The sequence below is a fragment of the Scardinius erythrophthalmus genome, assembly GCF_964197995.2.
Source record: "Scardinius erythrophthalmus genome assembly, chromosome: 24".
Lineage (NCBI taxonomy): Eukaryota > Metazoa > Chordata > Actinopteri > Cypriniformes > Leuciscidae > Scardinius > Scardinius erythrophthalmus.
The window spans coordinates 21640019-21712107 of record NC_138244.1 but is presented as its reverse complement, the minus strand read 5'-3'; the positions used below and the strand labels follow the sequence as shown (position 1 = coordinate 21712107).

The 72089-nt window shown below is 37.0% G+C and overlaps 1 protein-coding gene across 2 annotated transcripts; it reads left to right on the top strand.

The window, feature by feature from the left end:
• Positions 1-20499: 20499 nt before the first annotated feature.
• On the top strand, positions 20500-65580 carry dusp8a (dual specificity phosphatase 8a). 2 transcript variants are annotated; one of them, XM_081355787.1, is made up of 7 exons: positions 20500-20786; positions 32120-32476; positions 41416-41554; positions 61245-61411; positions 61538-61697; positions 61966-62089; positions 62362-65580. In XM_081355787.1, exons 2-7 carry the CDS (start codon positions 32246-32248, stop codon positions 63428-63430), a joined length of 1890 nt encoding a protein of 629 aa, XP_081211913.1. In that variant the 5' UTR covers positions 20500-20786; positions 32120-32245; the 3' UTR covers positions 63431-65580. The 2 variants fall into 2 exon arrangements, with proteins under 2 accessions (XP_081211913.1, XP_081211914.1); XM_081355788.1 differs by lacking the exons at positions 20500-20786; positions 32120-32476; positions 41416-41554 and adding an exon at positions 57108-57556.
• The last annotated feature ends 6509 nt before the right edge of the window (positions 65581-72089 follow it).

Genomic DNA, 72089 nt, shown 5'->3' with positions numbered 1-72089 from the left:
ATCAGTCATACGTATCAAATTACATTCATAACCGGCCTTAAAGTGTGTCCCCAGTTATTAATGCAGTTATTAGAGAGAGAGATGCTGCAATAATGAGACAGAAAAGCATGTGCGTCAATATTATTATTTATTTATTAATTCAATTCCTTTTAATTAATTCGAATTCATTCTTTTTTTTCTATTATTGACAGATGACAGACTAGCCAAATAAATGAAAAACAAAACCCTATTAACAAGTAGGCCTATCAATAATTATTTATTTGTTATATTTTCTGCAATAATAATCCGTGCTGCAGGACTATCCATTTATTTAGCCTATATTCAGTTTAATTTTCTATTGATTATAGATAGGAATATTTTATTTATTCAAATTAAACTGCATGTTTCCATTGATTGTGAAGCTAGACATTGAAAATTCCAGATCAAGCGCATGCGGCTAAATGTTTTTTCTTGTTATGAATTGTATCCTATTTTCCGTTATTACCGTTAACTACGCGAAGTGATATGGAACTGTAATGCGGTCAAGACCTGCCTGGAACTACTTTAGCTGTGCGTTTCCCTGAAAATAATGCACACCTTAGAACGTTCGTCAACCAATCAGATTCAAGCATTCAACGGCCCTGTAGTATAAGCATTTATAAAAAATTAAAAACAAACATTTACTAAATAGTATTTACAAAATAACAATGTTCATACAATTACAGTCAATGTATTATTGTCAGAAGAATAACTTATATGACATTTTAACTGGTGGGATCTGATGTTTGATACTCAGGATGTGACTGTATACTCACTTGTTTCATTGTTATCTCCATTCAACCCCTAGGAGAAATGTGAAGTTTAAGATTAATAGAATCAATACTTAAATCTGAGAGGACACAAAAATGACTTAAACTTTGACTTTGACTCATTAACAGTCGACTTCAGACTTGACTTGAACTTCAGTCCAGACTTTCAACAACTTCCATCAACTTCAACACGTTGAACTAATTTAACATACTAATTTTAACAATATAAAGCCATTTATGACAACGCAGGTAGAACACAAAAGCAAACAACCTCAGTTTTAATAGACTTTAATAGACATCTGTAAAATCCACACCATCCAAAGAGCAGCCCACCAGAAACACTTTCACTAACACTCACTTAGAAATAGTATTAGTATTAGAAAAAAGTATTTCTATACCACACAGGGACTCTGATTGGTCAATTATAACCAAATATTTTGATTGGTCCAACATGTTAGTCAACTTATTGTGATTGGTCAATCTTCATCAGCTTTGAAAAAAATAACCAATAATTTTGCAGCCTTTCATTCCAGTAAGTTTGTTAATATAATAATGACAACATAATCCCCCAGTTTCACAGACAAGGTTTAACCAAGTCCCAGACTGAAATGCATGTTTGAGCTGTTTTAATTGGAAGCAACTTGCACTGACATATCTTAAAATATGCCAGTTCCACTGTTTTGTTTCAAGATCCACACCAGTAATGATTTTTTCTAAGGCATTTTTATAATAGCTACCTTAATGCCCTATTTGAACTAAGGCCGAATCCTGGCTTAGTGAAACCAGGCCATTATTGTTTATATTAAGTACATACTGTATATATACTAACAAAATATTTTTATGTGACTAGAACTAGTACTAAAGTACTAAATGTGTAGTACTAAATCTCTGTGCCAAAACCGTATTTAATTTGCTATTATTTTATTTAGTTTCTATAGTTTTTGTTAAAGGCCTATTTACCTTTGATGCCTAAAATTAGATGAAATACACTGTTTCACCACTAAATGGGGACATTACCTTTTTTGTATTTGACTCTTTAAACTGGTCAACAAGAACATGAATATGCGTAGTTATCATAGAACAGTTATTTTCTGGGTTAGTTTAGTTATTAGTGAATTTGATATTGTGAATGCTTTCATTTTTTCAGTTTCTGACATCAGGAATAGGGAGATGCGGTGAAGTAATAGCCTACAACGTGACAAAATGACTTTCAGGGGAAGTATACAATGTGTACCTAAAATCATTTAATGAAAAACATAGATGGAAACTAACTTCTTCCCTCTCTGCTTTTGAAACAATGACACACTTTTCTCCAAATACCCCAGGTGAAACATTAAATGAGTAATGACATCACCAACTTCCTTGTCACAAACAAAGAGCCTGTTAAAATACTGATAGGGGAAACCATCCAAAAACTCAATCTATTGCTAAATCTATTAAATATTTACTATACTGTTAAATATAAAACCATCTTAATCTATTGCCATCAAGTAACTTTAAAATCATGATCCACACAATAGAACAACATTTATTTGAAGTTTCATATTCAATTTCAATTCATTTATCAGTTTATTTGTATAATGCTTTCTACAATACATATAGTTTCAAATCAGCTTTACAGAAAATCCAGGTTTCTACATTACAATTTGACTGTGTCAAAATAATAACCATGTGCCAAAAATGTACAGTTTTAAGAATACAAATCATGCAGTTAGCATGTACAGTATATTTACAACAGTTCTTTCTGGTTCTCGAATCTGATTGGCTGAGAGCCTTTTCCAGCCATGCGATATTCCCACAGTATCAGCTTTCTAACCATTTCACCGCTTGTTTCACTCCGCTTGCGGCGACTGTCATGGCCGACAAACAAATATTCGAACATTATATTTTTTTTTACAAATTCTACAGTTGTTGTCACATAATGTAGTTTTTAAGAGTTTTTTAGGCAAGAATGTAGTTATTTAAACCTCAAATATGTGCAATATATCGTAGACTCGTTTATATAAGCATATAGCCTATTTTACAACTTCTTTAGAAGTTTTCGGAGATTGAGCTCCAGGCCATCAGCGGCAGTTCAGGGTTCCCGCAGAGAAAAGCTTCATCACGGCCAATCCTTCGGGAATGTGCTGCTGGCTCTTATGTAGATAGTGGTTAAACATGAGATATAGTTCATTTGGGGTGTATCAAATGGGCAATCGTTGGTCTTATTAATCTATTGCATGTTCCAGAGCAAATCGATTTTGGTTAAAGGTGCATTAAGCAACTTTTAATGTTAAAAATACCCATTTTCTAACCCATACATGCTTAAACAATTGCCTGATGGGCTGAATGAGCCCTTCTCTGATCACTGAGATTGTCTCTATAATCCTGTAAAGTAAAATAAATAAGAGGGATTCGGGCCGGAATTTTAGACTGGGCGTGACGTCATGCGCGTTCACGGCACGCTCACATAGCTATGCCTGGCAGGTTTGTGTATTCGCCGGCATTCTCCGTAGAAGATGGATTGTAAGAGACCTGCTTATAGTTCATTTCAAACACCAACGCAAACTCCACGTAAGATAAAAAAAAGAAAACTTTTGTCCGTGAGCGTGCACACCTCTGGTTGCAGTTTCGCTTGCCGCCAGAGGGGGCATAGTTCTGCAAAAACTCAGAGACTTGCTAAATGCACCTTTAAGGAGAAAATTAAGTTTCATAACTTTATATTTAGGTTATATTTAACTTAAGTCCTGTATGGCCAACTAGAGCGCTGCTTTTGTACTTTTGACTGAATTGTTTGCTTGTGTTTACTTCCTATTGACTTTTATAATGGCCACTGTTGTTCATTTAAATATTATAAAATGGTTAGTTCCAGTCCTTGACTCTGATTGGTCGATGGCTGTGTTTTATGATGCTACACCCAATGGTTCTATGTATGACTACACAATACCCTTAGCAACAGACACCCCTTAACAACATAAACATATGTTTGTTCTCATTGATATTGTTCATTGAGTAGAGTAGTTACAGTAGACAAAGCATTTTCCTTCAGGTCAGTCCTATATTCATAATAAAAAATCTGTTTGAATGTCCGATACGATATCTTGTCCTACAGTCAAGGGGTTTTCCCGTGCCCTAGTAATTTGTCAGTTGCATCTTGCTTTTCCGTGATCACAAGTTTGAGTCCTTTCAATATAAAAGTCTTCTCTACTGACCGACTCACTCATAAAGACAGTCTTTGCCGGTATCAAAAGGTGAAATAATGAATGTAACTTCTGTTGCTGTTTACGGTCAGGGACTATTTTTTTCCAGCGGAAGGAAGGCTTTTAGTGATTTTCCTTCATGAAAGTTGCATAGATATATATTTTTATAAAACGTTTAGTTCCAGTCCTTGATTCTGATTGGTGTATCACTACACAACACCCTTAGCAACCACTCTTAGCAACTTAAACATTGTTCTCATTGATATTATTCATTGAAGCTTACTGTATTATATAGAATAGTAGGGCATTGTGAGAGAGAGAGAGAAAGAGAGAGAGAGATTGAATGACCAAGTATTTTACCTGCATTTAAATATAGGTCAGTCCTATTTCCATAATAAAATAATCAGTTTGAATGTACACTGCAATATCTTGTCTTTTTAACAGTTAATGGGTTTCTTCATGCCCTGACACTGACAGGACTAGGCAAAGCACTTGACAGTTGTGTCTTGCTCCGTGTTCACAACAAGTTTAAGTCCTTTCAATCTAAAAAAATTTCCTACTGAATGACTCACTCATAAAGACAGTCTTTGCCGATATCTAATGGCGTAATAATGTATTTTCTGCTGCTGTTGATGGTTAGGGACTACTTTGTCAAGCGGAAGGAAAGCTTTTAGTGATTTTATTTTACTTCATGAAAGTTGCATTGATACAGACTTTTCTGGCTTTAATATTTCTATTGGTAACCATTTTATAAAAACAGTAAGGTACTCAAGGCTAGTGCTGTTTTGTGAATAGGTCCTGGCTGAAGGGGTTGCAGGCGCGACGCGAACAACACCCTTCATACGTGACTTATTCACGATACAGCACAGCCTCTCGTACCTTACTGCTTGCATAAATATTATATTACATAAATAATATGCCATATTTGGTATTGAGAAAAGGTCCATAAGTGATTGCAATTTCAATTTTAAGTGATGGCGGCAAAGACTGTCTGTGACTGGTCGAAACAAAGGAAGTTGTGTTGGCGCTGTCATTCTTTTAAAGGGGTCATATAATGTCCTTTTTGTACAAGCTAATATGATTCTTTTGGGTCTAAATTAAAAGTTTGTAATATACTTTAATAAAAAATTCTCATTAGTATTGTAAGAAAACACTAATTTTACCTGGTCAAAAACAGCTCTTTTTTTAGCACGCCGTTTGAGTGCATGTGTCTTTAAATGATCATGAGCTTTGCTCACCCCGCCCCTCTGTTCTGTGCATACACCGTTTGTAACACAATTTAACACAATAACCATAACGCGTTGTTTATTATAAACATGGGATTATGAATTATATTGAGAACGTCATACATAGAAAACATGCCGTAATGTACCCTGAGTGTAAAAATAGCTGCATTCATCGTGAAGTAGGCCTGTCACTACAGTATAACAAATTTTGCTGGACGATAAATTGTCCAAGAAATTATCGCGATAAACGATAATATTGTTGTTCTGAGACCATCTGAGACCAAGCCATATCGCACAATTTTGCACTGTTACTCCTGTTACTTTGTCAAGTGATTGTGTACTGTCGGGAAGACGGAGACGCACTTTATTACGTGTGTATGCTACGCACTGAAAATACTTGGTTAGGATTAGGGGTGAGGAGTGCGTGCGTATTACACGCCATAAAGAGCGTATCATATGCACGCAAAAACTATTTTTGGCGTATAAATGGCACGAGAAATAACATTCCTGGTATAGATACACATTTTCATGTGATCGGGCTCGCTGTCGCAACTCACAACTAGCGTCTTCTCTCTCTCCCGGCAATCGCCGCAAACAGTCCCGCCGGCGCTTTCCCATACAAAGACCATGTGACTGACAAGCGCCGCGGCGTCGCCTCCCCACACAAAGACCTTGCAACTGACAAGAGAGTTCACTCGTCCTATACGCTAAAGAACCGAGAGTGGTCATCCATTCTCTTTGGTAGAGAGAGAGAGAGACGAGGAAAACAAACAAGCATGCAAATGATATTATCGTGGCCGGAAAAATTATCGAGCTCATTTTTTTTTATCGTGCGATTACTTGACTTATCGACTATCGCGACAGGCCTATCGTGAAGCGTGCAGCAAGCGATTTGCAAAGATTAATATAAAGATTAATATAAAGGTTATAAAACGTTACACTCACTCACTCACTCACTCACTCACTTCTTCTGGAGGTGCAGCAGGAACACGAATAGTTGGTACCGATCCTTTTTTCAGGAGCAGCTTCTTAGCAAAACCAGCTTTATACTGATCCTCGTTTTGTAAAGCAGTCTGGTGAAATGATTTGCGCAAACATGAAAGCATTGACGTTGATCGCGGGGAATTCCCTTCGAAAACAAACTCAGCCACTGCGTCTTCAGCGGTTCGGATTTAGGAACATCAAAATGACTGCTGTGTTCGTTATTACACCCAAGAACACCACAATCGAGACGCCATTCTACTCAGTGCTCCAGCTATCAGCAATGAACGCGCCGGTTGGCGCGGGCTATGATTGACAGCTCACTCACGAGGGCGGGTCTGTGTTGAAACGCTGCTGTCAATCAACCATTGTGGGAGGGGCGTCGATTTTGTGACGTCACAAAATCGAACAGCTTGATTCAGGAGAGGGGGAAACATATAAGAAGATTTTAAAAAAACACTGGATGGATTTTTATCATTTTATGATGGTTGTGTACAGGCACTGCCAACACACATTTCAGTACAATCAACTTGTAAAAGTGCATGTACCATTATATGACCCCTTTAAAAAAGATTTTTTATAATGGATAAAATATTATGGACATTAACCTGAAGAGTGAATGCTATATCAGATGCAGGTAATACATTCATTTAGTTGATCTCTCTCTCATAATACTACACATAATACAATTCAATGAAGCGACTCAACGTTCCTTCGTTACTAGTTATAAAGTGATGTTTTAGAATTAGTAACGGAGGCTTGGGCTCAACTGTTAAACTGTCAATTTGAGATTTTAATCTGTGGCGGAAGTAGTTCTGCACAAAAGTGATTTTTTAAAGACACTCCATTGTTGTTTCTTATTTATTACACACTTGCCGTTGAACTGTTGTATAAATGCAATATCACACTCGCAGCTAGGCAATATGGCTGTATATCAGCACGCTGTGATTACACACCATTTTGCACTGCTACTCGTGTGATATTGCTCATATATATTTTGTGACAGAACGGCTGTCTCCCCCTTTCTTATCAGTGCTATATATATATATCAGCCTTTTATCAATCTTGGTGCTCCTGTAGCAAAAAAAAAAGCATATGCTAAATGCACCAAATGTTATTAATGCGAAATTTGCAGAGCATATCTGGGATAAAATGTAAGTGGTGTAGTGGTGTATTGTTTAAATGTTTTATTTATATAGTGCTTATAATCCCCCATGATTGCATATTATACCGAATAGGTATAACAATGTTCATGTCTGCAATAAAAATAATTAAAAATAAAATAATCAATAACTAGTTTTTGCTAGTTTCGATTTCCTGGGAACATCCTCGTAAATTTCACTGGGATTAAGCACATAAACTGTTACACATTCACAAACACTAGTAAATTTGTTTTTCCATATGTGATTTGCATAGGTTTCCTTATCAGAGCCATGGAAAATTGTTTGGTTACTTTTCAAGAAAATATTTGATTATGCTAACTAATTACTTAATTATTTTATTGTTTATTTATTGCTTTCAAGTGTCCTCTTTCCTACTCATCGTCTACACTAACCTACAGCTTTACCTTTTTACTACAGCTTTACCCAGATAATCAGATAAATTTAGATTGAAGATTAATATATTTTATCTTGTCTAGTATGACGGATATTTCCAGTCCTGAATGCAGTTTGGTCAATGCAGCATTTCAGTTGATAAAAACAAGCAATAGAAGCAATAATGATGCAAAACACTTGTTCACCTCACTTAATAATCTGACTTTCAATGAGTTTGTTTTAAAAATGTGTCTTCAATGATCATAATTACTGAAATCAGTGATTACCCGATTAAAATCACTGTTAATTTTTGTTTTGTTTTCCAAATCAAATTAACGTTGATATCGCAACGCTGTTTCAACAAATGCTTAACTTTTTCAATTTGAATTTAAAACATTTGTGAATATGCACTGTATCTGTAATTGCAAGTGAAGCTTTCAAATGGGACAAAACCGAAAACTTTCACACAGTTTAGTTTCACTAGTTAATAGACACAGTTGAATTTCTTTGAAATATACTTCATAATCTGTATGTAAATTATAGAGACCAAAACTTCCTATTATTTGTATATTATTTGTACTCTAGTCTAGTTCCTTATGAGATTGGCCTTATACTTCACTACAATATATACTGTATATTTCCCTATGTATATCACATAGACTATACTTGCTCTGTTACAAGTCCTGCGTCGTTCATTTAAACTCCACTAAAAAAATTATGAAAACAAATGAAAATTTTAAAAGTGATATGTAGCTCTGTACCTATTCAAAAAGTATGGATACTGTACAATCTGGTTTATAAGAGGTTTACAGTATACTGGAAAATTATATTCTATGGTAAATATTGATCTGAAAGACACACAATTACAGTATCAGTAAGCACACAAACCAGGGTTTGTAAAGTTTTCATAAACTAATCATGCAAAATAGTACATGTCTTTCTTATCATACCAAATACACAGTAGACCGAATAACCAAGAACCATATTAAAATTGTTTCGTGAGAAGCAAAGGGAAGCTGGCACCATTAGAGATGCAAATTTTTTAAGAGAAAGCGGCTAACATGACACAAACACAGAATGAATGAGTATCATCATGCTGTTTCATACCCATATGACTTTATTTCCTCTATTGGACACATGAGGAGAAGCATATAGTTGCTGTTTTCCATGCAGTTAGTAAGTATAATTTGTGGCGTAATGTCGATTTCCACGAAAATATATTTCGACTCGTTCCACCCTTACAAAATGAGGTTACAGTTAGGCAGTTAGAATTGATGTGATTTGGGCCAATGAAAAAAATGAGATTAAACATGTGAAGAATATAATTTTATAAAAACACATAGATTTTTTTTTGTTAAAATCTGAGTATTATAACTTCTACACAATGTATTTTTTCATATATTTATTATATATTTTATATTATACTATTTCATTATTATATTTTATTATTTTTATTTAATAATTATATGTTTTTATTAAGTATATTATTATATTATCTATATTATGTTATATTAAACATATTGTTTACGTCTTGTGGCTATACTATTGAAACAGTAAGTTTTTAATAATTGGCCCCATTCATTTCCAGTGTGACTCACTGTAGATTTATCTTTCTTTTTTTTAAAAAAAAAAAAGAAAAGAAAGGGAGGAACAAATGGAAATAAACTTTTGTGGTAATCAACAATATGCCACAGGGGCTGTTGATTGAGCTTGATTTGTGCTGAATATTCATTTGAGCTTCAAAAAGATGTAAAAATATGCTAAACATAGTCAGACTATTTCTTTATGTGAGGAATAAATACAAATTTAAGTAATTATTCATAATCTTTTTAGTGAATGGAGAAAAAGAATCAGGAATTAATTTTTGTCACTTAAAATGACAATTTAGTCACAGTAAATGCCTATTCAAGATATGTAATAGTGTCATTCTTCAAGTGGGGGCTAAAACCTCAGGCCCACTCAAAAGCTGCTTTTGGAGTGACTGAAGTTTCTTCTGTATTTTCATGTGCTTGGTCATTATATTCCTGACCTTCTAGGATACTGTTATTGTGCTAAACTCTATGGCCAGAATGGCAGGCCTTAAAGGAGAACTACTTCCGGTGGGCTGGGAGAACGGGGTGGCCAAATCGATTGAGTGGTGAGAATAACAGGAAAAGAATGATGTAAACTTCTTGAGGTTGGGCTTTCCACCTCGTGACCTCCAGACAGTCTGGACTGAGTCTACAAACACGAGGCTACTTTCGCTGTTCTTTTCTTGATGTTATTGTTGAATCTCAGGAGATAAGGTGGTCCTAAACCCTTTCAAAACATGTTCATTAACCACCTAAATTATTTGCTAATATTGGCTAAGAGCCTGAATTATGTTGCAAAAGTCACAACAAACATTTCAAGGCCTATCATTTTAATTTTTGAAATAACTGAGTTGACATAGTGATTCAAAATGCCCACATCATCACCTGTCATGATCTGATCCTCTAAACAACAAGCAACACGCACATTTGCATTTGTGCAAGTAATTCCATCTACCTGCTTTCCATTCAGAGCTGGCAAAGTCATTTATCAACATATCTTGGCCTAAGATATAAGAATGCTTACAAAGGTTCCTTTGTGAAAAAGAAGTACGCATTTTAAAATAAATTACTTAGTAATATATGGTATAAGTACAAACTGAATGTATTGTTTTCGAACACTTGATTGTATGTTATTTACAATTAAATGAAAATGTATTGTAGTTTAAATTTATATTAAATGCATTTAGAATTTCACCCACTTGAGTAGGACTTAAGTACATCTTTATATGAAATTTCATAATTTATTATATTATCTTTGAAATGTGGTTAAATCGTACTGCTGAATGTACTAACAAGCATTAATGGTAACTACGGATGAAACCCTGGTTCCCTGAGAAAGGGAACAAGACGCTGTGTCAGACTGACTCTATGGAAACGCTCCTGCGTGAGCCGGTGTCTGAGCCATGTGTGCCAATGTGCCAATTAAATTGACCTATGAAGTAGTCAGGTGACAATTCTAGTTGTCATCAGTAACCCCCAAGACACTCCCTTTCAAGGGAACTCAACGGTGCATCAGATTGACGCTATGAGAATATCAATGCCAACACCACCATACTGCAAAAATGCCTGGTTAAAATGTGAATAAGCACAATTCTGGAGCAAGCCAGGAAGGACAGGACAATCACTGGGAGGTGGGGGCATGGTTGCAATAGTATTCACCAACAAAAGAGTTGGGCAGGTTGCTGCCGGAAGATAACTAAGCATAGTACCAACACTTCTAACCGCTAATCCTGCTCTCACCTTCAGCCTTGTTACAATGCCGAAGGGGGCAGCAGAGGAAGTGAGACTACAATCACGCCTGCCAACAATTTCAATAGAAGAGGGTATGCTACTTTCAATAGATGAAGGTATGCCACCTTCCTCAGATTAAGCATGAATTGCAACACCTCTAACTCTACCGCTATTCCAGCTCTCAACTTCGGCCTTTTCACAAGCTGAAGGGAATAGCAGAGGAAGTCCAAAAGTTCCTTTAGTCAAGGAACTGTCCACCAACAGCTTCAACAGAAGAGGACAGGTATTCTTGCATCTGCCATATTTGCCTCACACCGTCTTGCAGACTCTAAAAGCAATCCAACTGCAGGGAACAATACAAAATGGAAACCCATGGGCAGATGACAGCTTAGCTTTCTCAATTGCCTGCTTAACCCTTAGTCCTCCAACAGGTTGTTGAGACCATCCTCCACTCCAGAGCTCCGTCCACGAAGAATCTCTATGCCTTGAAGTGGAGATTATTCACTTCATGGTGCGGAAGTCACTAGTTGGACCCCGTTAACTGCCCAGTGGGTGCAGTCTTGGACAGATTTCATACGTGTTTCACGACGCATTAACACAGAAGCATTCCCACAGTGTTTTGACACAGCGTCATGTCCCCTCTAAGGCTAAGGTTACATACATTACAGAGAAATTTCCCTTTCAGACGCATTATGGTAACAGGGGTATTTAAATGAATCACGCAAGGTGATTTACTAAGGTTTACGCTCGTCAATTTACTGGTATTTGCACCATTATTTACCAAAACATGTCTTAAACCAGACGCTAATTTGCACTGCTCCTGGTAGATTGCGTTGGTCATTAATGGAAATGATCTGACTGTGTTCTTTAATTTGAGCGTCGTCAGTAGATTATGCACAGAACTTTCCACTCCCATTTGAGCTTTTTTGGAATTCACGCTCTCACGTATATTAAGTATATTACCTTTAAATGTAATATCAAATAACACATTTACTGTTAAAATTATAATCAGGTATATGTGCTTTATTATGTTAGTCAACATCAAAGTAAGTGTACTTTTTTAATCCATAAACAAAAGATTATTAAGACATTAATGATTCACAATGTTCTTTAGAAAACAAGCGAAACATTTCATTTGACATTATTACAAACTAAGTGCAGCTTTTAAAAGTGTACCTAAGTAACATGAAATGAAAGTCTACTCTCTTTAAGTACATCTAAGTGGCCTTTTATTTCTTTAATGTTATTTTACCTGCAAGTACATTTTTTAATATACTTTTATGATTTTAAGGACACCACAAGTGCACATTCAATACAAAAAAGTGCACTTCCTTTTCACAAAGCAATAGTTCGTTGAATATTTCTGTCATTTCTACATTTTTTATTGTCATTGTGATTTTAGTTGGATCTCTTTAATAAATTGGTTGATTTGTTACTGAACTGGACTGATTCGTTTTTTCTGAACGTAATGCAAATATCAGTCTGTTCATCAAACAAAGCTTATCCAATTACTTCAGAAGGAGGAAAATAGTGCACACGTCATATGAAACACAGTTATAATACTTCTATGGTGCTTTTGTGTTCTTTTTGAAACTTGAAAGCTTCAGTCTCCATTCCCCCATTCACTGTAATTGCATATAAAAGAGTGAAGTGAACAGAACAATATTAAAACATTTATTTTCCTTACCAGAAAGAAATGGTTTGAAATTACATATATATATATATATATATAAATATATTTATATATATATATATATATATATATATATATATATATATATATATATATATATATATATATATATATATATATACAGTATATATATATACTGTATATATATAGGCTATATAGGCTATATATATGTATATATATATATATATATATATATATATATATATATATATATATATATATATATATATATCATAAAACACGACATATTACAATTCTGACTTCCTAGAGTAAGTAGAAACTTCCCAGGAAGATTGTCAGAAACACACAATACACACATCTCACTGTAAATCAGCCAATAAAGATAATGTCTGGAGACAACTTAAGTGTGGGTCTTCTTAGCTAATCTAGAATCCTGATGGTTCAAATTAGATATTAAAAGATGGTTTGCCTACTTGATCAGCAAATGTATTTGTCAGCATCTTAATTTCATAACTGTGAACCCAGAATGTACAGTATTTGGACACTTAAAGCTCAGTTAAAAACTTGGGTTTTAGTGGATGTGTAAAGTCAGTTCACTTCAATTAAAATAAATGGCACTTTATGACATGTAATGATACTAATTAGCCTACATTTTTAGTGTCTTAAGTCTTTTTTTATCATTCGATGTAGACTAGCATTTGTAATTAATAACCGTTAAATGAAACACACAGAGTAATATGACCTAGCCTACTATTTCAAGAATTTTTCAATAAACACAAATTAATAAATGACAACAACCCATGTACTTTATCCAACAAAACTTAAGTTCGATCTTTCTTTGCAGGCAATACTTTAGGAACACAAAATCAGTTAACAGTAAGTGTGCTTACATGAACTAAACTTGTGTTTAATCTTAACAATCAAACATCACAACAATAGAAACTTATGCAAAATAAAGAAGGCGTCTTACCTGGAGAATGACAAGGAACAGAAGCGCTATGGCTTTCCATAAAGTTTTGACAGAAAGACATCCCATCTTAATTCACGAATCCTGATATTCCTGAGCGGCGATCCTCATATCATCTTCAGATAAGTTTCCCCGCGATCTTTTCTCAACGATTAACCTCTTTAAACTGTCAGGCTGGTCCTTGTCAAAAACGCACAGAGCACTGATGAGAGAGAGGTGTGAGCTCTTGCTGTCACCAGAGTCAAATGTTACTGTTACAGTGAATTACTGGCATCGCTACACTACATCACAAAAAAAAGAATGACTGCTATTCCGGCCCCTTAGTCCAAACAGGAAGTTAAAATGTTCACTATTTTGAACTGGCCACTGGAAAACGCAAACTTCATGAAAGTAATTTTAAAAAAAGGGGGGGGGGGGGGGAGTATTATTATTATTATTATTACTTTTGAATATATCCAATGAGGCCTGTTTAAAAAAAAAACTGAATATAACTTGTTTAACGTTTCTTTCAATTCCTTTCATTTTCCAATGTTAGTTGCACTATATATAAATATAAAGGCCTATATATAATATGATATAACATTGATATTGATATTAATAGTCATAGACATGGAGGTCGTAAATTGTTTACATATAGCCTACTCTATTATACTCCTTTGCACAACAATACACATTCATTTCATTGTAACTGACTATTGTAATGTTTCTCTTCCTGTAGATTCAGAGCCCATTCTAAACATGTTTACTTAAGTTTGGGACGAAAATAGTACTAATTATACTTGCGCAATGCCCATGAGAGGAATGACCATGTTTGAACAAATATTTAGAAGTTCTGAAGCTTTTCTTGGAGATTCAGTGTTTACTATAATGACTGTATGATATCGCTTTCAGATTCATCTTTGTAAAGGGGCATGGAGAGGTGCCCACGGGTCCTGTCACTGTCCCATGTGTCCTGGGTCTGGGTGGTTCCTCTCAGGGAGGTCATTATCCAGCTTCACTCTTGTTTCTGAGTGGGCACCATGTAATCAAAGAAACCCAAGGCACCAACATACAGATCATATCATTACTGTATATACCCAACTCTCTTCGAAAGCGTAATGCGAAATGTTACAATATTGTTATTTTCACTGCCCTGTTAGTTACGTCAAAATGTCAATCAGCACTAGAAAGTTACTTTTGAGTTACAATATTGAGTTCCTCCTTAAAAAAGTAACTATTACTTAGTTACTGTACTTTTTATGCAAAGTAATGTTACGTCACTTTTGAGTTACTTTTTCTGGATGGGCTTGTTTGTTTGCTCTATTTTTGAAAAATGTAAATGCCCTTTCACACCAAAAGTGTATATGCAAAAGGAAATGCAAATTCCTGTCTGTACAGTAAAGAGTGCAGCTCATCTAAATGCTTCAGCTGTGCCACCACCATCCTTGATTTGCAGAAGAAAAGTAAGCAGGAGAAGAACATTCAACACTTTTATATTAGCGACAAAAACAAAAATGAAACACAAATGTAATTTTTGCTCATTAGTATGGTTGAATTGGATCATCGAAAGTCAGCAGTAAAGACATTGATTAATAAAGTGAGATAATAAGGTACATTTGTATTATTTAACATATTTAATTATTGCAGGTTTGCTTATTATATAGGGCTTATATACTGTAGGTACTACATTTGGTTTGAAACTTACTTTATTACTGTTAAAAAAGTACATAAATGCATGAAATTCTAATGTTTGCCGTGTTGTCCCTGTCATGTGACCTACGTTGTCCAAGCAAGCGATAGTCATCATTTCACCGTCTAGGTTATAGACCCGATATAGTCTGGCTATGAGTAACCCACTTCTAGCCAGAAATAACCTTGAATTTGGTTACATGTAGTTTTTGCCCAAAATAACTTGCGAGATGTATAAAATTCCATCATGTAAGCAAAGTCAAAAGGGATTACATGGAGTTTGGTTTCATTTCTTTGAAATGTTCAATGTGTAGCCTGTGCATCTATTCTTGGCCATGGTTAGACTTCCATCAAATTTCCACTGACAGCCCAAATTTTGCATTGTTTTTGCCTAGACTGTGTTTGAGGGCTGTGTTTGGATGACCATTAGATGTCAGTGCCATTTACAAATCCTCTTCCGTGGCCTCCGGTGAATGCACACTTCAGAATATTGACAGAAGTAATAGGTCATCCGGGAACTTTTCCACTAATGTTTTATGAATATGAATTTCACATGCCTGCTTCAGTAACTCCTTCGTGACAGAGTTTATTGGAAGTGTTTTGCTCATTTTCTGCTGATTATTGGACTTGTTGTCTGTTTCACACAAGCAGACTTACGGAGTGACCAGTGCTGCACAGTTAATGGTATATTAACACAATATAGAGCTGGTAAGTCCCGCCCCTTCCGCTAACCCCAAGTGGACCTCTAGATTGAAAAATCGTCAATGCAAGTGAATGTGAGAAAATAATTATTTTCTGGTCCCGTTTGAATTTTGCCATGAATGTGAACATATGTTGTCTGTGAATTTTTAATATAATTTTTCGTGTGAAGAATGCTACAATTTAGCGGGTAGAAGTTTGATACGGTTAGACTTTGTGTGAGAGCACTTTGTGGACTACAACTCTTCGCTGCTTTCGACGCGTTTCTGAAGAAAGAACAGCCCATTTGGTTTGAATGGTGACATTTGGGTACAAAACACACAGGCATCTCGATATGTCTCCATAGATTATCGCAGCATTAGCACCGTGATTTGACAAGTGGAGGGAAAATGTGTTATGGGGTGACGTCACATAGGCGACATGTAGTCTTTCTCGTTATGTCTTTTCCACAACTGCTAGCCAAAGAATCATACAATATACTGTCAAACTCGTAACATGAAAAATTATATAAAAAATTCACAGACAACATATGTTCACATTCATGGCACAATTCAAAGGGGACCAGAAAATAATTATTTTCTCACATTCACTTGCATTGACGATTTTTCAATCTAGAGGTCCACTTGGGGTTTTACGGATGGGCGGGACTTACCAGCTCTATTGCCAGTTGCACCAGCTCTGCGTAAGTTACAACTTAGCCTAGTTTTGACGTAAATGGGCACTAAGTTACAACTTAATACGCACTACTAAATATTTTTGCGTTGCATCATTAGTTGAAGCATAAGTCTACATATAAACTAAACTAAATGTTTACAGAAGCCTCCGATCAGGAGTTACAGTTGGAATAAAATAGCAGACTGACTAATAAGTAGTCAGACTTCAATTCTTTAGACATATATGATTATTTTCAGACTTGTATTGAGATCAGCCAATGTTAAAGCGCGCTGTCACGAAGTTTCCACCAGTTTTCTTTTCCCTTGGTGCCCGTTTTCTTGGTTTGGGTCACCGCTGGGGCCACCCTATCAATATGTAAAGTGCTTTGAGTACCCATAAAAGTGCTATAAATGTAACAAATTATTATTATTAATATTATTATTACGTTTCTGTCTGTCCGCAAGCCAATAGCTGCATTGCTGCTGGTCCAGGCTGGTTTATGCTGGTATAGTGCTGGTCCAGGCTGGTTTATGCTGGTATAGTGCTGGTCCAGGCTGGTTTATGCTGGTATAGTGCTGGTCCAGGCTGGTTTATGCTGGTATAGTGCTGGTCCAGGCTGGTTTATGATGGTATAGTGCTGGTCCAGGCTGGTTTATGCTGGTTAGTGTTGGTATACTGCTGGTCCAGGCTGGTTTATGCTGGTATAGTGCTGGTCCAGGCTGGTTTATGCTGGTATAGTGCTGGTCCAGGCTGGTTTATGCTGGTATAGTGCTGGTCCAGGCTGGTTTATGCTGATATAGTGCTGGTCCAGGCTGGTTTATGATGGTAGAGTGCTGGTCTAGCTGGTGCAAACCGGAGCTAGTGAAGCTGGTCTTGAGTGTGAGTAGGCCAGCTGTCTTTATACAAGCAGTGTTTTGGGGACAAGCATTATTTTTGCTTGCGTATTTCTGCATTTAACACATTAATGGTGTAAAGGAAAACCAATTTAAAGTTAAAACATATGATTTATTGAATTATTTGATTAAAACACTGTAATTTCTTTTGCTCCCTCTGCCGAAATTAGAAATGAAATTTTCAATCGTTTTGGTTATGATTACATTATTAATCAAAGTCACAGTTGATTTATAAGGCTGTGTCGCTGTAAGTCAGTTGTTTATTGTATTTTCTGCTTCTCTTCCCTTTTTTCTGTTCTTGTTGTTCCTCTTATTTTCAGGGACTGTGAACTGCAGGAGTCATAACTAATGCTCAATCATCACTTGTAAAGTTCAGTGTTCAGTGCTTCAGTGTTACTTTTACTCTCTATAGATTGGGACCATATGAAAACAGAGCAGTGTTTGTTTAACACTGGAGATTTTACTGTGTACCAGTAAACATGTAACCTGCAACATGCATTTTTCTTTATTAAATAATTTATTAAAATATTTATTTGGGAAATTTTCTTGGTCTTTAACTACAAACACACACTAAGAAACGTGATACACACTAAGAACACATACACAAGTTTTGTCGTGGTCTTGCTGGGATCATACCAGCACCCAAAATTCAACAAAAGCTGGTTCACCAGCAACCATCATCCCATGTTGGGATCCCGCAAACCAGTAATGTATTAAGCGAGGTACGAAGAATAGACCTCAGGTCTCTAGATATGCCTTCTTCAATATAAATCTATGTGATTTAGTAACAGACGCAGCAGAACAATATCCACATTCAAGATTAGCTGGGAACGTTCTTGCGTTTTTCCAATGCACTAGTTTGGAATTGTTTTTACACTAGAACTCATTTTAGGTTGAGGGCCAGGGATGGGAAAAAATGTAACCATGTGCGGACCGAATTATCTTTTTTAAACCTTACTGCGCTGACAATTAGCCTACATCATTGTAAACCATACACACTACAAATGAATAAAACTCGAAAAACACACTGCTCTGTGAAAACCAAAAATTCCCTTTGTTTTAAATGTAATTTCAAAGGCAGAACCAGGAGTTACGAAATTCTTTAAATGCTATACTTCCGCCAGGTGTGTAGGAATGCAGGACTGATCAGTTCTTGGGTGTCCCGCCACCCGAAGGCCGCTTAATATTGGCCTTCCTTTAGATCATTAACTCTATATTTACTTACTTTTCTTTTCCTGAATACCAGTCTTTGACCTTGTGAGAAAAAAGTCAGGTTATACAGAACAGTAACAGGTACACTATTGCCAACTGATTTCCACACAACTTTCCATAATCGTTAATAAATGTCTTACTTACTTATGTTCATTCATCATAGCCTACAGCACATTTTTCCAGAGAATACAATGTTGCTCTCTTATGCAGTGGCGAATAAGTAACCTTGGTGACTTGGTGTATTTTGCATGTTATACAACTTTACGCAACACTGTGAGTTTTATCTGGTTCTGTATGTATAATTTATCATAAAGAATTTGTTTTATTCTAATTTCAGACCCATACTTAAAATCTTACACTAAAACAAAATTAAATTAAACAAAAATAACCTAATAAAAATGATAAATGATAAAAAAAATGATAACCTATTTTTTTTATATTTTTAATGTTTATGGTTTAAAAACGTTTTATGTCATATATCTGTAAAATTATTGCTTCCAAATAAATTTTGTTCCTAATAAGTTTGCATATGAAGTAGACAGCAGTGTCAGTGAATAAAATGCTTGAGATGAACACATGTGATGTGTGAAGAAAGCAAAGAAAAATTAAGAAAATAATATTTTGTGAAGTGAATATTTTTATTATGCAATTTTCCAGTCAAGCTGTTTGTCAAATTGTGCTTATAATGTCAACTGAATCACAATCATTTCCATTACAAAATGCTTTTAAACACAACATAGGCTATAATTTATAGAAATATAGAAAAAAAGAATAAAAATTACAATTCTTCTGCGATGCAAATATGCTCACTGTAGGGCGTTGTTTGAAAAGCAAGTAAATTGAAAATGTGTAATTCAACCTTTTACCGCTAGATGACAGACCTTTACTGTAGAAAAAAAACGACCACAGTTAGCCTAGTTCTCTCCCTCCTCCAGAAGAGGGCGCTCGTTTAGAGACGTTCTACACTGTCATACATCCTATATTTTACAGCAAATAGAATGTTGAACTGTACAATTAAAGGTATAGTCCCCCCCCCCCCCCACACACACACACCCAAAAAATTAAAAATAAAGTCTCTCATAATTTGTTTACCCTCAAATTGTTCCAAACATGCATGAGTTTATTTCTTCTGTTGAACACAAAAGAAGATATTTTGACGAATGTCTGTAACCAGACAGTTGATGGTAGCCATTGACATCCATAGTAGAAAAACAAAATACAATGGAAGTCAATGGGGTCCATAAACTGTCTGGTTGTCAACATTCTTCAGAATATCTTCTTTTGTTTTCACCATAAAAAAACAACAACAAAAAAACACTCATTCAGGTTTGGAACAAACTGTGAGTAAATGATGACAACATTTTCATTTTTGGGTGAACTATCCGTTTAACATTGCCATTAAATGTATGCCCATTTGACCCACTTTTAAGTATCGCACTAGTATTTCATTAGCATAATGCTAACAGTATTAGCCTACACTAAAAGTTCACTTTCTTATGTTCATTTGTTGGTTCGTTCAAAGAAACAAAACAACTGTAAATATTCAGCATCGGGTTTATCTCATGTCCAGCGAGTGACCTACAAAGTGCGCACTAACCCTAACACGCTCTCTCTTTAAAGCCTCAGTGTCCCTTTAATCTGCGGATCAGCGCGCTGACGTCAGCGAACCCCCAGGGCCACGCGCTCCCATTGGCTGGAGGTGACGTCAACGGCATTTTTTTCCCTCCTGAACCATGACCTCATCCTTAGTTCATTTATAGTGCCTAAGTGCACCTTCTGTTTTCCCGGCTGGCTAATGTCTACTATCGCTTATCTCTCTTTTCGTCACGGCGTCACTCGCTGGCCCAGTTGCGCTGTAGAAGAATGAAAAGGTTTTAATGGTTTTGTTATTCGCATGTGTGTGACAGACAGCGGCACAGACTCATGGTTAGTATGCACTAGTGACGTCTGCTGGCGAATGGCTTCCCATCGGAGCGCAGTGCCCTACATGGAGAGCAGCTGAAACACTCGGGACCCGGGCAAACGGAGGTGAGTGCAGGCTATGGAAGGGGCGTATTGATATTTGAGACCTCACATTTAGGCATACGGCTTTATTTTGATGATAGTCGAAGAGAGACTGTGTTTTTTGGGGGGATGGACGTACTGGCGTGTATCGACCACTAGTGTCTCGTCTGAATGAGGGCAACTATGTGCCTCAATAACATGTTAAACCAGACAGTGGTCATCATAATGTATCATCAATTTATTGTTAAATATGAGGTATTGTAAATCATCCTCATCTCATGCGGAGTAATGCCAGATTATATTAAATGTTTGTCTTCTGGTTTGAGTGAGGATTGTCATGCATGTCTACATTGCAGTCTGGGAGCTTTGTGTCCTCTGGATGTACAACATCAGGTTTATAGTACATTTCATTTACATGAAGCATTTCCATAATGTCCATAATACTGTGTGTGTGTGTGTGTGTATATATATATATATATATATATATATATATATATATATATATATATATATATATAAACAATAATAACAAAATAACTCATTCTATAAATATGTATAAACAACATTTAGTAATTGATTATTAATTATTAACAGTAACATTTGAATGTAGGCCTAGATAAACTATGATGTTATTTATTTGTATCATTAATTTATTAACAATATCAATAATGATATGCTGTTGTTATTAGTAATATAACACTTTAATATGCATTTAATTATAATTATTTGGATCAACTGAAAGGTTTGGTCAACCTATTAACATGCTGTAAAAATAAAATAACAATAAACATACTTTTCAATATTTTATATGTATATTTGATTTTTTTTTTATTGAATTTAAAAAAAAATATATATATTAACTTTGTAATATATAGCGTCTATTATAACCTATATACAATATAATATTATTTAGTTTGAATAATTATTATTAACAGTAACAATAATATGTTGTAAGTATTGTTTTTAGTAATAATTTAAAAACATAATAATAGCCTATAGAATAGTAATATACATACAAATATTTAGTTTTCTATATTATATTTTTTTTTCATGAATTGATATGAAACAATACAATAACAAATTATACTTTTTATTATTGTTACATTAATAATTAATAGAGCCATTGAATACATAGATATTGACATTATATAATATATAAAATATATTGTCTTGTATAAAAATATGGTGTTATTTATTTTGAGAATTTATTATTAACATTAGTCATATGCTTTTATTATGTTATTATAATGTATATGTTCTCTAGTCCATAAATTAGCTTTATTATTACATAAATATAGCACAGAATGTTCTAAGAATGCTCAGATAGATAGATAGATAGATAGATAGATAGATAGATAGATAGATAGATAGATAGATAGATAGATAGATAGATAGATAGATAGATAGATAGATAGATATATAGTGTTAATCTCAGGCTGCAGGGTTTAGATCTTGCTCTGTGTTTTATTATTATAGTGATTATGATTTTTGAGTGAGCGCACATGGTTATGATTAGTCTCAGGAGGAAAACTTTGAGAATGTTGTCTTTCTTTATGGCATATAAGGGCATAATTGATGCATTGATTAGAAATGCTGTGATATATTTGTGTGTTGATTTAAAATGTTATCAAACTAAAAAGCTCTTGCTCCATAATGTAAAAGGCAGATTGGCTCATGTTACCAAATCCAGTTCATCACAACAGATGATATCACTGCAACAATGATTAACAAATGCATTCAGGCTTAGAAAGAACAATGGTCTATATCAACGTGCGTATGGCACAGAGTCCAAATAAGTGATGTCATCCATATAGTTAATGAATAACCCGGATTAAGATATTTTGCTCTCTTTTATCTTCCATTCGGCGATGTTTGTTCTCTGTTGTTCAGGTGCAGTCTGTCATCATAAAGCAATCGCTGTCACTTTAAATAGAGATGCACACTTCTCTTTGTTTTGCTGTCATGGGCCATTTCAGCAAAAAAAAAAAAGAAGAGAAAATTAGATTTCTTTTTTGACGTTTCCCGACATGCTACTCGGAAGTAGTGTCAAATCCCTGAAAATCAATAGAACAGATGTTTGGTGTGCTTCTTGCTTTGGGATGTGAGGCGACAGCCTCCGCAACCTCTCCGCATGCCCAGACAACTTTTTTCCTTTTCCGTTTTTATATTCCGTTGCCATGGCAACTGTGTAGTCTCACTCTGTCTCCACATCAGCACTTTGCACCACTGTTGTTTATGCCGGTGTTTTTGATGAAGTAAAGTAATACCGGTCAACAGTTTGGAATAATTACGAATTTTTTTGTGTGTGTTTTTGAAATAAGTCTCTTCTGCTCATCAAGGCTGTTTTTATTTGATCAAAAATACAGTAAATCAGTGAAATATTATTACAGTGCAAAATAACTGTTTTGTATTTGAATCTATTTTAAAACGTAATTTATTCCTGTGATGCAAAGCTGGATTTTCATCATCATTACTACAGTCTTCTGTGTCACATGATCAATCAGAAATCATTCTAATATGCTGATTTGCTGCTCTAGAAACATTTATTATTGTTGTTATTTTTATTATCAGTGTTGAAAACAGTTTTAGCTTAATATTTTTGTGGAAGATTTAGCAAGAATGCATTACATTTATATTATTCATTAAAAAGTATTACAGTTTCCACAACAATACCAAGCGGCAAAAACATTTATAATAATAAGAACCATTATTAATAATTAAGTACCAACAATAATTGATAATAATTAAGCACCAAATCATCATATTAGAATAATTTCTGAAGGATCATGTGAAATACATTCTCATTGTTAGTTTACCTATTACTGTTTTACTGTATTTTTGATCAAATAAATGAAGCCTTGGTGAGGATAAAAAAAAAAAATATGAAAAATAAGAAAAATATGCAATGCAACTAAAATAAAAATGCATGTCACACCTCGTCGTCTTTGAAAATGCAAGACAGGTGTACTGTAAAAAACTATTTTCTTGATTTGTTATCGCCACTTCAACTTCAAAGTCAAATCAACTTTGATAATGAATGTGGTTCAGATAAAATAATATTTATGTTTATATTTATTAAACCAATCTCCTTCATTGTATTGACTCAAATATGTTATTTCAATGAACTCAAAATTAAGGCAACCAGGTAACTTAAGCTACTTTTTTAAGTTAAACCAACAATAATGTTTGTACAGTGAACAATGCAAGGTAATGCTGCTCAGTCGGTGGTCTCGAGAGAATACACACACCTTCTCATTTCGACATACACAGTGTCAAACTGCAGTGCACAGCCTCCCCCCCCCCCCACCCACCCTGCAACTGGAGTTGTCAAGCCGAAGGAACGCCATTAGACTCATGCAGCGTCAGCCTTGTTATTCTCTGACGTGCCTCCACTTCTTCCTCTCATCCTGCGGGCCGCGGGGGGGCTGTTGTCATGCTATCGACCGTCCGATTGCAGGAGAGGTTACAGTGAGGGTTTCTTTTCTCCAAGGTGTGGCTGTACATCCTTCCTGTGGAGCGATTAAAGAGACAGAAGGGTGGTAAGGAGGTTTTGGTCTCTGGTGGATTATTGTGTGTCTGGAATCCTGCATGTGTTTGTGTTCTGGTGAGAATATGCAGGTTATGGTTACTTATGGTGACTGGGATTGTGATCAAAACAAAGGCGTCCATATTGGGATGCTGGTTGCGTGAGGCTGGTCCTCTGGCAGCGTCGCTCTCGTACTGCACTGGGTTTGTTTATGTGGACGTGATGTGAAACGAGCCGTTTCATTATGAAACTGATGGATGATTATTTGACTTACAACTGTTTAGAGAGAAACACTGGAGGTGCGAAGAGAAATGGAGATTGTGTGTGTGTGTGTTTGTTTATGTTTTTAAACATTCTGCTGGAATGCTTGTTTTTCTTCTTTTGTGTCCTATATAGCAAAAATTCCTTTATTTAATTCAAGTCATCTTCATTTATATAGCGCTTTTAACAATGTAGATTGTCTCAAAGCAGCTTTACAGAGATAAGCGTATAATTTAAGGTAACAGAGATTGTTTCGGCTTTACAGCAGAGTTAAGTTAATATATGCATATATGTATATATATATATATATATATATATATATATATATATATATACACACACACACAGAAATGTGTGTATGAGAGTCTGTGTGTGTGCCTCAGTCTCTCCCTCCTGATTCTGCAAGGCGCTGCAGATATCTGAACGTTGCAGCATCACCCTCCCTCAATGCAGCAGCAGAGGGAGAGGGAGAAATAGACAGAAAGATAAAGAGTGAAAGTTTGAAGCAACTTATATTCAAGGTTATTGTTGTTAACAAAAAACTATTACAAAGATGACAACATGCATTAAAACATTTTTTTATGTATTTTTTTTTTTGCGTTTGAACAAAAATTAAACAAACTGTAAATGTGCACTAAAATACAAATAAAGATTCAATAGCCTACATTTTCATCATTCTTAGTTTTTTCCATAGTTTTGTTTTTTATTTTTATGTAAAATTACAACTAAAATATTTGCAAGTGAACAAAAACTAAATAAATTATAAATGTGTGCTAAAAAATAATCAAAAACATTTTTTTTTTCATATTATTAATTTTTTTAATAAAATAAGGAAAAAGGAAAATAACTAAAACAAGTGAAAGAAAACTAAATAAACTATAAATGTGCACTAAAATACAAATCTTAAATCTCTTAGAATTAATCTCTTAAAGGTAGCGTGGGCGATGTTTTTCATAAACACTTTTTGTTAAACTGGTTGAAACTCTCTTCAAATCCTGATAGCATATATAGATAGTTACATATATCTTATGTGGAAGTCTGAGGACCAAAAAAATATTTGTCCAATTATTGCATTCGGTCCGAATTCAAATTAATGATAGGATGTCCTACCTGCCTGTCAACCTACTGCACACCTTCACACACCTTCTCATGCAGACATCACACGTCATCAGCGAGTTTCATGAGACAATGCAGAATTAGACAGACGTCAGTCACCGAGCACCGCAAACAAACAGCAGCCACCTTGAACTAAAACAACAATTACCGTAATTACGAGATGGCAACCCATGACGTCCTATGCAAAGCTGTTCATGTCCTCAGTGTTTCTATGGAAACACTATCAACGCCAAAAAACTGTCACAGCTTAATTCAAAGTTTTTTACGTTCATTATTTTAGTAATGTGCTTTGAGACATGAGGTAGTTTAACGGCGTCTCTCGTGATGCTTTGCAGACTCTGCTCTGGCTGTGCACGTTCATGTATTCTAAAGGAGGCGTGGCTTTGGAGACGCTCTGAAGGGAGGGTGGGATCTCAGCTAGTTTGCTATTGCTAGCCTCTCTGAAATTGCCTACTGTACCTTTAAGCCTGACTTCAGACTATTGGTGTATTCTGTCAAAAGAACCAACCATTTAGACGAGAAGCGACTGTCTGATCATCATATAAAACAACAGACCAGACTGAGAAATAATTCACCCAAAAATGTTGTTCCAAACCTCTATGACTTTCTTCATTCTGTGGAACACAAAAGAAGATATTCTGAGAAATGTTTCAGTGTTTTTCCCCATTATACAATGGAAGTCAATGGGCACCAAAACTGTTTAATTCCAATGTTCTTCAAAATGTCTTCTTTTGTATTCTGCAAAAGAAAGAAGCACAGGTTTGGAATGACATTAGGGTGAGAAAATGATAATAAATCTTTCATTTTTGGATCTTTTTTGGAAGTATTTTCCGAGCCATTATAGGAAAATTGAATAATTGAGTTATAAGGAATGGAACCAAAAAATACTATTGAAACAAAATTATTTTCCAAAAATACAAATGGAGTAAAAACTAATTTTGAACCATTAAAGCTAAACATAAAATAAACTTCAAATAAAAACACAAAACAAAATAAAAGCTAGTTAAATTTCCAAACCTTTAATAACCTTGCTTACAGTCTGGCACTTGGCAGTTAGAGGAGAGCTTATCCTGATCATCTGCTTAACCTTAACCTTAACCACAACCTTGGTTGTCTTTGTTCTGTGTGCTATCTCTGCATAGTTGCTCACTAACATGTGCAAAGGCTCTGTTGCGTTCAATGAGAAGGTGTTTTCTAAGGAAACTGATTATAAATCCTTGGTCTGCCAAAAGCACCAATTCTAAAGCATCAGAATTTGTCATAGAGTGACATGTTTATCCGGTTTGAGTAGAAAGGTTACCTCTTTCTACTTTCACTTTTGGCGTGGTTAACCTTCCATTAGTACTGTAAGCCAGTGGAGGAGGGTGACAGCCAACACCATTTTTTTTTATGACGGGTGTTGCATAGAGTAGAGTAGAATTTGTAGGAATACGACTCACATGAGATATTTTGTTTGAGAATATTTTGTCATGTTGGACTTTGATCATCTACTATGATATTTTTATGTGTTTTTGCTTTTTAACAATGTTAATTATAGGTTCCAATTATTACGGTTACTGTTACTTCAGTAAAATCAAACCTGCATGACTGTGAAACACAAAAGAAGATATTTTGAAACAATATTGGATCACATTGACTTGCTTTATATGGACATACTGTAAACAGCTGAAACACTGATTTTGTGTTCTTTAGATGAAAGTCATACAGAATAACTAGGTTTCCATCCAAAGTTGCGAATTTAAAGGCATTCTATACAAGATTTGTACCTTAATATAACAGCTTCGAAATCATTCATGCGATTGGTCCGCTGGTTAGTCCAGTTATCCAATCACATGATCCTCTGTTGAGGCAAAGTCACATGAGGTTTTTTCTGTTGCTTATTTACAGATTTATTAGGTAAATGTGTTTCCATTGTACTTCTTATCGGATAAAAAATATCTACCTCAATTTATCGCATACATTTTTTAATGCATATTTTAGGAATTTATGTACGTCTTGGCATTTACGCCCAGCAATTTTAGGCCATATCCAAAAATCCTCATAAAAATAGGTCGATGGAAACATAGCTAATGACATGAGGGTGAATAAATGATGACAGAATATTTGGGTCAACTTTCCTTTTAGAATGAAACAGTTACATAACAGTAACTGGTAATCATGGTAAAGTGTTGTGCTGAACGGGTTGCGACCACAACCATTTTTCTCAGCTAAACTAGGCTGTATGTTTTACTGCAAGGCAGTTAGGGCTTTCTATTCATTAGATTATATGAACCCACTGCAGTGTTGCTGCTGCAAACGAATACTTCCCTCATCCTCAACTGGCGCTTGGTTTAGTCTTTTGCTCTGCATAATGTAAACGAGTGAGAGATTGGATTGAGAGGATTGGAGATTGAAGCGTTCAGAAGGTCATTGCATACTCAAGCGGTTCCTGCTCTTTCAGGCCTGATCAACACATCACCCCACTCATACACAGTCATAAACAATTCCTCTCCCTCCCTCACAGATGCCTTCCTCCAACACAGATGCACGTACATTGAACACATAAAACTGTTTTCAGTCTGCCAAGTGGAATATTTAGGCTAAATGTGCCTCTGCAATAAAAGGATTACTGAAAAGACTATATGTGATCCTTGTAGCCGTGGCTATAAAAAGCACATTTTTCCAGTCTTGTTACATAATCTGTATTGGTTCAGTTTCCTAACGTCACATCCTCTCTGGCTGTAATATAAACACGGTCAGTATGTAATGTATCGCATATTTCCGATAAAGATCTGCTGAGCTAGAATCAGTATTGCCATTCATAAAATACTTATAAATACTGTGAAAGGAAAACATAATTGTATGAGCCCACAGCTTCATTATGGACACATTAGTTTGATGATAATCATAGATTTACAGTTAAACTATGGTAACTTTATCATAATATAGTTATGTTGCTTACAATTTGATACAAAACATATATATATATATATTAAAAATCAATGTAGTAATGACTGTTTTTGTATAATACAGTGAATTAAATATTTAAAAATGAAGGATATTTAGGCCTATCACATTCTTTTTATTTGGAACATTAAGGTCACAAACTAAAAGATAATATTTGCAAATGAATTATTAAATGTATCTACAATGGTATAATAAACAGTAGTTTAAAAACATTACCTATATTACAATTTAACAGTAGCATCATTTTTTATGAATACAGCCTTTCATGCTAACATGGCATTAGAAAGGTAAATAAACAGTAGTGACTGGCATTTTGGCTGTGGTAAAGGTATGGTAAAGTAACTCTCTCTTTACTTACATACTTTAGCATTTGGGGTCTATATGTGCAGTTAAGAATTGGTGTTATGATCACTGGCGACATATGATCACTTGATGAATTTATTGAAGATTTTAGTGTGACAGCAGATGTTGTTTGGGCTGCAGCTGGCTTTCATACTCCCAGAGCTTAGTTTGCCCTAACGCAGGTGGTTCCTGTTTCATTAGTGTTGTTAAGGCCAGAAACATATGCAAATGCAGAAGAGAATGCTTGGCCAATGAATTGCAAGTGTGCTGTATCATTGTGCAGATTTAACGTGTGTTTTTGCACTTCTGTGGGGGTAGCAAACCTGAATACCCGAGGAAGTGATAAAGTTAGCTTTAAATGTTTGTGCCATTAATCTGGATTTGTTCTTATTCAGAGTGCTAGCTATTAACATGTGATTTGATTTAATTAACTTGCTAAGCAAGCTTCTGACTGTAGAATCTAGTCTGAAAGTTCATAAAGAACACGTAAAAATAATCCATATGAATTGAGTGGTTTAGTCCAAATTTTCTGAAGAGGATTGATCGCTTTATATGATGAACAGATTTAATTTAGATTTAGTTTAGATTTAATGAACAGGCTTTTATTAACATATGAACTTTCATCAACTCACACATCAGTTGTGATAAACGGAAGCTCAAGTATTTTCGCTTGATGTGCAAGAACCAATGAGGTTCATTCTCGAGTTACGCAGCACGTTTGAGCTTCAGCAAGAACCAATGAGGTTCATTCTCGAGTTACGCAGCACGTTTGAGCTTCAGCAAGAACCAATGAGGTTCATTCTCGAGTTACGCATCACGTTTGAGCTTCAGCAAGAACCAATGAGGTTCATTCTCGAGTTACACAGAACGTTTGAGCTTCAGCAAGAACCAATGAGGTTCATTCTCGAGTTACGCATCACGTTTGAGCTTCAGCAAGAACCAATGAGGTTCATTCTCGAGTTACGCAGCACGTTTGAGATTCAGCAAGAACCAATGAGGTTCATTCTCGAGTTACACAGAACGTTTGAGCTTCAGCAAGAACCAATGAGGTTCATTCTCGAGTTACGCATCACGTTTGAGCTTCAGCAAGAACCAATGAGGTTCATTCTCGAGTTACGCATCACGTTTGAGCTTCAGCAAGAACCAATGAGGTTCATTCTCGAGTTACGCATCACGTTTGAGCTTCAGCAAGAACCAATGAGGTTCATTCTCGAGTTACGCAGCACGTTTGAGCTTCAGCAAGAACCAATGAGGTTCATTCTCGAGTTACACATTACGTTTGAGCTTCAGCAAGAACCAATGAGGTTCATTCTCGAGTTACGCATCACGTTTGAGCTTCAGCAAGAACCAATGAGGTTCATTCTCGAGTTACACAGAACGTTTGAGCTTCAGCAAGAACCAATGAGGTTCATTCTCGAGTTACGCATCACGTTTGAGCTTCAGCAAGAACCAATGAGGTTCATTCTCGAGTTACACAGAACGTTTGAGCTTCAGCAAGAACCAATGAGGTTCATTCTCGAGTTACGCAGCACGTTTGAGCTTCAGCAAGAACCAATGAGGTTCATTCTCGAGTTACGCAGCACGTTTGAGCTTCAGCAAGAACTAATGAGGTTCATTCTCGAGTTACGCAGCACGTTTGAGCTTCAGCAAGAACCAATGAGGTTCATTCTCGTGTTACACAGCACGTTTGAGCTTCAGCAAGAACCAATGAGGTTCATTCTCGAGTTACGCAGCACGTTTGAGCTTCAGCAAGAACCAATGAGGTTCATTCTCGTGTTACACAGCACGTTTGAACTTCAGCAAGAACCAATGAGGTTCATTCTCGAGTTACGCAGCACGTTTGAGCTTCAGCAAGAACCAATGAGGTTCATTCTCGTGTTACACAGCACGTTTGAACTTCAGCAAGAACCAATGAGGTTCATTCTCGTGTTACGCAGCACGTTTAAGCTTCCTCAAGACGTTTGTTCTCAAGCGTCAAGTAGGTTCGGTTGAGCTTCCGTTTGTGTTCGCTGATCATTGTTTATATGTGAATAAAAGCATATATTAAATCTGTTCATCATATAAAGCGATCCATGTCTCTTCAGAAAATTTGGACTAATCTGCTCGATTCAGATGGATTAGTTTTACCATCTATTTATTCACAAATATCTTCATTTGTGTGCTGAAGATGAACTGAAGTCTTACGGTTTTGGAACAAAATGAGGGTGAGAAATTATTGACCGACTTTTCATTTTTGGGTGACATCACAGGGTCACCCGGTCAGTGACAAATATCAGCGTCTATGATAAATGCAAGAAAAAATAGTTTACAGAGAGCAATTTTAGAGGTTGAATAACTGTACTCTTTGTATCCATGTTAGATTCATATTGTTCTTAAAAACTTTAGTAAAACTTTACAATAAGGTTCCATTTGTTAGCAAGTTAACTTCATTTCAGCATTTACTAATTTACTATTAAAATCAAAATGTTTATCTTATTATTTTATTAACTTAAGCTAACACATTTTTTTGCTGGCTGAACCCCTAACACCTGAAATATTTACTCGAAGTACCTCCTGAGTGTTAATATTTCAATATTTTAACGACACATTCGCAAGCTTACAGTTTTCTGATGTCGGTTAATGGTCGCATGACATGCAAGTAAAAATTTCTTTTTTTTGTGCATGTGTGTTTTATTTTGACTTTGTAGCCAGACTTTAAAGTAGACTCAAACCTCTGTTTAGTGTATCAGTCCACATTCACAAATGCTTGTGAAACTCAGCATTAACTAATGTTAACTTATGGGACATTTCTGTAAAGGGTTACCAAAACTAAATGCCATTTACAAGAAATGTTTCAATTGAATGACTTTAAAAGTTACATGTGGTGTAACCGTCAAGTAAAATGTAAAAACAAATTTTCATTATCATTATGTAAAATGATTATCAATCATTATTTTCACAAATGTTTGCTCTTTGCTCTGACAGGTAATGTTTGCTCATATGCTGAAAAGAAGAACAAGCAGGAACAAACTTGTTTTTGTCCTGTGTAGTTTTACCTTACAAGAGACAACGATCCTAACTATGTGACCAAGAAACTAAACGAGATGCACCTTGCCCAGTTATGATTGTTTGCGATGTGCGGTCTGAAATAAAACAATAAAAAACTGTTGCTTTTTTTTTTCCTCAGACACCATGCGCACCTTGATGTCTCTTTGTGACCCGTGTCAGTGATTTTATTATCACTGATCCGCCGCCTCTGCCTTGGTTGTCGTTGTGAGCAACCTTCATCCAGAGAGGGCTTCTGGGTACCTCCATGGCGGGGGAAAAGGGTCGTCGCAGCGTCATGGATATCAAGCGCCTGGCGGGGCTGCTCCAGCGTGGAGCCGGGCGATTGCTGGTCATCGACAGTCGGACTTTCTCGGAGTACAACGCCTCGCATGTGTACGGTGCCGTCAACGTCTGCTGTTCCAAACTGGTCAAGAGGAGGCTTCAGCAGGACAAGGTGTCAGTTACCGAGCTCCTCCAACCCAACGGAAAGGTCAAGGTATCAAGTGTGTGTTTGGGAGAATGTGTGGATAGTTTACGTAATCAAGGAATTGGGGAACTATCGGTGACATCCAAAGGCGGTTGATGTCTGTACGCGGACAGCTGCGAGCCTTTGAAGGGTTCAGTTTACAATGCTGTTCGTTTTGTGTGGACTTCACAACCATGTCGCTTCACAATATTATAATGAACTAATGTTTACTTGTGAACACCCATTAAAGAGTCCCTGCTTTTGGCGCCAACTTGCAACATCTGCAGGCAAATTCATATGCACATATAGTATTTGACACTTCCTTATGTAAAATGATTTTGTAATTAGGTGTAGTAGTCAACAGTCAGTATGAAGTCGAAGAAAATGTTTGAGATCACAAATCAGGGGTCTTGATGTTTTCTGGCGAGCAACTACCCTTGATCTTCCCAGATTGCTCATTTCTAAATTTGGAGGACCACTGTAGGTTTATTGGTTATCAGAGGCTCTGAAATTGGAGACTTGAGTTTTCCATGACTTCTACATCGAATATGACATCATTTTTCCCGCCCGACTGGCATGCCAAGTCTTTATATTTTTAGGCACTCTGTGAAACTGACTGAACTCTTAGGGGGAAATCCAACCACGGACAGATGTCACGTAAAACTTCATGCCATTACTGATGAGGTCAATGGCGAAAACTGATCCGCCTTTATTGCGCACCTCGCTTTCCGGAAAAATTATGCCGCATAGGGAATGCAGTGAAATTTTATGTCACACCAGTGATGAACACTGAAAGCAAAGTCATGGTCTCAAAGCCACCATAACACAACACGCTTTTTTTGAGGGCATAGATACAGCTTGCCTTTTTGATTGTTGGTTCATGAAATCAATTTTGTCAGTTCCTCATATTCAGGTTCACAAATGAGTGACCGACCTGTCATGCATGCAGTCTTTTCCGGTTTGGCTTGCACGCTCTTTGTAACCCATTTCAACTGTTTTTTTAGATGCAAGTTTTTTGTCCCATCTATTAATTTACACAATTCACACTTACAATGACTTGAATAAACCTCTTCTATGATAAGCATGTTTTTCATTTCGGAATTTAAATTCATTTTGATATTTTTTGGGTGTAATTGAAGACACTAAATTGTCTGTAGGTGTAAATGAGAGTGTAAATGTCTGTGTATGAGCCCCTGTGATGGACTGGCCATCCATCCAGTGTCCCCTGCCAGTAGCTGAAGATGCTGGGATGGATGGATGGATGGATGGATGGATGGATGGATGGATGGATGGATGGATGGATGGATGGATGGATGGATGGATGGATGGATAGATTTATTTTTTGGGTGGCAAAAACTGAGAAATGTCAGGGCGATACAGCTGTCCTGATATAGTAATGAAGAAAAAAAGCCTCATTAAAAGAATGAAATTGTTGAAAAGGAAACTATATTAAGTAGCTTGGCATAATCCTCTATTATTATTTCTTTAAAAAGCAACAACAACAATATTTGAACAAAGACTAATACAGGAAACATAAAACAGGAAATTAGATGCCTTGAAAAATATATTTAAAAATGTTTTTGAAAATAATGATTAAGATTTCAAGGTGTGAGTAAATATTTTGTTATATTATAAATTTTTAGGGTCATGGTTTTTCATTACCATATGAAACCAACATGAATACAAAAGGTCTGTTTCTACGAATTTGGCAAATGCGTTTTAAACTATATTTAATTTATATAGATTATTTAGATTATGTCATGGCATGATTTAACTATTCGGAATCTCTTGATATTTTGGGTACTTCTTCAAAATATGTTTCATATGTTTTAGTATGGTGCTGGCACTGAGCATGTCAGTTCTGGGCCTTTGTGTGCTATTTGTTTCCAAAAAAAATAGGCACTTTGATTCAGATTTTCTGGCCAAAACCAGTTCCATCTGAACTTAACAGAGTGGCACTGTTTTCTTGGGTCACTCTTTCGCTGCATTCCCTATTTCTTTCCACTGCCGAGCCTAGAGGCTGTGTGGCTTTTATTATCTCCCTCAGTAAAGAGGATAACACTTGTGATTAATGCAAGTCCTGGATAAAGCTGGAGCTATCTGGGTGTATAAGTGGGGGGAGGTGGGATGGGGGACGAATTCAGGAAACTCTTTGTTATTGGATGAGCATGACATCATAATCTTTAGTGTGGCCACTGACAGAGCGCTAGCTGAGCACGTGCAAATCGTCTACGCGACTAGCGCTGGATCCAGACAAAACCCTACCCCCTACATCCCCCCCACTGCTTTGGACAGCTGCCATTGCCAGAAGTTGTGGCATCAATGTGTGAGCTGAAAGTAACGACATCACCGCAACCAAAGGCCACCAGTGTGGTCCATTGTGAGCGCGAATAAAGGAAGGAAGTGAAAGAGGGTATAAATGCATGGGTAGCACACATCCACACTGAGATAATGCCCGAGGTCCCCCATGGCTCTGTGTTCGGCCCATTTCAGATTGCATCAGCGGAAGGCACCATATGCGCCAATTGCCTGGCCTGCATTGTAAATGGGTCAGTGTTAAGTGCAGAAGATAGAGTGCAATGGTACAGAAGCAGGTCTTCCTTTGCAGCCACGAACAGTCTTGGCTTATGGTAATCTGTGCTGCTGAATGTTCCATTGAGCTGGTACTGACAGATGGCTATATGTGGTCGCCCAGAGCGAAGACAGCCGAATAGACAGATCTGAAGGATGTACGGACTGAACAATGGCCTAAGAAAGGAAGGTTATTATCCAGGCCTTTATCTTGCACTCTTTGTAGAACATCACCTTTTCAAAATTTCACATGTAGACACTAATACATTTTTCTGTTTTCTAACGAAAACATCAATGATGTTTTTCCATGCAAAACTCACCGCCAGGTTTATGGCTAAAACAAATGTGCCCACACAGATTCTGGCACCAAGGATGCATGGGTTCTTCAGTGTAGTTGAGCTGGATAAAGACACTATAACTTTGCATCATCGACACTTATTGAACTGAATGGAATCAACATTGAACTGACCTGAGTGGAATAATTACACTAGAGCAGCTTATAGCTGAATTGAACTTGCTTCATAATTGATGAACTGGTGCATTGACAAAATTATTGAACTGATTTGAAAAAAACTCTAAAGAGCTGCTTTACTGCTACATTGATTAATTTTACAACATTAACTTTGTTATTTTCCTGTTTATTAATGTGAAGCTGCTTTGAATCATTCTGTGTTGTATAAAATGCTAAATGCTTAAATGTGACTTGACTTGAGCGATATGTATGCTAAAATATATGCAACATCTGAAATCACATCAACATACTAAAAAGCAGTAAGTAGCTTCCTATACTGTAGCTTCCTAAACATACATTTTCATGTGAAAATTGACTCCAACACTGTTGACTATGTCCTGATCCACTGAACATGTAAAAGTACAGAGGACATACTTGTCAACTAGTTAAATTAGAATAAATGAGCCAGAGAGCTGAATGGCACGGGTCAATGGTCTCAAGATATATGTATCCACACAGGCCCCCGACAGGTGATATAAATAGTAATTGAACGTGCCATTTTTTAAATTCTGCTGATGTCACAGCATGCAAACGATCTGAATATGTTACAGATCTCTGCAGTGACCTTGGGAGCATCCTGTGGATCTTGGAGAATGTAGCTATTTGACATGCTCGTCTTTGTGGATGACACCTAACTATTACTGAACATCTCTATTGCTTGGTTTAGTAATAAGTGGGTACCTAATTACAACCCCACAGCACTGATGGGATTTTCGAGGTGTATCCGGCTATTCTCTGAATAGCATACTACCAATATACTACTAATATTTTATATATCAATTACCATAATATTTTTTATATTCCTTCAGTATGCAATAATATGTACTGTATACTATTTGCATTGAGTCAATTTCTGTATGTGTGGAATACCTGAATAAACTATATTTTTGGTTGTACGTGTACTTAGTGTACTTAGCTTAGAAAGGACTGGCTAATATAAGGTAACTACATGGGTTAAGTTTAGGTTAAGGGTAGCATCAGGGTTAGTACCCAGTTATTTCCCTGTTATTACTATAATAAGTGCATAGTATGTACATGGAGAACAGGACTATAAAATAAAGTGCTACCATATATATATATTTTAAATATTACAGTTCCAATTTCATCTTATAAATCTTATCTGAGTGAAATATCACATAAAAATAATAAATGCATAAAATAATAAATACTATACATTATACTGTATATTATATATTTTCTTAAAATAATAGATATTATACAGTACATTATATTTATTTTATTAAATCTTTAATAAAAAAACAAAATACTATACATTATACAGTACACATTGTATATATATTTTTTCCCCAAAATAATTAATAATTAAAATAATAGATATTATACATAAGACAATATATTTTATGCGTTGCCTAAAAAATATACATTATACATGGCATTTCATATTTTAAATATTCAGCTCACTGCAATAAATATCAGTGCACTCGAGTTGACCTTACTTTTCCAGTGTGAAATATGAGCTGTCAAATCTTTCTCTGTCGGCCTGTGAGATGTTTTTACCTAGAATTTGACACAAAATTAGATATTAAAAAATAAAAAATAAACTTTAAATTTCAGAGAAAACTGGACATCACTTTGTACATTAATAATATGCCTGTCATTTTGATCTCGAACCGAAGGACTTATAAGTAAAAAAGCAGTTGACAACAAAGTCAAATGTGTAAATGTGGCAGCATTCGTGTTTGCCCTATAGGTGACCCAGGCTTCAGCAGGCCTTCACGGGAGGCCATGCTTCTAAAAGACCATAATCCCCAGGTGATGATGTCATGTCTGGATTTAGCTTTCATCCAATTAAGGTGGAACACCTTGTACCGAAGCGGGAGGGGCCTGTGGGAGACGGGCAGGGCGAAGAGAATGGAGGCTTAGGCCTAGTTTCTCACTATCCCCTGTCAATCAATAGCCTCAGTTTAATACCTTATCTAACAGCTAAGCTTCACTTGCATAATCGGTCAAGGTAAATGAAGAACGATAGGTGTAAACATATTCCAGGCCCTTTAAAACCAGGACTATGGTGCTATTATTTAACTTTCTCAGTCAGCCGAGTTGAGCTGGCAGGGAACGCTTGGTACTCTTCCACCGAGTCCGACCTTCGGCAGGTGACATCACCTTTTAGGCACTTTGCCAAGTTGACGGTGTTGTGGTGTACACACGCCGGCTTTCGTTTTCTTTCACATACACCTTCTCACCTTACTTACTTTTAGAGACACTTTGCATTTGCAAGGTTCACTAGTTGTGCTATGGATTTGAATGGTGTTTTCTTTTTATGAACTGGACAACTGATGTTTATTTAACTGATGGACGATAACTATGAAGTTTTAATAACTGTTCTAATTTGGTAAGAATAGGGAAGTCTAGTCCACACCACAACTTTAAAGACAACAACTCAGAAAAATGATGTCATTGGAATCACAATCACAATTTTTTTTTTTATAATATATATATATATATATATATATATATATATATATATATATATATATATATATATATATATATATTATACAAATTATAATAAACAGAACATTATCGTCCATTGGTGTGAATGCTAATTATTGTTATAGTTATCTTTATAGTTTATCGTTCTTGGTGTGAAGACCTGACTCAAAATATTATTCATTCACAAGTCAGACAAGTGACTAAGTCGACATTTATGTGATGTGAGTCGACATTGACTAGTCGCTGATGACATCATTAATGAACAAATAAGCCAGAACCTTGAACCGAGCCTTAAACACGGGTTGCCTTTTGGGCAGCGCAATGTCATAAGCCATAGCTGTGCACAAGACAACCCGCGTTCGAGTCTCGGCTCGAGGTTCAGGCTTATTTGTTGAGCTATTGCTCCTACACAACAGCTTATTTTTATCCAGTTCTTTTGTCTTTGGGTCGTAATTTTTCTTACAGATTTCTGCTCATTCTAAATCAGATACAGATAAAGTAGCACAGTAAAGATATTTAGCACAGTAAAGCATTTATATCAATACTAAATTAATTAATTACACATTAGTGAGAGAGCGATTGAGTGTGAATTATTTCTACCTGGCAGCATCTCTCTACTAATAGCTCTGGGGTTTAGTTCCTAAGAAATATACGCTAGAACTTTTCAAGCTATTTTATTGATAAATCACAGAACAGTGTTAACAATACATTTCTGCACTACTGCACTATTTCTGTGTGTGCGCGATCTGCACGTTATGTGCGAAACTACTGTCTGCATGTGTGTGAGTTACAAGGCAGCTGCGCATTAGTTTAGAATGGCGATTAACTTGCGTTTACCATAAGCTGTTTAAAACGTGCATTCATCCGATCAATTTTGAGCGTCCATGGTATAATCAAACATATCTTGTGGAGCACACTCAGATTATGCATTTATTTGTCATTTTAACTGTTTGGAAATGGAGCGTAAAAGTGTACTTCAAAGATTTCTTATCCTGTTGCGCCCTCTATAGGCCATGATCAGCGACTATTCGACATCAAGCTTAAAGGTGCTGTATGTAAGTTTTTGACTGTACTAAAGCATAAAAATACCATAATATTTTTGCAAATTTGCAGATATTTAGGAAACATGCTGAGTTCACATAATCGTTTCTCTGAAAAACAGTGCTACAGCCAGTTTTATTTTCTTTGAAATGTGCGTTCTATGTCAGAATGTCTGTTTTTGTTTTGCTCTGTGCGATATCGCACACTGCCAATTTACCCAATAGTATTTCGCCACCACAGGTTGCCAGTTACCACATTCATTTCTGTCCTTTTAAAAAAAAAAGAAGTTTCTCGTGAACTCGCTGAGGAATGCTTGAACTATTGAATTGAAATAAATAGTAACTTAAATGTAAGTTTCTTACACAGTCTTATGGGCCACATTATGATATTTTGGAGGGTTTGAAAGCTTCATTCCCTGTTTATTGCAAATGGATAGAAAACTTCATATTAGAAAATTCTTCATATTCTGTAGTCATACTTGGCTTATTGAATTGCTTTTTCTTTTTTTGTGACTAAAGTCATTGGAAATCACAATGGAGTGGTGACCAAAATAACCAAATGCATTCTTATTAATCGTCTATATTGTTGGTGTTTTCCCTTCCTGCATTACTTTCCTCTTCTCATCCCCTCTTTTTTTGCTCCTCCATCTTTCCTCATCTTCTTCCTCTGTCACTGGCCTCGTTCGGTCTCCCCTCCTCTCTTTCTGTTTTCTCCAGTAGTGCTCCAGTACAGTAGTGAGTCATTCTGCAGCGGCTCTGGCTGATGGTCATGTGATCAAAAACTGCCTGACAACATTGAGACAGCCGGGCTCGCGTGCAGCCACACACAGCTTCACACTCCTGCTGCATCGCAAACACCCCCCCCACACACACGCATAAGCGCATCACAAAGTGCATGCACTCCCATTCGGGTATAACGCACTAGTGCACACGCTGAAGCCTCGCAGCCGACACGTTTTATGCGAAATGCATGTCATTTGGAACAGGAATAGAATGATACCACATTTTTGCTCTTGATTCTTACATGTTTGTCTGTTCCACATTAATGCACATTAAAAAGCTGTGGCCTTTCGTAAAAACGCACTTTAATAATCACTGTCATAGTACAGTGAATGAGCGATTTATCGGACAGATTGATTAATTGGTCAATAAACATGCACATCTGGCCAAAATGCTGTCTCCCCCTTGTGTCAGTTCCACAATAAATTGTCTGATGTATTAATAGTATATTGTTTATATTTATAGTATATCGCTCAGACAAACATATTAGTATAAATTTTGTATGTAATAATTGCTATATAATCTATTGCATTATGATATTGTCAGTTCCACAACCCTACATCCTTATCAATATATTTTATATATGTAAATATATATTATTAATGATATATCATTTGTATAATATATTATTTTAATATACTGTTTAACTGCTCTACAGTAAATATTCTTAAAAGTAAAAAGTAGTTGTAAATATTTCATATTGTCTAATATATTATTAATTATCCAAATTATCATATATATATATCTATATATATCTATCTATAAATTATCTATCTATATATATCTATATATATCTATATATATATATATATATATATATATAGTCAACAGAACAAGGAAACAGTATTTGTGTTTTATTTGTTTTTAATATTGCTATTTAGGTTTAATTTATTTTTATTTCAGTTTTAGTTTTTATTTATTTCCATTTAATAATTTTAGTGCTTCAATTTAAATTTATTTCAGTTTTATTGCCAAGGCAACATTTAAAATGTTCGTAAAATTTTTGTTTTTCAACTAATATTTATATTTTATATTATTTTAGCTTTATTAACTTAAATGTTAATTATAGTTAACGATAAAGTTATTAATAATAACCCACATTTATATTTGTGTTAACTATCTATCTATATATATCTATATATATATCTATATATATATATATATATATATATATATGTATGTATGTATGTGTGTTTGTATTAAATAATATATTGTGTTTTATAATATATATTCACAATTCTTAGATGCTTGTAAATATTATAAATAATAAATATCAAATATTGTAAATAGTTAATATTGTCTAATATATTATTCATTTTCTAATTACACATATAGTATTCATCATTGTCTAATTTTATGCATGTATGTATATGTTAATACATGTTTATGTAAACAATAATTTTCACAATATTCACTTTATATATGATTGTTGTATCTAATTATATCAATTATGTGTCATTAATGTTATTTTTTAGCTTCTTTGTATGTTACAATTGCTATAATGTCATCATGGCAGCCTTGCTATATTGTGAAAATAGTCAGATGCCCGTTTACAGCGCAGCTTCTATCTATGACTTCTAACTGATATGTTCCTGTGTGTTTGTGCACTCAAGGTGGACCTGGCCCGCAGACAGGAGGTGGTGGTGTACGATCAAAGCACAAAGGACGCCGGTCAGCTTTCCAAAGACAGCTTCGTCCACATCCTCCTGAGCAAGCTGGACGGCACCTTCCACAGGGTGTCTCTGCTCACAGGTACAGAACGTCAGCATTTACTGAGACTTACGCTGGGAAACTGAGGTCTGATCTGCAGGAGAGGGACTGGGACGTATCGGTTCTGGTTTATACCAGCAGATGGCGATTCTTACATCACAGATTCTCAAACACACTCCTGCTTTATGCTGTCATTTCCTCACATTTCCTTTACACGTTTCTCTCTCTCTCTCTCTCTCTCTCTCTCTCTCTCTCTCTCTCTCTCTCTCTCTCTCTCTCTCTCTCTCTCTCTCTCTCTCTCTCTCTCTTTTAATTTCCCTTTCGGCTCTAACTTGTCTGAGTGTTTTTTTTTCTGTGCAAATGAATCAGAGGCCTTGATGATTAATGTTGTGTGCTGACAGATTTTTTGTTATGTCATCATTTAAGGAATGTGCACACTCGAGTTGTCGAGTACTCATTTTGCACCATGTAGTTGGCTAGTAAAAACATTCATTGTTTTTAAATTGAGTTTTCATTTGCATTGTTCCTTGGCGTAGGCACCAACAAAATATCACCTAAATCCCCCCATTACCGGTTTTTATGCTTTAAACAATGCATACTGGTCATTTTATTTATTGTGATTATAGTGCTCTGCATTTTTGTTGTACAAAACCTTAGAGTTAGCATTTTAGCACTTCTTGTTCCATCGTCCCGTTGTCATTGTTTTTTTTTTTTTTTTTTTTTTGGTTTTTGGTTAAATACCTGAAAATAAGGTCTGTGTTGAACACAAGCTCAAGATATTTTCACATTTTATTCTACGCCATCAAATATCTTGTATCGAAATACAAGTATCTTGAAAGGCAGTTGCTAACAAGTGGCTAAATGGGACTATAGAGGTTGTCTGGGACATTAAACGTCATCAGCCGAACGGGGGAACTCATCTACTCACTAGTTCGCTTTCACAGCCTCTTTTGTGTTATAATTACACTCTTGCAAACCATTCTAACTCAAACTTTCAGGGAATTGTTATTATTTTTTTTAATAAAGACTGAAAGAGAGTTATGTGAAAATGGTGTAGTTCATTCATAGCCTAACTTTAGCTTTCTACTTATGGTGATTGTATTTAGGCTTCATTAAAGTTGTGTTCATTTGTGAAGATCTTCATGATGAACAAAAAATATAGGAATCATAAACATTTGTTGGTCAAAGAGTTTATTTTCTGCAATAATCCAAAAGCCAATGGAAAAATCCTATTGGGTGTATGTCGAGGGAACCATGGTGATGCGAACTTCGGGTTGGCCAAGAAAAATATGTCACAATGCTGCACTCTATTATTAATTAGATTAATTGAAAGTATTTTTTTTTTAAATAGGTGTTGAAGTTAGCTTTTTTAAACCAATAATGAAACAATTTTATGTACAGTACATACAAATTTTGTATTGATTTATTTTTATGTTGAGTATGTTAGTCAAATCCTTATCTGCAAACTTCTGAGGAAAAGAGTAAAGGATCATGTAATGCTAAGTGTTTCCACAATGTCTATGCACTGGTCTGACAGGAATCTCCTGCTGTCAATCAAATAATGATGTCATAATTCACAAAGGAGCTGTTGGTTGCCAAAGGCATGATTGTTAACCGCCATATGCAGAACAAACCTTAAGTAAACACTTCAGAAAGTTTTTACATCTCACAAAAACAGACTTCTTTTCACTTTCTTCTTTGCACACTTCCTAATACGTATAATTACTATTTTTGGTTAATAGCGACTGTCACAGCAAAGTTTGTCTCTCAAAGTGATGAGTCTGTAGAAACCCTCAGAGTAGGCAGTTCTCTGCGTGAAGCAAGCTTATGTTTTTTTCTTCTTCTTCCTCTCGCTTATTATTAAGCTGCATGATCCAAATATGTCAGCAGTGAAAAGAAGCTCAAATTTATTTCAGTCAGGATTTGGGGAAATATCACCACTTCTGCAAATCTTTGATTATGTGGCTGCTTCTGCTGAAGCGTCTGTCACTTTTAAAGCTTAAGTCCCATTTAGTGTTTTTCGGTAAGCTTCTGCCACCTTAAATTAGAAGTGTCACGCATGACATGGAAACTTAACACGGCCATCACTGAAGCTGAAACAGCACAACCCTGGCTTTGCTCAACCACTGCAAATATAGGAATATTGCTGTTAGGGACATGAAATATGAAGTGTTTTTCAGAATTCATGCTTGTATTATCACTTTCAGACTCTGAAAATAGTTCTTTGTGTGCATGAGGCCAGGAAAGAAGACGTCATTATTTTATTAAGACCATATTAAGACAATTTGAATGACAAATGGCTCTTGGCGGCCTTTGATAAACATTAAAGGACAGCTCTAGAGGAGATGATGTAACGTTTCTGGATGTATTCAGTCCAGTGCATGCAGTATTATATTAACTTTATGTGTGTTTCATGTGATCTGGATTTTGTATCGACTCGTTTTCATTTAGCATATACAATACTGTGAAAAAGTCTTAGGCACGTTAGTATTTTCACCAAAAACAAATGGTTTTAAGCCAGTTATTTGTATCTTTTGCGGTAGTGTGTCAGTAGGAAATATCAGTTTACCTTTCCAAACATTCCTTTGCCATTAATTGTAATAATCCAGTGAGATTTTTGTATGCACAAGTAGTCTGACAGCTTTTTTCCGCCACAGAATAAAAAATAAAAAAGGTAGTTGTGACTTTTTATCTCACAATTCTGACTTTTTATCTCAGAATTGCGTGATATAAAGTCCCAATTGTGTTATATAGTCAGAATTGCGTGATATAAAGTCCCAATTGTGTTATATAGTCAGAATTGCGTGATATAAAGTCCCAATTGTGTTATATAGTCAGAATTGTGTGATATAAAGTCACAATTTCAAGAAATAAACTTGCAATTCAGATTTTTTTCTCAGAATTGCGAGTTTATTTTTATAACACGCAATTCTGACGTTATAACTCGCAATTGTGACTTTATATCACGCAATTCGGCCTTTGTATCTCGCAATTGTGAGATAAAAAGTCGCAATTATCTTTTAAAATGTTTTATTCTGTGGTGTTAACAAGCTTCCAGTATGCTGAAAATAGAGATTTGATCTCACTATCATTTGAGTCTGTCTGTGATTACATGAAGAAACAGAAAAAACTGAGACTGTTGCAACGTCTCCAAGACGCTTACCTGCAAAGCTACCTGAAAAACTATGTGCAAGTGTACCAAGGACAAAAGCTGTTTAAACGCAAAGGGCGGTCACACCAAATATTAATTTGATTTTGTTAATAGAAGTTAATTGATAAATAAAATCTATTTATGATATTATTTTTGAAAGCATCCTCACTTTACGACATTTTTACCTAAAACTTTTCACAGTAGCTTGCGGCTTAAGTGTGGAGCACCGTTGTACAAATGAGTGATCATTAATGGAGTTGCGGCCTATGAAGAGTTTTTCAGATCATTGATAATTCTACTGTTACCTATGAAGAGAGAAAGCCTGCACACTAGGGCTTATGCAACAAGAGTTATGCAACAATGTTTTTGGTTTAGCAGCAGATTAGATCAGGTGTTATGATCGGAATAGTGATGATTAAATGATAGACTCTAAATGAACAGGAAGTTTATGACCATTTCCTGTCTCAGGCAGTCACAGTTTCCTTTACTAAAAATGCTATCTGGATTAGAGTGTCGATTATGCACAATTCAACTTTGAAACTCCCTCAAAACACATGCAGACTGATGCAACAGAAAGCAAGGGATGGTTTCATTGTTTGAAAATACCATTCCAAATAGATTTCACAAAATGTTACCACTTTACGTAAAAAATTTAAAAATAAAAAAAACCATTTTTAAGTGGTTCTTAAAGAAGTTTGTCTAGCAGCTGTTGTGAAATCTTGGCAAGTGAACCTTACAGATGCATTGTATGAAAAATATCAATGTACCATACATTTTATCTGAAAAGCTACCATAATTTCGGCACATTTTAGGCACAGTTTGACATTTCAGGCATTGTGAAGCATTAGAGCAAAGAAACCGTAGGTGTTTAGTGTGCAAATTTGGAAGCTAGCCTACATACATGGCCATGGTTATGGAGTAATGGAAATGGAGGATAACGTGAAATATGTCGTCTGCCTTTAGCTTATTGAAAAGTATGGCATGGTGCAAGTCCAAATCGCATAAGTGTTTTTATTTAGTGAACTTTAACATCGAAACTACCTTTACCTTACTGCATGGTTTAGCTCAGACTCCATCTCGGTTTCCTTTCTGTGAACTTGTTTGTGTAGCATGTCACAAAAATGATCCAAAACTCAGCATATTCTACTTCTCACACAGTTTTTTTTCTATTGTTTTGTTAATCTGTTAATTATTTAAGTAATAATATTAATATATCATAATATATTATGCCTATTTATTCCTTATATATATATATATATATATATATATACAGTATATATATATATATATATATATATATATATATATACATACAAAGATCGATGTGAATAGAGAAAATTCATAGAATCTGCAGATATTTAGTGAATAGAGAAAAAAATATATATATATATATATATATCATTTTATTCAGTTTTTTCTCTATTCACTGAATATCTGCAGATGCGTGATATGACAATGTGTGAATCCTAATTTTCTGTTATTTATGCTGCTATTTGCGCATATAAAACTAAACCCATGAAAAAATTTATTTTTTATTTTTAATGGGTCACAGACACTTATAAATTTTAAATTATTTTAATTCAAATTTAACACACTTTTAATGATCGGTTTACGACTTTCATTTGTCGGTTAGGGAAAAAACCCAAATGAACATCCCTAGTGTGAAGAAATTCTAACACGTCTGAACCAGCTCTTTTGACTGTCATAAAGATTGTCTGTTGCCTGTTAAGTTGGCCTGCAGTTTCCTGTTAATCTGTGGCGATCACAGGTTCTCGGACTGAAATGTTATGCGTGCTGTTGTTGAATTTGATCTTCCATCTCCCTCCACAGGCATCTCATCCACGCTGTCCTTCTTATTGGAATGACACACACATTTACACACGCGGAGTTCACAGCCTGAAGCTTTCACACCTTACCCACAGGGATGTGCTGCAGAACGCACGCGTGTATCCTACAGATGTGCAATCACTCTCAATCTCGACAGCCTGTCGCCATCTGCCTTTGTTTTTCTATGCATGGTGGGACGTCAAGTCCACTGGGTCACCTATATGTGACCCTGGATCACAAAACCAGTCATAAGTCGCACGGGTATATTTGTGGCAATAGCCAACAATACATTGCATGGGTCAAAATGGTCGATTTTTCTTTTATACCAAAAATCATTAGGATATTAAGTAAAGATCATGTTCCATAAAGATATTTTGTAAATTTCCTACCGTAAATATATAAAACATTTATTTTTGTGAGTGAATGCAGCATAATCGCGAACATATAAGAACAACTTTAAAGGCGATTTTCTCAATGTTTAGATTTTTTTTGCACCCTCAGATTCCAGATTTTCTAATAGTTGTATCTTGGCCAAATATTGTCCTATCCTAACAAACCATACATCAATGGAAAACTTATTTATTCAGTTTCAAAAATTGACTCATGTGACTGGTTTTGTGGTCCAGGGTCACATATGCATTTGCATGTGTGTCATTTTCTCCAGGTATTACATGGGTCAATGACATCATACACATTTTTTGCTCTGTTAATTCATTATTTTTGGTATTAAAATAAATGTTAATGTGGTACATACAGTCTGATACAATTGTCCTTATATCATAACGAAGAAATATGAAACAAATTGAACTTCATGAAAAGAAAAATGTAAGTACAGTAGTTTGGCATAATTTATGGCTTTGGGGGGCTTCACTACTTATTAAAATAAAATAAAAATGTTTATGTGGTATAACAAAGACTATAGAAATACAGAAGACGCGTCACTCGTATTGTTTTGAATGGGGAAAAGTGCAACGCTCAATATGGCGGAATAAGTCCCGCCTCCTAAATAAGAGCCAATGGCCGATTGTTAATTGCTTGAGCTTATTTCGTCCATTAGATCGAAAGATCTGAAAAAGCCCATATATTTAACCAGTCATAGACCCTCCCATCAAAGAAATTAGGACAGAAGTGGTTAAAAGTAGGCAAAACACATTTTATACACCATGTGTAAACATAATTTGTCTCACTCATGTGCATGTGATCCGATCGACCATCTTAATACCAGGTGTAAACAAGGCCTCTGTGTCAATGTCAATAAGTCTTTTAAAATATCAGACAATTTTAACCTTTTTATGACAAGCCAAGTTTAGTTCATATTGCAAAATGTCATGTGGTGCGACTCGTAATGATATTTATGATTTTACAATTAAAATGTTCATAAAAGATACTTTTACCTTGAAAATAGATTTAAAAGCTTTTGTGAGAATGATTAAGATATGTACAAGTAAATGTTTTTTTTTACCACATGACTTAAAGAAAAAACATTTTAATTAAAATTTTATTTTTATTTTTTAAATAGTGTAAAAGCTTTTCAAAATCATATGAAACCAACATAATTTCAGAGAGTAAATTTCTAACTTGACATATTTTAAACCTCCAGATGCTCTAAAATTGTCTGCTGCACAATTCCTCTCAAAAGGGATGAATAAAATGTCCTCTGTACCACCAATAGTTAAGGCAGCAAAAGTGGGAGGAATTCGGCAGAAAGTAGCAAATTATGCTCAATTAGAAGATGAAAGTTTTAGCTTGGCAGGGACCAGAGCGCGGCTGTTCCTTCCCCCTTTGTATTTAGCTGCTTTTTGAGCTGAATTCAGCTTTGTCTAACTCCCGGGCTTCTATTATGCAACTGGGCGTATCTTGCTGAAGTGTTTGTGTGTGTTCGCCAAAATGAGGTAATGAACAGGTGGTGACGCATTCGCTCTAAAACAATATCAATATATCCTTTCACTGTAAGCCTGCCCTCAACATTACGTTCTCTCTCAGACTCCAGACTCGCCACGGTCAGCCAAAGCTCCAGTTTTGCCGCCGTTTCTACGCCCAGTTGAGGTAAAGGACAGGAGGGCATTCATGATTTAAACCAGCACAGGAAAAGTCTGACAGACTTCTCTGGAAAAATGGTTCCTGTTATATTTGCACGACTTTAACTGTTGTAAGCCAAGATTATGAAAGACAAGTCATATTTTTAGCCTAAACATTCAGCGTTCCAAGATGCATTTTTGAAACATAAATGTACAGTCAATCTTCCAACTCTGAAGTCAAGTTAATCGTGTCAATTAAACACTAACAAAAATGGCCCTAAATGAGATCCAGCTGTTGTTTTTTTACATGCATGCATTCAGCAGACGCTTTTATCCAGGAACAAAAGCAATTAGTCAAAGAGCCAATATAGCCTACAATGCCAGGTTTTTTAGACAACTAGAGTAGGAAGCAAACTAGAAAAGAGAATAAATACAGTTAAAGTTAAAGTCCCCCTGCAGTCTAAAATGTTATCCTTTAAAACTCATCTTTGATCACCAAAATTACATATTTAAACGTTTTTTTTTTCCTATGAAAAAATGTCTTCATGCCTTAGGATAGCATGAATGTAACTCTACACCCTTCCCTCATTTAGTATATGTCGTTCTATGAATATGCAAATGAGCCCTGCCTCCACTCACTCACACCAGCTCAGAGATCCACTCGTTGACAATCACACGTTGGCCTGATTGGTTACTGCGTTTTTAAGGAGAAAATACTCAGCAATGGTGTTGACTTATGAATTTGCACTTGGTTTGTCTTAAAGCGTATTAAAAACACCATATAGACATATAAACAACATTAAAAACTTTTTACCACAGGGGAACTTTACATACATTAATTCCTCCACTGGAAGGGTGTTGACATTTTTTCAACATTTTTTTTTAAAAATTGCTAAAACTTTAATAAATGCGAGTTCTTTCATTTTTTTTATAGGATTGTGCTCATGACGTGTTAATGTTATGAATATTTTTAAGGACAATTTGTGAAGAAAAGTGGGCTGAAAGGATTGTCGGCCAGATTCAAACTTACCTTTTCCATAAAAACACCAAGGCTCAACATCTGTACTTTTAGAAGTTATTACATATAAATGTAGAAACAAGAAATTTAAATGAAGGCTAAAAATTGTGCAGCCTATCAAGGAAAAGTGTGCTATTACTTTTTGAATTTTTGCCTGGTGGATGAAATGTGCAAAGAAAATCCCAAAACGTGCACTTGACCCAAGTCATATCTAGAGACAAGAATATTATAGACTTTGGGATGGGCTTTTTATGATTTTGGCCAGTAGAAATCACCTAGAAACCACCCAAAACACCCTACCAACCACAAAGCATTTCCCCTGAAACCACCCAGGCGGCGAGTTTTGCACGAGCAAGCACCACTCATTTGCTCAAACAAATACCACATTTTCTTACGAATAATTTAATTGTCTGATGCTTAAAGACGATGTGTCTTACATGAGGAATAGTGATCAAAGCAACATAATGTGAACATTTCAATCCTAGTCATAATAAGACATATCATAAAACAAATCTTGAATGAGTTTAGAAGGTTAACATCTAAAACATTGTCCTGTACTAGCTGGATGACTTCCTCTGTCGATGTAAGCCGTGTCCATTATCGTCCCAGGGCAGCACGGGGATCAATGTTTCAATTAAAAAAGAGCCACTGTTGCCATTAGGATGAGGTAAGCTCTCGAGGGACGATCTTGGTGCTCTGTTATTTTCAACAAACACACACGTACACTCAAGTCTTTCTCTCGCTGTATGTCTTTCTGATTAGAGCATGTCTTTATTTTTAGTTCAGGCTCCTGTGGTCATCACATCTGGCGCCAGTCGCCTACTTGAACAGGCACACATGCACACGCCACAGATTCGCAAAGGTCAAAAAGATGACCTTTCAGTCTCCACCCTGTACCCTCGACATGCACATACACCACTTTGCGGTATGAAGAAATGAGTAGCATTTGTCCTACATATGGCCCACTGTAAACTTGGCTTTAATTTCTCAGTGCTCTCATAGACCTCAAATTATATGTGTTATGTCAATTCTGAGAAACAAGCTGAAGAAATGAAGAAATGTCAGCGGGCCGACCAGTGCCAAATACTTTCAGCATGACATGGACTACTTCTCTTCTCCTCTCTGCTACCGTCTCCCTCTTTTTTCCCTCTTTTTCTCCCTCGGTTTACCCACACCCACTTCTCTTTTCTGGATTCTACCTATCATCCACATTTCCCACAAAAAATAAAAAAGTTCATTGCACTTAATTAAACGGAGGAAAACTTTTCCACTCTATGTCCAGCTTACAGAACCAGAGGGACATATTTAACACTTGCATTTTATTTCCCCCCTTTTATACTGTTAGCGTTGCTTTCTTGCATTAAAATGGGCATAATTTAATTTGTACACCCTCTCTCAAATGAAAAAGTTTTTGCTTCTGTACCTTAAAGATTTCTATATGTAAATGACTTGTTATAATTGGCTAACCTCCAAGCACCAGCATATTTAATTCAAGACGGGCCAAGTGAAAGTAAAAATGGTTTATGTAACTCTTGTAACAAGAAAATGCTATTTCAGTCTATTTTCACATTTAATTCATTGTGTTACTTGCGGTTTCTTTGTAATTATTTGTGAAATGTACTACCAATTTCCCAGTGAAAGTTGTTTCACTCCATTTTTCAAAACGCCATTTCTTTTTTCAGTGTGGGTTTGATTCCCAAGGAAATCAAGAACTGATAAAATATATACATTGAATGCAATGTAAGTCGCTTTGGAAAAAGCATCTGCCAAATAATTTAGGTTATTTAGCTTGTGTTTGAAGTGTCATGGAAATTTCTGGCGTTATGTGCTGCTTAGCTGCTTAGTTTCAGTAAATTCTCTGGATCATTTTGTTGCTGTAATTTATCTTAAAATGAGCTTAGGGCTGCACGATATTGGAATAAACTGACATTGCGATATTTTGTTTTTCTGTGATAATATATTGCGATATAAAAAAAAAATCACCAGATGAATTGAATAGCTCTATTTGGACAGAATGAATCATTTTAGGATGATTGGGTGATTTTGTAGGGGATGAATCTGCATAGAAAATAATAAATAACTTACAAGCATAGATAAAGATACACATTAAATAAACTGCCTTTTCAGGTAAGTCTAACAGTATTTAGGTACAAATAAGGAATAATCAAATGTAAAATAGCACTGCATAGTCTTCACTTTATAAGTTAAATATAATTAATCTTTGTTAAAGCTACAAAAGTGATTTTCTTTTTGTATTTTGTTGTTTGACTAAGATTAATAACTCAGACAGTAGCAGTTTTATTAGGCTACTGTCACTTTAAGACCAAATGCACGGATCCAATATAATAATACACATCCATTTTCTTTCTCAATTGTTTGCGTTCATGTAAGCCATAAGCGACTGTGTTTTGAGACGGGCATTTTGACATAATTTTGTGTGCAAGTCTACGTTCAAGCACAAATAGTCACGTAAGAGAATGGAATTTGGTGTTCGTGTGCGTGGCTCTGTGTGTGTGCGAAGACAGAAAACTGCATGTGCTGTCTGAATTGAGTTCTCTTTCGCGTCTTCATGCGCTCAAACATTTTTTCACAAATGGTTTAAAATAGCTTGAATGTTTAAACTGACAGGAACATGTGTTCTAGTTCTAAATCGACACTTCTAGTTATAATGCCTTCCAAAAGTCCAAAGGTTTTTTTGGCTCTTGAAGAATGAAATGAATTCCAGGAAAAGTTTGCAGAACACAGGACATGCACATACACAAACAAGTGACGCAACCCAGCACTCATTTCCTGATAGAGGCCCAAAGTCCTTCCATTCCATCCTCGGCTAAATTTGGATTTCCAGCAGAGCTTGAAGCCCCTGTGTAAAGAATGTGGGCTTTGTCGTAATTCCTCTGTCTTATTGGAATCATTAATACTCCCTCTCATTTATCTCTCTTTCTCTCAGGCTCTCCATCTCCCCCTTTCCTTCCCACTCTCACGAAGCACATCCTCCCAGTTGTGTAACCCTCTCTGGAGACCTCTATCCTGGTTTACATGTGGCCCGATGACATCATAGTTCTCCATAGGGGGGTCTAGATTGCTTTCTTTCTCTGTCTTTTAAGGGGGAAGGGTGGGTCCATCCATATTAATAGATCAACCCTAGTTTCTCAATCACCCCTTCTTCTCGACTAAGGACAAATGGATAACATGGGAATAGTTGATGCATGAAATGTGGTAAAATATAAATATAATATGAAGGTGTGGTTGTATGCATGTTCACCCATCTATGAGGACCATCAGTGCTCATGTTAAAGGCACAGTTCACCCCAAAATTAAAATTCTTCATTCAAGCATATAATTTTGGAAGTTTGCACTTACAAGCTTGCAGATTTGCACAAGTTTGATGTCTGGCCCTAACTGCTCTCTATTGTATGTCTTGGTTTTCTCTCCATATTTGAACATCTGACATTATGACATTAATGTTAAGCTTTGGAAAAGAAAGGAGTGCAAAAGTTTGCCAATCTTCTCTGACACCTTGTCTTTCTCACATGTCACAGTGACATAAGAAGAACAAATTGCTTGCTTAATACCATCAATTTCCTCATCCGACCATATGAATCACACAAGATGGTTTTAAGCTTTTGGCTGTTAACACATCCTTGCAAAACATCTGAAAATTTAAATCTGGTGTAACTGGCCTCCAAAAGAGTGTTAAAACTGGTTTAAACCGGGTCCTCCTTCGGCTGTCGGTAACAGAGCTGAAACATGGCAGACCTTGATTAATGAACTTGACCTTTGACCTGTACACTGGGTTTCAGCCCAGTACTGAGTGACGGCATCCTGTTGAGCCCTTACACTTGGAAGCCTCGAGTCTGTTCTTAACTGAGTGAGATCTGGTTCATAGTCTTTTTAACATTAATAGTGCTTAACAGTGTTAAATGAAAACTTATATAAGAGTCAGGCAACGCTGTTTTATCATCTCATAGATCAGCTTTTTTTTATTCAAGGCAAGGCAAGTTTATTTATATAGCACATTTCATAAACTGGCAATTCAAAGTGATTTACAGAAAGGAATTAAAATAATCACAAAGTAAAAGCAAGGAAAATTAAAATAGTTATAAAAGAAATTAAAAGAGATATATGATCCAGTTATAAAATGAATTAAAATAGTAAAAAGATGATACATAGATAAACTTATCATCTGTCAAAACACCGGTGTATCATGTGTATCGGTGTATTTCAGAACTCCCAGTTTTACTCTGAGATTTTCCCATGGTGATTAACTGTGTCTGTGGTGTTATTTCGGCTCCTAAGAAATCTATTGGACGTCTCCAATGGACCTGATTTTTCCCTAAAATCGGACAGGAGGAGCTCTAGGACTGACTCACGGGGTAACCTCGGGTCCATCAGTCCGCACCCCAAAAACCAATTTGTTCGGAATGTTTTAGGAGATTTGGAGGCATTGATAGAAACATTGAGTCACAGCAGTATCAGCAAAAAAGCTGTATCCTCTTGTAAGAGGATGTGTAACATTACTTACAATAAAACTAGTGTTGTGTCCAACTTTTTCATTTTGTAGTAATGATGCATTCAAGTCCTCCTTTGAAGTTCGTATTTACAAGTTGGGAAGTCGTAATTACAACACCAAGGGCTCTATCATCAGCCTGGTGCAGCTACAGGTGCGATGCAAGAGTTTTTTGCTAGTTTCAGCCTGACGCAGTTATCATTTTCACGCCCTGTGCCACGTTGTTTAAAAAGCAACTGCGTTTGCGCCCATTTGTGCGCTGGTCTGAAAACGAGGTGTGTTGAGCAGATCCTCGTGCATGAGCAGATCCGTTTCCTCGCTAGAGAGGCGTTCAGTCTTTCCCCTTGCAAATTCCGCCATGTAAATAGCGAATCCGCCATGGCGCGAGCACAACTGGCTTTTAGATGGAGTGGGAGATAAGACTCTGATTTTGCACGTTATGCCCAAAACAAACCCATTACTCATTAAGAGAATAGGGACAACCCTTTTAGACCACGCACCGACCTTTTTTCCATATATTGGACCACAATCAATAGTAGCAGATTTCTCTACATAGCGGAAGGGGAGGGGCTAAAGATGCTAAAACTAGCAGCAACACATTAGCTACGTTTAAAATGTAATTTTGTTCAAATGGAGAAACACCAAATGGTTGTCAAAAAGTAGTGTTCCAATTTGAGAAGACAGCATTCTGAAATTCATATACTTGATGGCAGAGTACAGTGTTAGGCAAATTTAGTGTGTAGTGAAGAAGTCTGAAGAGGAATTTTCAATTCAATTTGATTTACAATACAGAAACAGTCACCCTTATGCAATCTGGGAAGTGGGAAGTGTCTTTCTCAAGAACCCAATGGTAGATCACACTTTGTAGGGTTCAAATACACAACTTTTTTTTGTTTCTTGACCTCAGCTCAGCTATACCGTTCCCAAATGTCATGTGTGGAAACTCCTACATGGGCTGCTGTCTAACGGCTGGGATATGTCAGAGTTGACACCTACAATTAAAATTGCACATTTGTTGCGGCACGTGTGCCCGATTTAAAGCATGTCAGCAGTTGGGTCCAACAAAGGATGATGGTGATTAAACGATATGAAATATAGAGTAGTACACCACAGCAGTGAAGAGGCTTTTTTTGTAATATGGCTTCTATCTGCTCTGTTTTGGTGGCGGTAAAATGATATAGCTACGCATGGCTAGCATGTAATGTCAGCGTGTCGTGTTTCTTTCTTTCCATGACTTCATCATGACTTCACTTATGGCTTGTATACACAAGATATCTAGAAGCGTAATCATGCAGTGAGAATTCGAGCTCCTTTGCCCCATATCGTGAGCGTAAATGAGAGATGCCCCATTGGGATCCATTTATGTCATATGTATGTCAAACTCCAGCTAAATTTCACGCTGTTTTATCACAGACAGGGGGATTTAGACACACTTAGACTGATGCACACATGTGAGTGCTGAGCGATTGAGGCTGGCGTTGTGCTCAACTGGAGGCTACCTCACACCTCAGGCATGACAGCTGGGGCCCCGTAAGCATTACATCATGGACTGATGTATCCGCGTATCACATGTCACTGGTGCTCTGACAACAAGAGCTATCAGCACTAACAGTTTTCCTACTCCAATCACGCATTCACACAAAAATGTCTCTTGCCACACACACATCATCCTCTGTTAGAGTCCGAAAGCTTTGTATAAATAAATTCAATATATTGTGGCAACACTCCTTAAGCCCCACATACGGGCAAGTGGAGTTGCAGTCAAACTGCACAAATGACGTAGCTTCTCTGCTTCACCTGATAGATGATCCTGCAGTGTAATGTTGTATTCTGATACATCTTCTCCCTACTGCACCTTTATGAGCATCATATTCACCCGTACAGATGGACTTGCATGTTGTTCAAAGAACTACAAATAACTTTCAGACAGTTGTGAATGAACTAACTAGCAAAAACCAGCCTGGACCGGGATGTTCATTACGCTCCAAGCTGGTCTTTTCAGTTGTTGTTTTATGTGCTATCACATCTTACTAAACCAAATATGTGTTTGAAACATGCAGTAAAGCACTTTAGAATAGCCATTGTATTTAATTCATGCAATGTTATCACTGCAACCAGCATGAAAATCAAAACCATCATAAAATCATGGCAATGACATTTCTTTTTTTTAATGGAATTTTGCAGTGTTTATTATAAATGATTTATCCATGCACATCTTTTTTTTATTTTTTTTATGCGCCCTCATAATCTCACAACCTCTCCCTCACATGAGATCACAGCAATAACATACGACAATCTACATTTATTCTTGTTTGAGAAGCCACTTCACTCAAGTGGGAAGAAAAGACTATTGCAACTTACGTTTTATGTCGACTTTAACACGTTTTAAGCAGGTGTCGTCTTGCAGCACATGGGTAGTAATGTTAGACATTTTTATTTCAGAAATAAAACTACATTTACACTTTTCCCAGATGCATTTATCTAATAGACTTTGTGCATTCAGTATGTGCATTTATTGGGAATAGAACCTGTGACCTTAATTTTGCTACACCAGTTCCTATACAGGGGCATTTTAGATGTAAAATTAAGATTTTTGGAAGACAAATAGAAAATTCACTCTCAATAAGAGTAAAACTAATTGTAAATGCATTTAATATGCATATAATTTTAGTTTGTTCCCCTATATGTAAATTTGCACAATGTAGTGCATTTTGTATTATAGTAAATGTGATGCATTTAGGGAGTGTGAAGAGAGAAGATCAAGCTAAAATGTGCATCTCAGTGTACATATATAAAGTGTATACTTGCAGTCTGGTGGTTCCTGTCTAAAACAGTTGAGAGGGTGTTATATTTTTTCATTTTCAGAAAAACATAGAGTGGGCCCCTAAGGTGGCTGCATATTTGCTCGGTGAGTAAGGAATGTGGTTGCATGCCTTACTCATGAGCCAGATTCAGCTCACACACAGTAAGAGCGAGCGAGAGAGAGAGAAAAAGGTGGGGGGGGAGACAGAGTGAAAGTAAGCGAGAGAGGAGAGAGACAGGGCAGACTATGCTCACGGCAAATGAGCTCATTCACTCTAAGGTCACGCAGAGAGAGAGAGAAAGAGAGAGAGAGAGAAGGCGGGGAAAGACTTGAACGGAGGCTGTACAACAATAGCGAGCTCCACTTTCAGTTGTTGCCACACAGAATGAGATCGAGGAAGGATCCGTGGCGCTCCTGAGGAAAGACCACACACTTCTTCTGCCCTTATTTCTGTGAGGGGGATGCAGTTGTTTCTTTCCTGTGGAGTTTCCCTCCTAGGTGTTGTTTTTAGGATCTTACATTTTTTTGTTACCCAGCATCTTGCAGACGTATAGTTCTTGGACTGTGGTTTGGACTAGTTGGTGCATTCTGAGTTTGCGCGGATGCCCCTAGACGTGGTCATATCCCCTCCGGAGAATTGCTTCTGGCCGGGGATCCAGGGAACAGACATGAGGCTCAAAATCAGAGTCCGTAAGATGAGGAAGGAACGCAAGCTTAGAGGTGTGTAGCATCTGTAGTCACCTGGACAGATGGTGCTTTCCCATCTGTGCCAACACAAACACGTGTATGATTCGAGATTATGCACTATGTTTATATATTATCTAAATATTTTAAATTGAGTGATGTTAAAATTCCTTTTTCAGTCTTTCTATTACCACAAATGTATGTTAAAAAGTAAAACATTAACCTAGCATTGCTATAGTGCTCCTATGATAATCTCCAAGAGTAGTAGCAAATTTAAATGGACATGTATTGGGTTGCTTTATATGATTTAAGTACATTAACGCTGTTACTTCGTGTGTGTTCATAGTTCACAGCCTGTGAAACGTTATGCACACATGCAAGAGTATATTTGAGTTACTATGTGTGTGCGTTCTACTGATGTCACCAAATAGAAGTTAAACAGTTGGACTTTGCCAAGCAATTTACTTTTATTGCAGTGACGTCTATGTTTTTGTAATGGCTTTAGGGCAGAAATGCAATAATTGTAATAGCGGCAACAGTTAATGATTCAATGATACAGGGTCCCGGGGTTTAACACTTCTAATCTGTCAAGCATGACACAAAGCGCCGGGAGTGATGAGGTAGCCACAAACCCCCTGCTGTTTTTTGTGTTCCTCATTGTGCGCATGCATGTGTGCAATGATGTCATTGGGCCTTTATTGAGATGCTAATAAGTGAGTGTGTGCGCGGAGATGGGGACAGATGGGGGCTGCTCCTCAATGGCGTCATGTCTTCTGCATCTGGAGACTTGTGTGTGTGTGTGTGTGTGTGTGTGTGTGTGTGTGTCTGTTGGTGTGCATTAGTTTCATTCAGGGGCCCATCAATGCCGCTGGATGTAGAGCCTTGAATAGAAGCCTGTGTGAGAGTGCCTATAGAGCTCAGCTGAAAAGATGAAAAACAGAGGGGCTCCTAAAGATGGAGGTCAGGTGCCGCAGGACAATGAACTGATATCAAAGGCTGGAGTTAATGAACTGTGCAACTCTGTGTTATTAAACACAAATGCATCCCGATAGTTCATGGTCTTAATAGTTCATGGCCATATCCGAAAAGTGTAACCTTTTTACCTCATCTTCTTTGTTGCACAGTAGGGGAACATGACATTGCAGCTGCAGTAGAATTTTAGGTAAGTATCCCACAAGTCTATGGTGACCCAAGCATTATAGGCTCTACATAAGCTATTCAAAACTTCTGCAAATCCAGATAAATGTTGTGGTTCCTCCATACAAGAAAGGTTATTCCACTGTTCTGTTTTCAGAGAAAGCTAGATGGCAAATGGAGGGTTATGTAAGGTTTGGAGACAGAGAAAAAAACATAGAGGAAGTGTGCGAGTGGCACATTGCCTTCTCGTCCAGAGCGAGTTTGACCCTGGCACACTTCTCTTGCTGAAAACACACATGCACTCATATTCCCAGTGGTTTTGAGAAGCGTCACCACTGGCCTGTTACACAACTGGAGACTACAAAAGTGACTAATGTTGCCTAAGTCCGTCGTGACTGTTACTGTTAGTGTGTGTCTGTGCATTAATTAATACATTTTTCTTTACTTCTTTGACTTGACTTATTACGGTGCAATTAATTGTTAATATTTTTGCTGCAATAGTAAAATTAGGTGTTTGTGGATTCAACTTCAGCCAGACGTTAAGACAGATACGGAAGCTTATGGTTTCCTTGTAATCCTAACTGTCACCACCACCGCCCAGTTAGAAACGATAGCCGATGACCTCACTCAAGCATTTCCTCTCTTGGCTTTTCAACAATGTGGTGCTGTACTTGTTCCTGTTTGTGTTGCTGTGGTACAGAAACACGTTTTTTTGAGGAAGCTATATAAAGCACCCCTCTAGATCTTCGAAGCAGGACAATATTCCAGATCCTTGAGATGAAAAGAGCATCAAAGATCACTTGCAAAAGGAGATCCTGTCTGCTTGCCTTTTGAGTTTTGAGCTGTGGTCTTGCTTTCAGAGTTTCCAGATGCTCATTGAAATCCTTGACCTTTTGAGTTCAAGGGAAAGGGACGGGAGGTCAGCATTGCTTTTCTGTTTTGGCCTAAGTAATGCATTTGAGAGATGTGGGATAGGAAGCTAGTTTTAACAAGCCTTAACCAGGCAAAATTTGGAATCTTAGGCATCACTGACAGTGTTGACATAATGAGCAACATTTTTAGGTGATTATGTCACTGGACCGGTAAGGGGAGTTACATTTGGGGGAGGGGGACAGATATCCAAGATTAGATGGTTGTATCAATGTGTTTGAATGTATTTGTGTGTGTGTACGTGTGTGGGGTTTGGGGGGAAGGGTGCATTTGAACCAGTATGGGGGTCGTAGAACATTTGGTCGGTAGTCATTCATCTACCGCTAGTTTCGAGAGCGTATGGAGGAGGCTCCAGGGGCCCGTTGGTTCTGCTTGAGTGACATGCAAATCACCTCTCAGTCTTCTGTGCTGAGAGATGATGTCATTGCACCGACCGTTGCCATAAATAGCAGGAAACAGACAGGTTGTCGCTCAAGCTCTTAAAAAACCAAGCACCTCCAAACATACAATAATTGTTTAGATGGTGATTTATGCATGGATAAGAGGGACAGGTGTTCCATGTTGTCCGTTAGGGCAAAGCAGGTGGCTTTTTAAAATTCACAGTTTGTTGAAATATGATGTCACCCTTGTATAGACTCTAGATGATGTTCTAAGCTTGGCTTACATTTCTTTTTTGTAAACCTTATCACCTCACTCTTTATTTGCCATGACTCATTTTATTGACTTGTTCATTTTAACTCCTCCATCCCACCCAGATCTGTTTAACACAGTCACTTTTGTTTGGACTATTTCACTGTTTCCTGGCTGGGACGAAATGATTTCATGGCTCCCTGGTTGACTACTGTGTCTGCACGCTCCCAGGGTTACCATGTCCCAAATTCTCATGAAGCTCATCTGAGATTAAGGTCTTAACCCATCTGCTGGGGCTCACACTTTCTGGCAGCATTGCACAGCTCGATGAAGACTTAACTTTCTTCCTCTGTAAATCCATTCCACGTTTCCATCTTTCCCTGTTAAACTAATACATTCTAGTTCAGCTTCATGCACAATGTGAATGCTTATAGTTGTAAATGCCGTTGTGAATTTATACATTGCATTTGAATGTGTGTATGTTGTTGCCCATGCACCCAACACCCTAGAGCTATGAATCAAGGGCTTGGTCTGCACCTGTGACCACCCTCATTCTCTAAGCCTGACGCAGTTGTTCAGTTGAGGATATTAGGTCATTCAGGAAAAGGAGCTCCAGCAGACAAATGCCAAAACTGGAGCCACCCGCCTCTTAAAGAGACAGGATCCTTCATTAGGCCAACTGGCCTTTGCTCACTTGACTGCTATGTTCAAACATGCACTGACCTAGATTGGCATAATCTTGTTCATAACATCTGAATCCTCTCTTTATTGGTTTTTGACAAATGATGTTTGACATCAGCATGTCCTTTGTTAGTATGAAAGGTTTTGACTTGAATTATGCCCTTTATTATTATAGGCTGCAGCTTCTTTGTTCAGTTCTTTGTCCTGCTTGAGAGATTTTGAGTTGCATCCTATACATAATGACGGCAAAATCCAGCATTCTTGTTGGTCTTGTCTTTCTTTTATTACATAGGTAGGGGGTAACTTTGTTCTTAATGTGTTCTTTCTTTTTTCTCTGTTTCTTCAGGTGGTTTTGCAGCATTCTCGTCCTGTTTTCCAGGCTTGTGTGAAGGCAAGCCAGTGGCCACTCTGCCTATGAGCTTGTCTCAGCCATGTTTGCCTGTGGCGAACATTGGTCCCACACGAATCCTGCCCCATCTCTACCTAGGCTCACAAAAAGATGTGCTCAACAAGGTACAACTGACTATAACTAATATCTTGGAATGTTAGATCATTTTTCCAAATAATTGTTCACATATTTTATCCAAAACAGAAGTAATGACGCTACATAATTCTTACCCTGGTTCTTTGTACTTTCAGGATCTAATGGCTCAAAATGGCATCACATATGTATTAAATGCAAGCAACACTTGCCCAAAGCCAGAGTTCATATCCGAAAGCCATTTCATGCGTATACCCGTCAATGACAACTACTGTGAAAAACTCCTGCCATGGCTAGACAAAACCAACGAGTTTATTGGTAAGAACCTGCTTGTAACAATAGAAGGTTGTTTTAACACTTGATTATAGTTTTCCTTTGGTGATTGAGTTTCTTGATGTGAACTTCACATGTTAGCATGAAAAATGAGCAGCATGCCCTGTTATGATATCAGGAAGAACAAATTTGATCCTCAAAGCATATTTGCAGAAGTGATATGTTTTGTTTTTTTTCTGGCTTGTCACTGAGGAGGTATTTGGTTGTCTTGCATGTTTTGTGTTTTCTCACATGTTTCCCCTCTCCCTTTCAGACAAAGCCAAGGTTTCCAACTGTCGAGTCATTGTCCATTGTTTAGCTGGCATCTCCAGGTCCGCCACCATCGCCATTGCTTATATCATGAAGACAATGGGCTTGTCATCAGATGACGCATACAGGTAAACTCACTCAGACACCCTGCAGCTTAAATTGCACGGCCTCAGAAAAAACGTTTTCTGCTACCTGTAATTTTATATCCATTTACTGCAACATGTAAAATGGATCACATAGAAACAAGTAAACAATACCTGTTGAAGCCTTCTTAAACACATATTTTTGTTTAAGGCCTTTACAAGCTCACATGATGAATCTTTGTGTTGAAGATGTCTTCCTATCCTTACATGCGGATTTGTCCCTAGGGTAATCATTCTTACTCTTCTTGTGTTTCCAGGTTTGTGAAGGACCGCAGACCTTCAATATCACCCAACTTCAACTTCCTGGGACAGCTGCTGGAGTTTGAGAAGGGTCTGAGGTTGCTAAAAGCTCTGTCCTCAGGTCAGGAGAAGTTGGAGCAGTTAAAGGAATTATCAGAGCCAAGAGGAGAATCTTCAAGTGATCCTGAAAAGGGCCGTCTGGAGGCGGAGAAAGACCGCACAGAATTTGACGTTAAGCTACCTTCTCCAACCTCCCTCCAGCAGGGCTTTAATGGCTTGAATCTTTCGGCAGAGCGTATCCTGGACACCAACCGTCTCAAACGCTCTTTCTCACTTGACATCAAATCTGTCTACGAGCCCAACCACTGTCCTCGTCTCGCACCTGTGCATACCGAAGATGTCCCCAAACTCTGCAAGCTGGATAGCCCAGAGGCTGGAGAAGCCAATGGTGTGTGCCAGTACTCACCTGTTTCAGTCAGCCCCGGTTTAGCTGAATCTCCAGGTCTCTTTCCTGAGAGCAGCTCCAGACCTCGTTCACGGAGGAAAAGCAAGCACAATGGTAGCAGTGCTGGAAGTTCTCCTGTGCACTCGCACAGCCTAAACTTCGGACGGTCACTCCCTGCACACAAAAGTCCCAGTCTTGATGACAATCTGAAGCCCTCCCTGCTGCTCAGCCTTCCCACTGTGGGCACCGGGCCCATGTGGACCAAGCATAGAGACACCGTTCAGGCCACAACCCCTGTTACGCCAACAGGTGAAGCCCCTTGGTTCTACAGTTCGGAGTCAATGAACAGTAATGGAGGTGGAGGAGGGGCAGTACACTTTCCTACACTAGGCTGTAGCAGTCTCCCTGGGCCGTGTGAGGCTGTGCGTCTGCGGGAGAAGGTGGGGGAACCACGGGACTCGAGGGGCAGCTGGCACGAGGATGCTCCCACTTCCTGTGCTGCCGATAAGCAGTTTAAGCGGCGCAGCTGTCAGATGGAGTTTGAAGATGGGATATCAGAGACACGTTCAAGGGAAGAACTGGGAAAGATCAGCAAGCAATCCAGCTTCTCTGGGAGCATGGAAATCATTGAAGTATCCTGACATCACCTGCTCAGCCCCTGAGGACTTTTACACATAGGCAGCGGACAGGCGCCACTTATGAGCAAGGATGAGTGAGAGTGGGCCTGGAGAGGCTGTTGTGTGGAACATTCATATTAGTTCATAGGCTTGTCGATAATGACTGGTTCTCAGAAATGTGACACTTTTTTTTTTGTCTTTTTAAGCCAGTGGAACCTGACGCAGATTGACTTTGCTTTTGACTTTCTACTGTTTTTAAGCCATAGCCATCCCCAGATGACAACGAGCTGAGACTCCAGTTGCAGAATCCCTTGTTTCCTCACTCTAGAAACAGATCCCCAGGTTTCCTCATAAAAGCTTTTCCAGCCTTTTGGTGTATTAAGAATCAAGCATGGCTGTAATGCTTACACTTGTTTCTTTTATTATGCCATATTATGAAGTTACACCGCCACAGCACAAGGAGTCAGCATAGACTAAGCCTTGGTGGTACATGCTTTTACTGGCTGAATGAAGGCCTCTTTGTGCAGTTCTCTTGTCCACCCTGGTCCTGTATCCTAGCATTCATGGAATCCTGGAGGAGGAACCAGGCATGTCATGAAGGAAACACATTGTGGGCATTTTCCCATAATGTTCTGTCACTCTTTTGTTACCCAGATTTCAGGGTCTTGTTCTTCCCTTCCTGTGCCCAAGTGGTGATGCCCGAACTGTTGTGCAACCCACGTTCCTCTCACCGAGCATGCTTCAAGGCTGCTGTTTTCCTTACAAACAAATAGTATATGAACTTACACAGTGATTTCAATGGATGTTTAATTTTTTGGGTTTTTTTTGTCATTTTTCTTAGTTACATTTTTAATTTATTCTACTGGTTCATTCTGGTAATGAGAAATAATATAAAAATTGTGGAGTTTTTATTTTTCCTCTTTTTTCAGTGTTGATCTTTCTTTTTCAGTGATATTTACGAAAATACACTTGCAAGACCGATACGGAACTACAAGCAATATGTTTTCACTTATTTTCCTCCTTTTTGTTCATAAGAGAGTGCGGTTATTACCAGGAATTATCTGATGTTAAAATGCACTTTCTTTTGCTTTAAGTGGGATGTTTTTGGATGTTCTCATTAAAAGGGTACCACAACGCTTTACAAAAAATCATGTGTAACCATTTATGTCCTGCGGTGTGCGTCACAAACTAAAGCATTTGGTATGGCTTTTATTTGTCTCTCCAGCCTGCTGGCTTGAATTATTAAAGACTTTAATCCAGCATGAATAATCTAGAGTAATCTAGAAGAATATGTATGATACCCCAGAAACTCATTTTGATTTTCAAGAATTAGATTTTTGTATTAACAAGCACACAAGACAAAATGAAGGGAAAAAATGACAGGGACGCTAAAGGGGTTTGTCTGTGTTCCCCATTTGTTCTGCATATTTATGATATTATTTATTGTTTGTTTGGGTCTGATTGCGGGAGGATGTATGATGGATGTTGTGAATGACCCTTTGCAGATGCTCATATAGACTGGCGTCTTGGAGAGGAGATAAGCCCCTAACCTTTAAATCCACAACTGCGCACCCATATGAAATAAGTATACACAACTAGATGCATTTTTAAACCTGACTGATAATCTGACAGAGTTATGTCTGTTGATCATCTAGTTTCTATTGGATCATAAACTTTTTATGTAAAACCAATAACTGATAAGAACATATTATGCTCTATGGTGACAATACATTCGGCTTGCTTTTTTCTCAGGGGAGCTTTTGATGACTCAATTACAAATCTGGGCTCTGAGCTTTCTCTTTCCTGTCCTTTTCATTCATTCTCTCTCTTTTGCACCACTTTCTTTCCTACTTTTTCCCTTTATCCTCTCCATTTCTCTCAGAATCTCTAGAACGCTCCAAAGTTTAAATATAACACAGAAAGGGTGTGTGTGTGCAAATGTGAATGGGAATGCCCTCTCCATGGGAGATAGTTCAGCAATTTATTTATGTCTGTATTTTTTCAGTTAGCTTTTCTGAATGGCAAATCTTGTATTTTGTGCTGCTGTAATTGTTTTCTTTGTGTGAGACATTACCTGTATTTCCTTTTCCTTCCCTGTACTATATTTTTAAAGACATTGTTATCATTATTTAAAACATGTAATAAAAAGATGCAGGCTGTCCTTTTTTGCTGAAATTGTTAAATAGTTGGCAACTAATTATTATTATTATTATTACTATTATTATTATTATTATTATTATTATATGTTGTGTGAATAGCATCGTATCAATAAAACTAATTGAGATAGGGAATTTTTTAAAGAAAAAATCTTGATACCTTAGGCTGCTTGACGCAAAATACCTCAGGTTCTTTGGAAAAGGCTTGTTCCTCCCCATGTACCCATTTTGTGATGATGATGAAACAAAATACAAACATTACAAAATATGAAAAAGTTTCGTGATTTCTTTTCCTTTGATTTTTGTATTAACATGACCTTGCATGTGCAAGATCAGAGATTTCCAACAGTTTTTATGAATGATCAACATCATAATTTATTTATGCATTTTGAAAATGGTCTCTAACATTCTATTAATGGGTTTAAGAGTTTTGTCAAATCTGGTGTTGACGTAAGGTACATGAAGAAGTTTGTAGGCATCGTTACCTAAGCTTTTTTGACAATGTCCAATGAAGACAGTAAAAAGGTAAAAGTGTCTTTAATTGGAGCAAAAATAATGGGCAGCGAGTTCATCTGCATGTCCATTGATTCTCAGTAGGGAAATAAAGCTGTGAAAGATCTTTTATGTAAACATTTAATGTTTCAGAAGGTAGGTTTTATATAAATAAATATATATAGGTCCTATCATGCTTTTTCACTTTTATAACTTTATTTAGTCTGTAATGTTGCTGTTTGAGCATTAAAAAGATCTGCAAGGTTACAAAGCTCAAAGTCCACTCCAAAAGGAAATATTTTATTTAACAGAATCCACTTTTCAAGAACTACAACGAATGTCTTCATTTAGACTACAACACGATTTTTACGGATCTTAAGAAGTCATAACGTTCCTCATTTAAATAAACCCCGCCCCAGGAATACTCAAAGAAAGTTGGCGAGGCCTGGTTGAGCTGCGCTAGAGAAAATGAAGAGTGTTGTCGCTGTTTTTTTCCACCCTGGAAAAAAAATTCCTAAGGCTGATGAACTTAGAGAGGTAAATATTTTGGTTAAAACACTGTTCCTGAAGATTATAACCTCGTTTGTCTGTGCGCTGCACATCTTACGGAGAACGGCAGACAGACAGAGTACAATGCAGGCTATAAGCACAAAAAGCATCTCCTGAAAGACATCGGGACATCTGTTGTTTATGGATCTGAACTTGAAAGTAGCCTATGTCTTATTATTTTTAGATGCGTTTTCTATTAACAGTTCCAATTATAAGTTTTATGTTGCTATGATAGCTCTGATGCTAATGAAGGGCAAAGCTCTGCCTCAGCTAGCCTGCTAACTAAAATTACAGTATTGATGTAGTGTTTACTTTAGCTTTTGTAAGCTCTTGCTTTTGTAAGACAGTTCCCTGCCCCTTAGTAAATTATCCATGATTTTGTGATCGATTACTGTTTGTATTACCATATTTTTTCCGACAAATGTGATTAAATGGTGGATAACATCGTATCTATGAGAAAATTGCATGCCACTCTGAAACATCAGTGGCTTCATTGAATAATGCATTCAACCAGACTAGGTAGAGAGGAGCTGTCATAATGTAAAATATGTGAACAATGATGGGTTTTTTGAACAATCAAGCATTAACACATATTCTTGTACACCCCAAAAACAAAGTCAAGACTTTGTAAAAGGGCATAATAGGACCCCTTTAAATAGCCAGTGATGATGACAAAAATAATGAACAGTTGAGAAGATGAATCCAATGAAACTAAAGAGTGGTGGCAAACAAAGACAAAGAAACACATGTTACTGATGAAAACAAACTGAAAGTCCATGATAGGGCTGTCACTTTACGTTCGAAAATCGATTGCACAATCGATTGGACCAACCAACGCAAGTTTCGAAACCGAAAATAGGGAATCGATTTTAACGGTCTTTTCTCGGAGCGCGTCCAGCTCGTCACGATACTCCCGCAGCGAACGCGCGTCATACAGCAACTGCAGGCTCTGACAAACACGCATAACAGCAAATTATCTTTCTGCATAATAATGCGTCTCTTTTTACTACAAAACTGTGAATTCTGCCGGTATGCAGACAGTCTCATGCATTCAGATACAAATTCGGGCTACGCGTCTACAATCGCCAACGTAGGCGAAATTTGTTTGACATTTCTAATCGTAAACACAGCCATGTTGAAGACTGAGGTAATGTTTTTCTTTTATGCTATGGCAGTCCACTCTGCTTATTGATTTCGAGAATGTTGCACTCCTGTTTGTCTTTGTGTACGAAACTTCACGCCAATAAATCATCAGAAATATTGCAGACTTGTGCGCGTTTCAAGCGCCCTCTTTACGTTCGTCCTAATGCCTGTTCGTTGTCCGTGGATTTGCCCATATTTTGCGTTTAAAATGGAAATGTCTTTAGACATGGAAAATCGATTTTAAAATCGATTCAATGAACACTTATGGCTCAAAAATCGAACAGGATTTTTTCACAAAAGTGACAGCCCTAGTCCATGACAACTATAACAAAGTCCATGAAAACTACAACAAACTGAACATAACTGTGACAGTAACAAGACGATGCGTCGTAACGTTGACGCTATGGGAACGGCCCCAGGCATGACCAGTGTCTGAAATGTGTGGAAACACACCAATTGATTGGAATATGGAAGCCCTATAATGTCACATGTAGCACCCGTTAGTATAAAAGGGTGCCTTCCTTAGACGTCATCAGATTATTGTCTGAAGGAGATGTGCAGGCATGCCTGAAGCATGGCAACTAGATGCAGCGTCTCTTTCTCTCTCAGGGAACCAGGGTTATCTTCATAACCTAGACGTTCCCTTTCGAGGGAACTCATTGCTGCGTCAGAACGTTGAAGCTATCAGAACGTTAATACCCACTTCACCATACTGAACAAGTGCCTGCTTCACTAAGATGTGAAGATATGCACAATCCTAGTGAACTAGCACTGATAACTCAAGGGACTTACACTGGAATTAAATGTCAAAGTCCGTTCTGCCACATCACCATGACATGAAACAATGCCCTTATTTCCTAGAAGAGCTAACAAACAAGCCAGTGAAATTCCCAAAGCTCAATGCTCTTACCTACTCCTGGGAGCAGAACTTACCAGGGAAATCCCCCAACAGCCTAACAACGCATGAGATACTGAAATACTATCGCAACTCTACACATCCTCAACCCTTTACTACCTCTTAAGAAATAGGAATGGTCTTAGAGAATGGAGTGTGCAAGCTAACTCCTAATCTGTACAAGTCTAAGGTGTATAAATGCTTCCCTCATTATCACCTCCAGGTCCAAACTGGAGGGGTGACAGATGAAGCAGTGGGACGCCAGTGGTGGTATTGCCCAGTCAACCTAACCTGTACCAGCCCTAAAGACAGCTTACCAAAGAGGCTCAGAGAGAGCCATACAAATCGGTATCGCTGTCTCAAAGGATCTCTGGGGAGCGGAGGCCTCAGCATGATAACCCTAGAGCGAGTGGAGGCCTGTCTATGTTCTACCTTAAAGACAGCTTACAATGGACGCTCACAGGGAGCCCTTCACACTTGATGTCACTGTCTAAACTGAGCTCCAGGGAGCAGAGGCCTCAGCATGACGACCCTCTAGAGGGAGAAGAGCATCTATCTATGCTCTACCCCAAAGCTACACTTGGGAGACAACAACTGATGAAATGGGACACGAGAAGCGGAATAGGCCATCTTCTTTCAGCTATGTTTGGCAACACTTCCAATGCAATTTGAAAGGAGCATACACTTCTAACTGCATATTTATGAAGAAGAAGCAGCATGCGAGAAAGTGGGAGGCGGATTTGCCCATCTTTCCTCACCAGAGCCAGTGCACAACTATAAACACAGAAAGAGTATATAGCTACTACTTCCGAATTCGCCCTCTGGGAAGACAACAACTGATGAATTCGGGTGTGAGAAGCAAAATAGCCCATCTTCTTTGTCTAACAACTATTCACATGCAAATATGAAAGGCGCATATTCCTCCTATCTCTGTAGCAAGTAATGCAAAAAGCAGACCTTTAATAACCCCTGCACAAGCACGATATATGTGCAAGGTTCTCCTAGAGAAGCGAACAAACAAAAACCTGTATTTGCACAAATCTCCCAAGTATAAGAGAATAAAAAGGGCAATAGCACTGAGAAAAGCTCAATCTGCTCCTAAACTTTTCCATAGGAAAAACCCTGCGGGTCCATGAAAGCCAACATCAGCATAGGCTGGAGGGGGAGGAGCCTAAAGCGAGTTTCCTCTGCTACATATCACTACTTCAGAAACGAGAGCAGAGCTTCCCCACGACGACTCATCACAGTGTGTGCATATACAGCTCCCTCAAGAGCTGACAGCATTCACTCCGCTCTCAAGCTTACATTTACAGGTGATATCTTCACTCACACACTTAAATAAACGGATCTTCAAGACCAAGAGCTAATGACGTCTAAGGGAGGCACCCTTTTATACTCCGGGGCGCTCCATGTGACATCATAAGGCTGCCATCTGTCAATCAATTGACATGTTTCCACACATGCTTCAGACACCTCGCCTGGGCAGGCGTTCCCATAGCACCAATGTAATGACACAGCGTTGAGTTCCCTAGAAAGGGAACAGCGTTTTCCAAAAATGAGTACACTCTAAAAAATGCTGGGTTGTTTCAATCCAAATTTGTGTCAAATATGGACAAATTGTTTTAATTAAAATGTTTAACCCAACGGTTGGTTTTGTCTCATTTGACCTAAATTTGGGTTAAAACAACCCAGCATTTTTTAGAGTGTAGCAAATATGTTCAGATAAGGTTGGGGATGCAGGGAAAATACATGCTAAATGCAACCAATTAATTGTACATGAAATAAAATGGTTGTTTGTAATGATTTTTGGCAGCTTCTGTGATGTCCCCCTGTGAAAGAGGAGAAGGTGGTAGAGGTGGCATAAAAACTCCCATTACACTAAAGGCCCATTCACACCAAGGACGATAACTATAATAATAAAGATATAGTTCTAAAAATCATTCTAAATATAAAAGAATAGCAGAGTCCACACCACAACTATAACGATAACGGAACAGAGAATCAATATCGTTGGAATCACATTCAGAATGATTTTTTTCCAGTTGATGAACGATAAAAACATTGACAGCCAATCAGAATCCATCCTGCTTTAGAGAGCTCAAGCATTTATTAGCAGCACAAATAAACAGAACAATATCGTCCGCTTGTGTGGATGCTAATATAGTTATCGTTATCTATATATTTATTGTTCTTGGTGTGAATGAACCTTAACAGTGCTGAGTTCATACCCAGCTGCCCACTTGCAAGCTGCGGGGTCAAGGTGAAATGCAGTGTTAAAAGGCCCTCCGTATAACTAGGAACACTAAATCCTGTGGGAAAAGGATGAAAAATTCCCAGCTTCCCACTCGAGAATACCATTCTGTTGTCGCTCAGCTTGGGGATTTTTCGTTGTCATGTTTTTGAACATGAGCACAGTGAATGAGTAACTCTGTGGGTATTTCTGCAGCCTTTGGTCAAAGTAATTTGTTAATAGAACAAATTTTACTTTGTGCAAACAAAATAAGGGATGTGATGTGGGTGATTCATACATGCACCCGTGTGACGTATTCAGATGTTTGTTGAGTAAGTCAAGTGAGGCAGTGTGTTTGGACTGCGTGTTCTGAAGAGATAATGATTACGGAAGCCCAGCTGACGATGACCGCATGATGACATGCAGTCCACACAAAAGACTCTCCTGTCTTCCTCCCTCACATCACAGTCAAAGCTCAAACATTCACTTTTAACATGCATGCTGTGGCTGTGACCACAGGTCATCCTTGTTGCTTCTAAATGGGTACAAAATAGCAAAAGTTTATGATAAATTATATGTAAAATAGCTTATTAAATATGATATAATGCAGAAACATTATATATAACTGATTATTATTACATTCTAAATATATTTGACAGCACTAGTTTTTGTGTAAATTTTGTATAAAGTGCTTTTGTCAGCTAACATTAATTAAGGATTAGAAAAACATTTTACAATATGATTATATAATGTTATGATTATACAATATGATTATATAATAATACGTTTATAATTTATATAATTTCTTATATAGTATCAGCAGATATATTCATATACATTTTATATATTATTTTGCACCAAATATTATTTTTTTCTTGTTTTCAGAGCAATTATTAATAATTTCACTCATCAGTCCTTACACTATATATCCAGGCTATTTGAAAGTTGTCTATTTCCAATGTCCCCTTTGTTTGTTTTAGTGTACGTGCAACGAGCAGATTCTGTATCACATGGTTAATAAACGGGTCAATGATCAGGTTTTAAAAGGCTCTTCAAAACCTGGTTCAAATATTACTGTATTACTGTAAAATACGTTATAGAATAACAATGAATTATGTTAGAATATAATAAACTATATTTAATTCTGCCTACTTAACATTTTGGAGGATTTTGTCTGAGTGCAAGAAAATTGTGTTATTGTAAGCTATTGGATACGAG

Bases quoted from the DNA above. Each gene is read 5' to 3' on its own strand.
- dusp8a (XM_081355787.1), top strand. From the start codon at position 32,246: ATGGCGGGGGAAAAGGGTCGTCGCAGCGTCATGGATATCAAGCGCCTG. The intron at 32,477-41,415 runs GTATCAAGTGTG...TGTGCACTCAAG, and splicing joins AACCCAACGGAAAGGTCAAG to GTGGACCTGGCCCGCAGACA. The intron at 62,090-62,361 runs GTAAACTCACTC...TTGTGTTTCCAG, and splicing joins TCATCAGATGACGCATACAG to GTTTGTGAAGGACCGCAGAC.